Genomic DNA, 72,089 nt, shown 5'->3' with positions numbered 1-72,089 from the left:
TAGCCTACTGAGTATGAGGTTGTATGGGTTCTAATATACCTTATTTTCTTTTTCCTAGAGGACCTATTCTAGTGTATGCTATTTTCTAAAGGATGTTAAATCCTATTCCATATTTCTCTGTAGGTATTCTGGCGTTATTGATTTTTTGTTGAACTTCTTCATCCTTATATAGCCATCGTAGAACATCTTTGTCCTCTATTTTTTTAGATAATGTCCCAACACTAGCAAATTCTCCATCAAATATTGGAAGAGGTTTAACAACTGGTTGTTGTTTTGAGTTTGATGGTTTACCATAAGATTTAGGAGAAAGTGGCAACTGTGACAATGAATATTCTATGTTCTCATGATCTCTCAGCTATATCTTCTTTTCAAAACTTGACAAGATTGAGGAAAATGATTTTTCCTTTGATTGTGTGCTTGAAGGTGATGCCTCTCTATTATGTGGAACGTTGGTTTCAAATTACTACATTATTGGAATGGATTCGAGTCTGCTGAAATTGTGATTTCCTGACCATTGTATGAAAACTTCAGGCACTGGTGATAAGTTGATGGAATGGCTTGTATGTCATGAATCCATGGTCTTCCCAAAATTATGTTGTATGATAAATCCAGGTCTAGAACTTGGCATGTTGTATCTCTCTGCAAGGGTCCTACATTGATTGGTAATACCATAATTCTTTTGGAGGAATCCTCTTCTTCATTATATGCTTTGATTGTGATCTTTTTACGGGGATCAACTGCATCTTCAGAATAACCTAAAGCACGAACAAGACTTAATGAGAAAATATTCAAGCCAACTCCTCCATCTATTAGGACACATTTAACACGTGTTTTATGAAGAAGGACTTCAATATGCCAGGGCACATTATGGGGATGTTGCAAAGACATGTCATCTTCTTCTATGAATGATAAACATTGAGGTGTTGTGAGGTGTCCCATCATATATTAGAATTCATCTACATAAAGATATTTGGATATCGTCGTATCTACTAGCGCTCTTTCTAAAATTTCTTTATGTGCGGGTGAAAGTTTTAAAAGTTCTAAAATTGATATTTGCGTGGGAATTTTTTGTAGTTGCTCCACAATAATATATTGTTTTAAAATGGATGACGTGTCAGTTGTAGGACCTGACAAAGTAACTGGCTTTTCTTCTTGTGATAACATGGGTGGGCTCTTGTTGTTGTTTCTCTTTGACCACAATCACATTAACCACGTTATCATAAGTATGAGCATAGTTCACTTGTGCTTTACCCTTGCCATTTTGTGTTGCTAATGATTCACCCTTCTCATAATTAGGAAGCAGAGTTTTGAAAGTTGTGTGTGATTCGTTTGTCTTATGCCCATCCATAGTTATTATGCCATTGTCAATACAATCTTGGATGACATGTTTTAACCATTGACAATCATCTGTTTGATGTCCTTTGTTTCAATGAAAATTACACTAATGGTTGTCATTCTACCAAGCAGGTTTTACCTTGGGTTCAAAGATTCTTGCTTCTGGCAAGGTAATCAACTTGTTTGCAAGAAGTGTCTTTAATGCTGACCCAAGTGGTTCACCAATGTTGGTAAATTTCCTATGAAATAAATTATTAAATGATGATTTTAGTTTATTGTTATCTTATTGAACCACTGCTATGTGATTTGATAAATTGAAAACCGGTTTCTTTGGTTTCACATTATTATTATCCACTATCCCATCATTGACGATGTTTCCATTTATGTTCCAAAACTTGGGCTTATCATTGTTGTTAATATTAGTAGTGTTGTTGGGAGGAGGATTAACTCCTTATTTGTACATCTTCAACTCTCCTTTCTTTACCATAGCTTCCTTAATCCTAATTCCATTATCAATCATATTTTCAAAACTTGGATGACATTGCATTTTTAGGTTATAACTCATTTGCTCATTTAGATTGTCAATGAATATATCTATCTTTTCATGTTCTGGCACCATATGAGGATATCATGCAGCTAATCGTCTCCACCTTTGCAGAAACATCATAAAAGGTTCTCCACTCTTTTGCTTGGTGTGACACAAGTCTAGCATTGTAGTCTCATGTTGTATGTTGTACGCATATTATGAAACAAACTTATCCACCAATTCTGCAAATGATCTAATTCTGGGTGGAAGTTTTGAGAACCATTCCATAGCTTGTCCACTTAAGATCTTTGGAAATAACTTCATTAAGTATGTGTCCTCATGTGAAAATTCCATACTCATCGTGCAAAATTCTCTTATATGATCTTGGGGATCAGTTCTTCCATTATATTTGTCATATCTAGGAGTTTCACAATTTGGAGGAAAAGGTATCATGTTGAGACTTCTGTCAAGTGGATAAGGAAAAATTTCTTGAAGCAAATATCTCTTAGTGGTTCCTCTTTGTATATCTTGAATTTGTGTTTGAAGAGTTTGTATCTGTTGCGTGAGAGCTAGGAGAGGATCATCGACACGATTTCTCCTCGTGTCATCATGAGTTCTTGTGTGATCATGATCTCTTCTTGTGTCATCATTAGTTCTTCATGTGTCTTCATGAGTTCTTGTATCATCCTTAGTTCTTTGTGTGTCTTCATGAGTTCTTGTTCATCGGGAATTCTTGTGTCATCCTTTTTGCGATTGAAAATTTCTTCATTTTGTTCATTGTCATTGTAAGTGTCACTTGATCTTCCCCTTTGTCTTAAATTGTTTACGTCAAAACCTTGGGGAAGTTTAGCACCAAATTTTGCTAACATTAGGAAGTATTTTTCTTTTTCAACCTCCAATATTTTTTCCATGAATTTATCAAATTTAGGATCTTGTTGGATTTCTCTTATGTGTTGATCAATTATCTCTTCTTCTTGTATTTCATTTTCTTGTGCCATTTCCTCATGATCGTCTTCCATTTCAAGTGTTTTTATTTCTATTTCTTTGATCTTTCGTCTCTAATCCATGGTTAAAACGTTCATGTACAATTGATGTGATCGAGAGCTAGAAGTGAGACAGATGTCGAGATTAAATCGAAGCTAGATGTTTGTTTGAGGTGATGGTTTGAGATCTATTTTGGTTTCAGGAATGATCTATCTTATATAAGACGTGATCTAAGAGGATCAAATTGATCAGATTGATGGATGATTGATTGAACCAACTAGGATATAATCAACAAAATCATGTAAAACAATGGCAGGGGCATACTATCAAGATGTTATGCTCCAGATGAAAAATACTAGGTTTATGTTGTCCTGTGATGTATCAGGATTGACCAGGAAAGTATGACAAAGGTCTGTAAAATATATCACAATCATGCAAACAAATGTTTATGGACACAGGAAGACAGATTTTCATATGACAAAATTCCTAAGACCATATGACAAAATTCCTAAGACCATATGACAAACTAGGTTACTCATACGACAAACTAGGTTACTCGTACGACAAACTAGGTTACTCGTACATGATGTTGTTATAAGTGTTCAAAAGTTGTTCAAAGTAGACAATGAAAGTTGTAGGCTCATACGATAATACACAGAGGCTCATATGATAATTATCAGGTAACTAGATGATAAAATATGTTACTCATATGAGATGTTGTTATAAGTATTCAAAAGTTATTCAAAGCAAACAGTAAAGTTGCAAGCTCGTACAACAATAAACAGAGGCTCATATGACAATTCTCAAATAGTAGTATGACAAACTGGGCAATTGAGGTCTTGACTCGTATGGAATAGGATCAGACAACAAACAAGTTTTGACAAAAATCAGGGTTTTGACCACTGAATTTGATGTTTCAGTTGAGGGTATGTGCAAGATCATGGGGGGCCAAAAAGTGGTAGTGGAGGAAAAACGTGTTTTAAACTTTTCCAAACACCAAAATCTACTTTGACTTGTTGTTTGGGTCGGCCAAAATTTGAATTTGGTTTCGTAATACCAAACCAAATCAGATATCTGATATTATCCGTGATGTCACTATTGAGATGTCATACTTTTTCAAATCGGATATCCGTTTTTCTCAACTAAAAAAGTATAGTTTAGTAAAATGGGAAAACTTTTGCGTTTCTTATCAAAATTTGGATCTTTTATAGGTGTTGGAAAGGTAATTCAGAGATCTATCAAATGGATAAGACCTAATGTTATGATATTATAGACCAAAAATTAATTATAATCATTTGAAGTTAGTCCTTCAATTTTAAAACTTTAAATACTCACAAATTTTGCATACAAAGTCTCATTTTTTCCTATCACTAACTTTATCTATCACTTGTCTATCTATACTTATATAAATATTTTTTATCTATCTCTTTCTTCTCTACTTATGTCACTTATTTTCTCATCCCATCTAGATAAATAAATTCCCAAGTCACATGCATCTCTACATATATCTCTATCTTTCTATTCCCATCTCTCCCTCTCCCACTCCATCATTGTCACTCTTTATTTCTATATATCTCTCTAATAATCTCTCTTCTCTCCATTTATCTCCCTCCTCTACCTTATCCTACCTATATTTATCTATTACTTGTCTCTATCACCTCCTTCCTCTCCCTATCTTGTCCCCTCTATCTCTATATCCCTATCGATCTATCTTCATGTATATTTATATCTCATTATCTCTAAATCTCACTTATTCACTCCAAATATCCTTCCATTTGTCTTACTCTCTCTATCACTTTCTATATATATCTATCTCTATCTCCATCTCTTTCCCTATCAATCTCTCTTTCTATATGTTCCTCTATCTTTATATATCTTCCTCTATACATGATTAATCTACCTCTCTGTCTCTTCCTCTATCGTCCTCTTGAAGTATCTTTCCCTTTCTCTACTTTTATCTCTTTATTTACTCCCTCTTTATATATCTCTGGCTCTCTCACCCCATCCTTCTCTATAGTGCCTTTATATATCTCTATATCTCCCTCTTTCTCTCTCTCCCTCTCTATCTATCCCTCTCTATAATCTCTATCTCTCTTTCTCACTCTCTTGCACTATCTATATCTCTCTATCTATCGATATTTCTCTTCCTTTATATCTCTCTATCTCTTTCTTCTTTTATCTCACTCTCTTTACCCCTCTCTATCCATTTTTCTCCATCTCTATATCTATTCATCTCCCTCTCTCTTTCTCTTCATTTTTATCTCTATCTTCCACTCTCCTTTTCAATATCTAGATATGTCTACCTCTTTCCATCCATCCTTGTCCTTTAGTTTTTCTCCCTCTCACTTTATACTCCTTAATATCTATATCTCTATTTATGTCCTTGTTGTTTAGTTCTTCTCCCTCTCTTTAGCTCTTCATCTCTCTTCACCCTTATATCTCTCCTTATTTGAAACTTAGTACATATGGTCTCCTATGGGGTTATATGGTTTCCTAAGGGATCATAGAACACCATATGACCCCTTAGGACACAATATGACCCCTAACGACACCATATGGTCTCCCAAAGGGGTCATATGGTGTCCTAAGGGGTCATAAAACACAATATGACCCGTTAAGACACAATAAGACCCCTAATGACACCATATGACCCCTTAGGACACCATATGACCTCTAATGACACAATGTGGCATCTTAAAGGGTCATATGGTGTCCTAAGGGGTCATAGGACACCATATGACCCCTTAGGACACCATATGACTCATAGCACCCTATAGTGTCCCAAGGGGTCATATGGTGTCCTAAGGGGTCATAGGACACCATATGACCCCTTAGGACACAATACAACCCCTAAAAACACCTAAGGGGTCATATGGTGTCCTAAGGGGTCATAGGACACCATATGATCCCTTAGGACACCATACGACCCCTTAGGACACCATATGGTGTCCTAAGGGGTCATATAACACCATATGACCCCTTAGAACATAACAAGACTCATAACGACATGATATGGTGTCCTAAGGAGTCATATGGTGTCCTATGACCCCTTAGGACACCATATGATCCCTTGGGACACTATATGGTGCTATGGGTCGTATGGTGTCCTAAGGGGTTATATGATGTCCTAGGACCCTTTAGGACACAATATGACCCCTTAGCACACCATACAACCTCTAATGACACCACACCATATGACCCGTTAGGACACAATATGACCCATAATAACACCTAAGGGGTCATATTATGTCTTAAGGGGTCATAGGACACCATATGACCCCTAACGACACAGAATGACGCCTAATAATACCTAAGGGTTCATGGTGTTATAAGGGGTCATAGGAAACCATATGACCCCTTAGCACACCATACAACCCCTAATGACACCATATGGTGTCCTAAGGGGTCATAGAAACCATATGACCCCTTAGGACACCATACTGTGCATAATGACAACATATGGTGTCCTAAGGGATTATAGGACACCATATAACCCATTAGAACACAATATGACCCCTAACAATACCTAAGGGGTCATATGGTGTCCTAAGGGGTCATAGGACACCATATGACCCCTCAGCACACCATATGACCCCTAATGACACCATATGGCATTTTAAAGGGTCATAGAACACCATATGACCCCTTAGCACACCATATGACCCCTAATGACACCATATGGTGTTTTAAAGGGTCATAGAACACCATATGACCCCTTAGGAAACCATAAGACCCATAACAACATCATATGGTGTCTTAAGGTGTCATATGGTGTCCTAAAGGGTCATGAGACACCATATGACCCTTTAGGATACAATATGACCCCTAACAACACCTGAGGGGTCATATGGTGTCCTAAGGAGTTATATGATGTCCTATGGCCCTTTAAGACACAATATGATCCCTCAGCACACCATATAACCCCTAACAATGCCATATGGTATCCTAAAGGGTTATAAGACACCATATGGTATCCTAAGGTGTTATAAGACACCATATGACTTGTTAGGACACAATATAGCCCCTAACAACATCTAAGGGGTCATAGGACACCATATGAACCCTTAGGACACAATATAACCCCTAACAACACCTAATAGGTCATATGGTGTCCTAAGTGGTCATATCACATCTTATGACCCCTTAAGACACAATATGACCCCTTAGCACACCATACAACACCATATGGTGTCCTAAGGGGTCATAGGACACCATATGACCCGTTAGGACACAATATGACCCCAAATGACACCTATGGGATCATGTGTTGTCCTAAGGGGTCATAGGGTGTCCTAAGGGGTTATATGGTGTCCTAAGGGGTCATAGGACACCATATGACCCCTTAGGACACAATATGACCCCTAACAACACCTAAGGGGTCATATGGTGTCCTCAGTGGTCATATGATATCTTATGACCCTTTAGCACACCATACAAACCCTAAAGACACCATATGGTGTCCTAAGGGGTCATAGGATACCATATGACCCTTTAGGACACCATACGACCCATAATGACACTATATAGTGTTTTAAGGGGTCATATGGTGTCCTAAGGGGTCATAGGACACCATATGACCCTTTAAGACACAATATGACCCCTTAGCACACCATATGACCCCTAACAACATCATATGGTTTCCTAAGGGTTCATTGGACACCATATGACCCATTATGACACAATATGACCCCTAACGACACCTAAGGGGTCATATTATAAAGTTAGAGGTGTGGATAGGTATGACAAAGAGATGGTATTTTAGGAAGAGATAATTAGAGAGAGTTGGGGGTAATTAGGGGTTGGGAGGAGAGGGGGGTGGGAAAGTATCAACAAAGGAAGAGAGGGAGAGATGAGGAGAGAGGTCTAGAGAAAGGGTAATTAGGGGAAGGGGAGGGGGGAAGAGAGAGAGAGGGAGTATCTACAAAGGAAGAGGGGGGAGAGATGGGGAGAGATCCCCCTGATTACCCTCTCTCTCCATCTCTTTGTTAATACTCCTCTCTCCCCCTTCACTCCCCCTAATTATCCTCTCTCTATCACTCTCTTCACCTCTCTCCACATCTCTCCCTCTCCTTTTGTTGATACTTACTCTTCTCTCTCTCTTCTTATCTACTAATTACACCCAAATCTCTCACATTATTTCTTTCCCTCAATTACCCTTGATCACCTCTCTCCTCCTATGGGTTTATAGATACTTCCATCTCCCCCTCTCCCCACCCCCTAATTACTCCCTATGTCTCTCTTCTCTCTTTGTTGATACTTTCCCCTCTCCCCCTCTCGTCCTACCCCCTAATAATATCAAATCCTCCCTCTCATTCTCTCTTCACCCCAATCACCCCCTCCCTCTCTCTCTTCGCCTACCACCTAATTACTTCTAGCTCTCTCTTACACACTCTCTCTTCCCCCCAATTACTCTATCCTTCTCACCTCTCTCCCCCTCTCCTTTTTTATACTTCCCTATGCCTCTCCTTGTCCCCTCTAAATTTTGTTGCTAGAGATGAGAAGGAAATGCAGAGAGACTGGTCTAGATCTTAGGAAAGAAAGAGTGACATAGAGGAGGAAATTATGAAGAGGTAGAAATATAAGCACCTTGTAGAGCTTGAGAGAATGAATGAGGTATTCAATGACAATTGGAGATATAGGTCTAGAGAGAGATGTATAAATATGGACAAAAGAAAGGGAGGAAGAAACAAATAGGTGGAGTGATAGGTTTAGGAGAGAGAGGTGGAGAAAGGAACAAATAGAGATAACATGGTTTATCAAAATTTATCGAATTCAACAAAATTCCTAAATTTTATATTATTAATTACTTATTTAGTTTATTTTGAGATGATTGTTACAAAAAAATCATGCAATAGGGAAACCATATGAAAAAGTTATGAGCTTTTTATGTTTTAAAAATGAAGGATGAATGTAAATGAATTATAATTATTTTTTAAAAAATATTGAAAATATACCTATTCCATATCATAGAGCTCTTAATTACCTTTCCAACACCTATAAAAAATTAAAATTTCGATATTAAACGCAAAAGTTATGCCCAATTTACTAAAATATTTATTTTTTATTTTTTCAAAACGGATATTCGATTTTAACGGATATCTGATTTTAAAACATAAATTTTTCCCTCCATTTTTTTTTTGGGTTTTCTTTGAGATTTGGCTTGGAAGTGACGAGCCTGGAAAGTCAACTAAAAAAATGTGTTTTTCAGTATTCCTTGATTTTCCAGACTTTACACTGGTGGCTGACGACTTTTTTTATAGCCAAAATTGATAAAACGAAAAAGGGTTTTTTAAGGATGTTCTTAGCTTTCCAACAATATAAGGCTTGTCTTATTTTGACTTTAAAAAATAATTATTATTTATTTTCTAATTGAATTCTTACAAAAATCCTAATTGATAGACTAATTGAAAAACACTCATAACTTTCAAACGGTATGACATTTTTTAAATCTGAAACATGTGTCACATCCTATGCTTCATCTACTATAGGGAAAAATTAAAAAACAATGAATTTCATAAGGTTTTGACCAAGTTAAGGTGGTCAGATGTACGAGTTTCTGAATAGCTGTAGTAAAAAATTCATAAATAATTATTTACTTTATAAAAAAATATGTGTCACATCTGGACATGAGTCTAATACTTATATTATAAATCTTATAAAAAAATATTATGATTTGATTGTCATTAGGGTGGTTAGACATATGCCTACTTCTTATCTTTTTCCTAAAATTTTAGTACCACTGCATTGAAATTTGAAATTTTCATCAAATGGGATTTTTTTTTCCAAAAAACAACTAGTAGCTTAGAAACTACATTCAATTTTCTCTAGATTTTCTTCTTACATATTTTTAAAATAATGTTCATAACGTATTCAAATTTTCATGTCAAGTTGCATAACTCTGACTTTTGAAATTTCATTGCCACTTAAGGGCCTTATTTGGCACACCATGATCCTGCACATACCCTTGATTATTCAAGTTTTCTAGTTTCAGTTTCAAGTTGTTCAGTGATAGTTTCAGATTGTTCAAGGATAAAGACACAGTAGACATGCAAGATGTAAAGTAAATTCAAGCACAACACGCTAATCCTAGGAAGTTGGCCAAGAGAGAAACCCTTTGCTTGCAGACTTAAGTACACACCCAATAGCTAATCAGAATATGGCCACTAAGTCTCATGCAATGGATTCTCAATGTCGTATTAGTTGACTCCAAATGCTAATGGGGGCACGATATGGAAAGTATCTTAGGAGAGTTAGTATCTCTCTTGAACAAAGATTATCCCCCTTTCGAAGGTGAACTGGGTATCTTCTATGCTAGAGTTCTTAGTAAGGGTTTCCGTTTGAAGTTACCCCTTGAAGTCGCGCAAGCACGATTGAGGCCTATAGCCCAACAAGGTACCAAGCAAGATTTAGTCATGCAAGCGTGATTGAGACCGCGAGGCCCTACAAAATGCCCGATATGAAAAATCTCAAAGAGAAAACTCAAATAACTCTGTCCTCCGAGACTATAATCTCAAAGAGGCCTATTTATTATAGTGAGTCGGAATGTTTGGGTCTAGTTGTACTCACTTGGGTTGTTCTCACAGGGTGATTACATTTTCCTACTGTGATAGGTCTGCTAAAGGAACGCAAATCTCAAACTAGAAAAGCTTCAAGGGTCTACATTTCTGATTGTTTGTGTAGACAAGAGCATACTCTCCTAACTTTTAGATTTTTCTCAAACATGAAAAATAGATTTATTTATTTATCACAACACAATTTAGGTGCCTAGAAAACAATTAAGAATACACAAAGTTTGCTTGAATCTCCTTAGGCAACCTGCAAAAACAACGAAACAGTAATTATTTGTTTTTTAGCGATACAGGCGTATTCTTGGACAAACATTCTGTAGAAACTTGTCAGGCTATGAAAATCATTTAGATAGACAGAAAGCAAATCAGGGTTAGCATTAGTGCCAGAAAAATCAAATCAGAAAAACCCCTAAAAAGTACTCTGTTTTTCATGCGAGAAAGCATAAAATCATACGAACTTTCTTACTTGACCATACGAGAATTCTCACCTACGTATACGATAGAAGATAGAATATCATACTATAATGAATAGAATCTCATACGAGATTTTGCAAAGAATGTATGGACAGAATCCGAAAGATGAGAATTTGATGATCTACGAGGCTGAAAATTTGAGTTTCTAACCCCACAGTGGGTGCCAATTAATGTGTGTGTGAAATTTGGAATCTGTATCTGAAACACAAACACTCAATAAATCATTGCATGCATGGTTAGTTGATCAAAATCAATTAATGTAAAAACCATAACAAATCGACCTATTGCCTCCTAAAAGATGCGAGTATAGATTTTCTCTCAGATTTATCTAAGCAATACCAGTGACTAGACTACACCAAGATGGAGGATTTAAACTATATGAATACAAACTAAATGGATGCAAGATTAAGAAAATTAAGCTAGATTAATCTAAAATGATATGAGAAGCATGATTGTATGCATGATTAATCTACAATGCTAATTATGCTAGATGATTGAGATAACAATGCCTATAGTAATGATGCTAAAATCTAGGATGCAAGGGATCTTTTGTGCTCCAAAATGAGGGGTATTTATAGGAATTCCAAGGCCAAAGTTGGGGTGGCAGGAATCGATGGTCCAGATTCGATCTGTAGATATCAAGGGCTAATATTGGGGGAGTTGGAGAAGAGGTTGGAGGAAGGGACACATCTCATCTCTGTGGTGACAAGTTTCAAGGAACCTTGCTCATGAGAGGGCAACTGTCCAAGGGAGGAGACATGTGGCAAAAGTGTCATGTGTCTCAAGGGGAGAATATCCAACCCATAAGAGGTTAGGATAAAAGATGTTAGGATGTGCAAGATAGGATAGGGTTAGTTAAACCCAGGATTACATAGAATGGTTTAGGTTAGGGGGGGTTAGGTTAGGTGGTTAGAAGTAAGGAGCCATGTGCTCATATTTGAATTTAGAAATTCAAATATTAGGAAAAGATAATTAATTTCAACAAATCATGATTTGATTTGTTTTAACTAATTATGAGATTAGAAGAATGAAACTGATGGGGGGAAATTAATTAATCAAAAGGGATATGAAATGAAAAATATAAATAAATCATGTAGATTTACTTACTAGTAGATGAATAGGGAAATTAATCAAATTGCTTGTAAATTCAATTAATTGGGAAGGGGGATTAATTAAATAACTGTGTATTTAATTAATTATCTTCATACCATTTTTAGGTGTATACAACTTCTTCTATGTTTTAAGGTATATTGGTGAAAGAACCAATTATTCCTATCACCTTCTTGGATCTACTAAATTTTTGACTTCTGCTTCAAGTGGATTTCCTCTTTTTTTAGAATACCATGTCATTCTTCTCTCATATTTATCTCTTTTAGATCATTTTCCATATTAGTGTTCCCTAAAGCCTTAATTTCATGTATCTCTTTGAGCTCTACTAATAAATGATTCCTTTATCTAGAAGATATTACCAAAAGAGTATCTATTCCAAGATTTTAATTTTGACCTAATGATCTTGAGTTTGGAGGCAACTCTAAACATGGGTGTGCCAAAGATAGGGTTGTTCCACCAAGCCTCAACCATATCCTTGAAGTTTAGATGAAGATTCCACATGATTTCAAAGCAAAAGAGGAAGGAGCCTCTTTTATGAGTGAAGTCCCATTGTAAAAAGACTGGATTATGATCCAAGCCAGTCCTGGGGAGGATCTATAGATTAAGATGTTGGAGAATGTTGCATACATTAGATATTATGAATTTTAGCTTCACTTTATTTATATTAGCTCCAAGTCTTCTATTCAACCATGTGAAAAGAGTATCTTTGAAGTCAACATCCATCAAACCTATGTTATTTTAAAAGTTTTCAAAATCCAACATATTGTAGAATAGTCCTCCAACCCACCTAGTGTTTTTAAAGGAAAACGTAGGGTGTTAAAATAACCTTCCATCATCTAATGATTGTTAATTTTAGATTTCATCGATGAAGTTAATTTATCCTAGATTACCTTCCTAGCAGCCCAAAAACTATAGTGTTGTAAATTGTATCTTTCTATAATTTCAACTTACTTTAGACCCACTTTTGTGGTTGTGTCTAATATATACCCAATTCATGTTTGATTGTGCTCACTTTCAGGATTGTTTCTAATAACTTGGTGCAATCCCCTACTCACAACCTATGTTTTGGTTCAAAAAGCTAGGACTAGGTCATTGAATGCCCCTATCTTAGACTAGGGTGCTCAACACCCCTGTCTAACTAGTTTGATCCCATATTTTGATTTATGAATTTTGTCTTTAAAAGTAGTGGGAAATTTCCCTCCAACATCGACCTTCTCAAAATATTAAATTCTAAAAGCTTTAAGTTGCATATATATACAGCTCCCTAGTTTGCCACTATTACTTGAAAAATACTTTGCAAATCAATTTTATCCCTTTGACCACTTCTTACAACCCAATCTTTTTGCATTTACATTTTTATCAAATGACTTCCTCTTCAATTGAACTACTTTTAACTTAAATACTCAAAAAATTATCATCTCTCCACATATCACCATCAAGACACTTTAACCACCCTCAATTATATCTTAAATTAGTTATCATTTGATTAAATGTAACGCCCTTGTCATATTTTTTAAACCTTAATTACCTATGGTATTCATACAACAAGAATGTAAACACTAGTGCAAGGTATATAAACATTAAAATGAACATTTCAAGATAAATATTATTAACATTTACAGATACATAATTCCATGTTCATGACCATTAAATGTATTTGATTGACTTAATAGTACATTTTTATTATAGTTTTTAATTAATTGATATGGCTCATGTCAAAATAATAATTATAAAAGAATTAACAAAATCACATTGAAGTCTACTGTATTTACTAAATACAAACTACTTTAACTTTATCCAATGTTTAGAAATAATATAAATATAACCAAAAAAATGGTTTCAACTAGAATTTACATCATTCTTAAGTAACCTAGCAAGACACATTAAATTGATACCTCTTAGTAGATTGTTACATCAACTATAATACTATAATAGATGAAATTTGAAATATCAATTAATAAGTAAATTTGTACATCTTTACAAATATAGTGAGATAATTTTTAATATTATTACAATTTTAAAACTAAAGAAATTTAAAATGAATTTTCTATCATTCATATGTATATATGTAATGTCCTTGATCTTTTTTATCACATTAACTCTATTTTTTACCATTTCCATTAATTTATTTTATGTATACATAAATATTTTTCTATATTATAATAGACTTTAACCACCCCTCAGTTATATCTTGAATTAGTTATCACTTGATTAAATCTAACACCCTTGTCATATTTTTTAAACTTTAATTACCTATGATATTCATATAACTAGAATGTAAACACTAGTGCAAGATATATAAACATTAAAATGAACACTTTAAGATAAATATTATTAAAATGTGCAGATACATAATTTTGTGTTCATGATCATTAAATACATAATTTTGTGTTCATGATCATTAAATGTATTTGATTTACTTAATAGGACATTTTTATTATAGTTTTTAATTAATTGATATGGCTCATGTCAAAATAATAATCATAAAAGAATTCACAAAATCACATTGAAGTCTACTTTATTTACTAAATACAAACTAGTTTAACTTTATCTAATATTTAGAAATAATATAAATATAACCAAAAAAAATGGTTTCAACTAAAATTTACATCATTCTTAAGTAACCTAACAAGATACATAAAATTGATACCTCTTAGTAGATTGTTACATCAACTATAATAGATGAAATTTGAAATATCAATTAATAAATAAATTTGTACATCTTTACAAATTTGGTGAGATAATTTTTAATATTATTACAATTTTATATACCTAATATATACCTAACAAGATACATAAAATTGATTGTAATGAAGCTTGAGTAAAATTGACCTGTACATTATAAAAATTAATACTAGTAGAGGTTTCCATGGTTGGGAAGAAACCAAGTAATTATTTAGAAATCAATTTATGCCTTATTAATGTTGTTGAGCCTTACCTTTACATATAAATTATTTCATTATCAACGTGAAATTATTCAAACTATAAACATTTGAAATTCCAATGTGAGTTGTAATTGATGTATCTAACACAAAAAATCATTCCCATCTCAAGTATTGGTCCTCCGTAAAATTTTATGGGTTTTAATTATGGAAGAATATAGGTTTTATAATTGAATTCTTACGTTACAATAAATCTCTTTTTAATTAATTATTAGTGCAACCAACAATGATACATCTATTAGAATCAACAAGGCTATATTTATAATACTTTTTTTCTTTCATTTTGTCATGGTGTAAATGTAATTATGTAATATTATTATTTTGTTCGACATAATAATATAAAAATGACTTGAAACTTAAGTTTGTAGAAATTTTTTCAGTTACAATTGTAATTCATTCTTTAAGAGGACTTTTAAATATATTATATTTATGATAATATTTTAAGGTAAGGTAGTTTTCAAATAAGAAACGAATCAAACTATTTTAAAAATAAATAAATAAATAACTATATTTAATAAAATATTTAATTCTCAAATACCTCGCAATAATATATATTAAAAATTAGTTTTTTTCAATTTAAGGTAGATCTCAAACAAGAGAATAAAATATATAAATTAAACATTTTAGTTTTTAATTAACAAGACAAGAAAATATATAAATGATACATTTTAGCTTTTAATTAAAAAAAAAATACATTTGTAGATTCTTATTCAATAGTTAGTGATATTTTTATATTGGGTGAATTATATATAAAATGTGGTGATACTTATTCATTCGTTATATAATGAAGTTATTAGTTTAATAAATAAGTTTCTCATAGTTTAATATTATCAAAGAATACAAATTCTAGATTATACAAGATCCAAATTAACATGCAAAATGAAAATATATTACAATTTAAAAATTACTAATTACTAATTATATATATTAATAAAAAATATTGAGTAGTTGAAAAATATATTCAATTAATATTATTCAATATATATTAATATCCTATTACTTGATAAGCTTACTAAATAGTATATTTAAGAGATATAAGTTCCCACATAAAAGAATAAATTAATAAGTTTTATTTATAAACTTGTTATGAAATAAAATTTATTATGTGTTGAATCATAACTCACAAAAATTAATAAGACAATTTTTGTTTTCTTTATTGTGTTGAACCATAACATATTGAGTAAAATGAGCACAATGATAAACTAATTTATTTGAAATAGTTTAGTTTGTAACATGCTACAATACATTGCAATGTTATTTAGTCATATCATAGAGAGATGAATATTTATTTATAAATTTGATGGTTTACATAGTTTGAGTGAAAAGATATTAAACAACTTTCTATAGTAATTATATTTTGATGGATGAAAGTGCATTTAAACTTAACCTCCAAGTTGGAATACCAAATAGATGTTTTTTTCTAGGAATGACTGCTCCAAAACATTCATTCATATCTATCTCATCTTCACTTCTCCAGTGAAAGTAATGAAGGAGATATCCTAATGCAACCTCGGCAGTGGTAATTCCCATGGAAGCACCAGGGCAACCTCTCCTTCCTGTCCCAAAAGGAATCATGCTTAATTCTGGATCTTTGGTTATATCAAAAATTTTATCCATAAATCTCTCAGGCCTAAATTCTAAGGGATCATTCCATACTCTTGGATCTCTTCCTATAGCCCAAGCATTAACTACAAGCCTTGATTTTTCTGGTATCAAGTAGTCATGATCAGGTCCTTCAACAATACAAGATTCTATAGATTCATGGGGCATGAGCAAGGGGACTGGTGGATATAATCTTAATGCCTCTTTTACCACACAATGCAAGTATTTCATACTTAAAATATGAGAACTTGTTATTTTGTCATCTTGTTTTACTATACAATTAATTTCTTCTTGTAATTTCTTCATCACACTTGGGTTTCTCAATAATTCACTCATTGTCCATTCCAATAGAGTTATCGATGTATCTATTCCACCAATGAACATTACCTATAAACACAGGGATAGATTAAGTCAAATAAATAAATGCATATAACTAATAGAACACAACATAATCACTAAATCAAAATATTGATAACTACCTCTTATAATTAATTTTATATGAAAGACTTGTCATAATCATTTTTCTAAGGTAGTGGCTAAAACTTAGAAATGTACTTAGTTCCAATCCCTTATCATTATTTATGGTTTTTACATTATTAAATGTTCTAAATTTTGAACTTCAAATAATTTTTTTACAATTTAATATGCCAGATTATTAATTTCATACATTATTCAATTCTATATGAAAGACTTATCATATTCATTTTTCAATGTACTTTTTGATTTACAATATATGCTCTATTATTGTACTAATGCAATAATCAATTTATTGAATGGATATCTTTAAATATATTTACCAAACCCACAAATGAGTAAAATATATGTTGAGATGTATTAAAACAATAGTGAAGTCCTGGAACCTTGGGGACGGGAGGAGAATAAGATTTTGGGAAGATAGATAGATTCTGGATAAACCTCTAGAGGAAATCCTAATCCTTAAAGATTGGAAAGATTGGTTCAAAAGTAGGTTTGGTGACTTGGTCAGAGATTACTGGAGAAATGGGAACTGGATTGATTTTAACTAGCAGTGCCCGGGGCTCAAGTTCCTTCAGATAGCTCTCTCTGCTAAAATCCCTAGAGACAACAAAGATGATAGATTGATATGGAGGGAAACCCTAGATGGGAAATATTCTGTTTCCTCAGTTGTGGTAATTCATAATGATCCGGTGGAAGAAATTCCCATCTGGGCTAAAGTTTGGAACAAGAAGTTAGTTCCAAAGGTTAATATCTTCTTTTGGATTTTCATCCAAAATAAGGTTTTAACCCTGGACAACCTTCATAAAAGAGGTTTTATTTTTCCTAATAGGTGTTCTCTTTGTTGCAGGGAAGAAGAGAGGGATTGCCATATTCTCCATCAATGCACTTTTAGTCAGGACATCTGGAAAATCATCTTGAGCAAGTGGAACCTGAGCTGGGTTTTCTCGAATCCCTTGGGGATTCCTGGCAGCAATGGCAATGCCCTAATTCTAATCCTAAAATTGTGAGACTTGGAGAATCACTCTGTCGATTATTATTTGGAATATCTGGAAAGAGCGTAACAATAGGATTTTTAGGGATAAAAGGGCTATTCCTAAAGTGCTGGCAGATAAAATTTTTAGGAGTATTTTTTAATGCCTCTATGGCACTGATCATGGACCTGCTGCTAAAGATGACTTCAAAGACAGGTGGAACCTCTCTACCACTACTACCAGCAAAGAAAATGAAAGAGAAGGTCTCGTCTGGTGTTTTCCTCCTTAGGGGTGGATTAAAGCTAACTTTGATGGAGCCTCTAAAGGGAATCCGGGTAAAGCTAGATATGGGGGCATTATCAGGAATTTTGCTAGAAGTTGTTTAAAGGTGGTGGCTGGTCCCCTGGGAAATCAAACTAGCCACTTTGTCGAAGCCTCTGCCGCCCTGAACACCTTAATTTTACCCTAAAATCTTAATTATGATAAATCATGGCTTGAAGGAGATTCACTTAACATTATTAAGTGTTTAAAGGGGGAGTCGGAGCCTTCTTGGTCAATTGAAAATATCATCATGAAAGCCAGGGAGATCATTGCAAGTTTTAAAGAAATAATTATTCAACATGCCTTTAGAGAGCAAAATAGTGTTGCGGATTGTTTAGCGAATATAGGAGTTAACTCTGACTCCCAATCTATTTGGCACGAGGAGGATCTCAATTTAAACATTAAAAAGTCCCTTAGAAAGGACCATTATATGGGGAGAGAAGGACAATTTAATCATGATAGGTAAAAGGAATTATTTGTGCCTTGTTGGAAAGGTCATTATTACTTGGCAAAGCGGCAGATCTCCAACAATCTTTAATTATTTGCCGCATGCTTTGTGGGTAACCAACTTCAAAATCTCAAGCAACTTTGGGAAAGAACGAATTAGTTTGCAGAGAAACATAGCAGATAACCTGAATCCGAAGATGGGAGGTGACCTGAGGTGGGAGGAACTAGATAATACGTTGACTTGGAGAGCGATGCCAAAAGTCTGGGCGAAACTGGAAAAGGGTTCTCTCACCAGCTTCATGGAGAAGCTTGTGGACTATGACAAAGGTAGGGTCAACCTCGCCGTTTCCAAGATTTCTGAAAACTGGTCAAATGGCTCTTTTAAAATCTATGGAGTCAAGTTTAAGCTGGACGCTGGGCTCATATCTACTCTAACTAGAATGCCCCACACTAGGCTTAATTTCTTTCGAGACCTCAAAGTCTCCAACAACGCGGTCAATCTGTTCCCGCGAAAAGAGAAAGAAAGGGTTAAAATCGGCAAAGCTACTGGGGGCTACTACGAAACTGCAAACCTCAAGAAACTGTGGGGTTGGGTTCTGAATGCAATTATGGAATACATCACGGTTGAAGGTCGTTTCTCTAGGGCCCACACCTACCATTTCGTTCTCTTAAACCATTTTAGACACGACAAAAAGGTATCCCTGCCCTACTACCTTTTTAGGTCACTCTCCAGGTCCCTTAATAAACATAGGAATAACCCTTCCAGCCTGATTCTCCACTACGGGCTTTTGCTGCTCATCTATGAGCATTGCAAAAACCTCGCCCTATTGGAAAATAAGAGGATTTCTGCCTCTCCAGGTAAAAGAAAGATGGAAGAAGGAGACTCCAGCAAGGAGAAGGCGTCCTCTAGCAAAAAAAGGAAAAGTGCCTCTGGGTTGGAAACAGAGGAAATTGAAAAGGAAAGCAACGGTATGGAGATGAACGACTCCATCAGTGAAGACAACTGGAAATATGAGGAGCTGGGTAATGAGGAAGAAAGTGGTGGTAATGAGCCCGGTCATGAAAGCCCTATCCTCAGTGATTGCCCTGGTAAGGACAACAGCCATCCGATGGAAGAAGTGGATTTCAAGGATAATGAGGAGACGGATGTGAATTCTGAGAGGGGAACAAACAAAGATTCTAAGAAGGACCTGACTAAGGACAGGGTTAGTGAGGATAAGGAAAGTGCGAGTAAAGGGCTAATCTTGGATAACCTCAAGAAACTCTTTGAGGCAAGAATGGACTACGACAGATGGACCTATGAGCACCTGAAGAACCTGGATAAAAAGGGGAAAAACATGGATGAGAAGAGGGAAGATGAAAACAGAGAGCACCTAAACTGGAAGTAGAATATGGAGGATAAGGTTAAATCACTGGAAGATGGGAAGGAAGCGATGAAAAATCTTATGGGCGTTATCCCGAGTTTCCTATCTACTATCATTAAAAACCTAGAGGATATCACTAAGGTCTGTGATCAAACCTACTCTCCAAAACCGGTTGTAGATCTTGACTTGGATGAAGAGACCATCCAGACTGGTAGCGGTATTGCTACTCCGACGGGTGGCACTGCGAAGATGACCAGGGCTAGTGTCAAGAAAGTTGTGGCTGCTCCTGCAAAGAATCTCCCTAATCTCAGGGATAACATCAAAGAGTTGCACGAAATTAGCAACACTCTGACAAAAGCTCTGGAAAAAATCAACTAGTATCTTCTGGACTCTAGATGGCCTGCTGGCTTTGTGGGGTTTTTTCTGGTTTTCTCTAGTTTTCTGCTGGTTTTTCGTAGGCCTGTTCTCTTTTGTTTCTTGTCATTTTGTTGTTTAAGTTCTGCTTGTAAAGGGTTTTGGGGCTCCTTCAAAACCTGCTTTTACCTTAATCAAAAACAATAGTGAAGTAGACAATTTTTAAATTCTAAATTTAAATTTATAAAATTTAAGACTCAAATATATTGTTGTAGAAGTGATTTTGGTCAAGTTTACACTCATAGATCCAATTCAAGGTGATGAATGCTAAATCTAGTGGTCAAGAATAAATATCTACCATAAATATCTAGTGGTAGATATATTGTTCAGAGCTTAGAGTCTATGTACAAGAGTTATTTAAACTTCTTTAATTAAATTCTGGAATAAAAAAGAAAAAAAATGTATCATATTATAAATATAAAATATCCAAATAAAATAATTAAAAAATATGAAGTGAAGCTTAACAAATTCAGCAAGTGATGGGCTGAGATGGCTAGTGTAGAGGAGGTTTTCTCTTTGCCAAATGGTTTCTTTGCAGTGGACTTCAGTAGCGAAGATGGTAGGGATTGAATCTTGAAGGATTTTTCTTGGAGCATCGAAGGGGTGCATATTTTACATTCAGAAATGGGTGGCCAATTTTAACCCAAGAATTATGAGGCTGGCAGAAGGTCCAATTTGAATTAGGCTGTATAACTTACCACTGGAGTACTAGTTGGGAGATTACTTATATAATATAATTAGTGACAGTATGGGTATAGCTGTGGATGTAGGTGAGGGAGAAGGGATATTTATCTTCTACAATAGGATCAAACTTTTGGAAATCAAAAGAATTCCATCGAAGATTTATTTTCGGTGTGTGATAGGGAATTGGTGTTAGGACGTGGAGACTGAGGAGACAAAGTTTTACTACTTTTGGTGTGGTAGAAGGAATCACAATATTGACAATTGTTGTACGCCTCCTCACTGGTAGTGGACCCATAAGAAATCAGGGGTTGCAAGCACAACATTGAGCAATTTGAGGGTCAATATCTCTAGAACTAACCAAGTGATTCTAGAAATAGGGAAGAGCAATAATGGAAAAAAAAGAATGGGTGGCTTGAAGAAAATTGCAGATGAGCATGCCGCCAAGTCTCCATGCACTAATCTGGTAGGGTTAGTGGATTCAAATGGTAAGGAATGTGAGCTTGATCTGAGGGAACCAATTCCTATAAGGAAAACAGAGGAGGTTGAAGGGGCAAAGATTGAACCCTAACATGATTTGACATAGCCGATAGACAAACTAACGGAGGAAGGGGAATTGGAGCATTCAAATTTTGATAGGGATGGAGAGATGAACTGCGGACTATTGATCCCCATTGTATTAGTCAATCAGCCTCGAGAGTAATGGAGAAGAAGGAAGAGTACAAAGAAGACAAGAAGGAAATCAAATAAATAGAGGAGGGATGAGCAAGCCTCTGAAAAGAAGTACCCCAAGTGGAGCAAGTGCCTCCCTTGAAGGCCAATGAAGATATCATTAAATGCCCCTAGCAAAAGACATTTGATTAGACCTCATCTAAAACTTTTGAAGGTTGATGTTATATTGCTTCAGGAAACTAAAATAAGTGCAAAGGTGTCAAGTTCTTCATATACTATAGTGTTGGAAGGGAAGCTTCCTAGATGCTATTGGCTTAGTTGGTGGCTTAAGGGTTTTACGAAACCCTGGAAGATTGACAATCAAGGTCCTGAAAGAGGAGTTTTCTTGGATGGCTATAGAAGTGGAGGCCTATTATCAAGAGTTCAAGGTTTACCTATTCAATATGTATGACCCAATCAAAATAGAGGAGAAGGAGGCTCTCTGGAAAAATTTAACCAACAATATTAAAGCTTTGGGTTTGGGAAAAGTATTGCTTGGAGAATATTTCTATGTCATTCTTGATATAGGGGAGAAGAGTGGCAACTTGAATAGGATTAATTGAGTGATCATGAACTTCAATTCCAGAGGATGCAGGTTTATGCGACTTCCCTTTGAAGAATGGTCTCTATTCTTGGACAAATAGACAAGTTGGCTTTACTTCTATATCTGAAAGGCTTGATCTATTTCTTGAATCACTCGATTGGTTGTATTTAGGTCTTATACTATATTTAAAGGTGGAGGCCATCTCAACATCTAATCACTTCTCGGTTATAATGGAGATTGTTCCTTCAACTGCACTAGCAAAAAGCTATTTTAAATTTGAAAGTATGTGGTTTAGGGATTAGGATTTTCTTGAGATGTTGGAAGGTTGGTAGCTGAGTGAAGGGGCATTAGAAGGATTGTAAGTTATCAATTTTACCAAAACAAAAAACAAAAAAAAACTCCACTTTATTTAAAGATAAGTAAAGGGTTGAGAACGAGTTAAATGACTTAAATGAGAAAGTTATCAGACTTGGGATGTTTGTTGAGGATTTCGAATTTGAAAGGAAATCGAAAATGGAGCACTCAAAGTTATTAGCCTGTGAGGAGATTTTTTTGCATGACAAAGCCAAAGAATCATGGTTTTCTATAGGTTACCAAAACAAAAATTGTCACATGTCAACAAGGTGAAGAGAGGCTGTAACTGTGTAAAGGATATTGAGAGATAAGATGGTTTGATGGTTGGCAATGTCGAAGAAATCGAAATGGAAGTGGTTAGATTTTTTCAAAGCGCTTTTTGCTCCTGACAAGACTTTTGAGACTATTAAAATGGACGGAGTTTTGGACTCCATTCCTCACTGTATCCGGACAAGGCTCCTAGCCCAAATGGCTTTCTGACACTTTTCGTCTAAAAGTGTTCGCACTTCTTGTGCATGGATGTGCAGGAACTAGTGGAGGACTTCAGGAAAAAGAATTTTTTTAAAGACATTAACAACACAATCGTTCTCCTCATTCTAATGAAACCATTCACTCAATGACAAACCAAAAGTTGCAAGCTATTAATTAGGCTCGATGTGAGCAAAGCATATGACAGAGTATGGTGGCGTTTCCTGGTGCAAATAATAAAGAGATTTGGCTTTGATGAATCCTTGCTGGATTACATATTTTTGTGTGTTTCTTTCATGCATTTTTTCATTTTAGTAAATGGGTCTTTATGTGGATTTTTTTTAATCCACTTATGATCTCCGCCAAGTGGATCCTTAATCCCTGACGCTCTTTGTGATCATGGCCAAAGCCATGGGCAAAAATTTCACGAAGTAGCAAACTTTGGACGAGGTGGAAAGGGGTGTGTGTTTTTTTGGAGGTAGAGAAGTTTACTTACATCCAATTCGCCGATGATATGACTCTACTTGGGGAGGCAACGATGAAAGTGGCAGAAGGCATTAAAGAAGTTTTGGACCGTAATATCCGAGTCTTTGGGTAGTATTTGAACATTGACAAATTAGAGATTTTTTTCTTCATCTACAAGCACATGGTTCAAAGATGCATTGATGACTTCTTAGGCTTCAACATAGGCTCTCTTCCCTCCAAATACCTTGGAGTTCCATTATTTTGGGATGTGTGCCGCTCCCAACTTTAGTAGGAGGTGGTCCTGAAATGTCATGACTAGGCTTCTTCTTAGAAGGCTAAATGCCTTACTCTGGCTGGGAGAATCACCATGGTTAAGACAGTCTTGGTTGCTATCCCAACCTTTATTATGTCTTGTTTCCAATAGATAAATAAGGCCATGTGTTCACTGGAGAGTGTTCTTAAGAAGTTCCAGTTGGAAGGTGCAAAGGAGATTAGGAAGATTCCCTTGATTGGTTTGGATACAACATGTACTACAAAGGAGGATGGGGGTACCAATCTAAGAAAAATGAAAGGGCATAATTTAGCCTTAGGGGCAAAATTTATTTGGAAAATGTATAAAGAGTCATAGAGGTTGTGATGTAGGATCCTACAAAGTAAGTGCTTGGATAACAATGATCTTAGCAGGATTCTAACTTTTCTTAATCTAGGTGGAGGCTCAGTTGTTAGGAGATTTATAATGGAGTGTTACAGAGAAAATGTCATGGGAGGTTAACAACAAGAGGATGGCTGATTTTTGGGAGGACTCGTGGGACTTCTTTGTCCCCATGAAGGAGGTGGTTGGAGTTACAGAGGAGGTGAAGCTCTTGAAGGCTAGATTTGGTTCAAAGAGTTGTAGATTACATTGTCACCATACCTTCTGGTTCTAGAGCCTCTTACAGCTAAATAAATATTAGTGATCTTCTGCTATTGATGGAGTTCAAAAATGTCTTTCAAACCGAACTAGAGAACTGAAGAGTCTTTCTCAACTCAGTCTCGGACTACATATTTTGGGGAGGCTCCAAGAATATGGAATATTTAGCTAAGGCGAGTTCCTTTCTATGGATGACACTTCCTAAGCACATTCTGAATAGGAATTGCTTAAGGATGATAGGTATTCCTATAAGACCGAGTAGATGTATTTTATGTAAAGAGGATGAGAAAATGGTAAACCACATGCTTGTCCCTTTGTGAGGTAATTTCTAAGATTAGATTCAGGAAAGACTCGGATAGATTGGCCCAAGACCACGTGACATACTAGATCTAAATAATTGTTGGCTAAGACTACATTCTCACTCTCCCTGGGCTGATTTGTGGATTGAGACTCCTTCAATGATTGCTTGGCTTATTTGGAAGGAGTGTAACATGAGAATATTGTGCAATGAAGAGAGAGACGTTGGACTTGTTAACTAGAAGATTGAAGATGGACTAAGGGAACTCATGAATGCTAAGACTAAGCTTAGAAATCAAAGAGATTTCACCTCTTTGGACAATATTATTCTTAGTAAATAGCCTGGTTTATTGGTGCCTAAAGGGTTGTCAATTAACAATCAGAAGGACCAAAAGTTAGTGAAATGGAAAGCCCCCCAGTCAAGAGGCTTCAATTAAACTTCAATGACGTTACGAAGGCAATTTGGGGCCGACTGGGGTCGGCTGCTTTCTCAAAGATGCAAATGGTATGGTCATTTGGACTCTATTGAGAAATATTCGCATCGGAACAAATAATGAGGCCGAGTGTGAAGCTTTAGCAAGAGATCTTTGCATATGTAGATCCAGAGGTATCGATGGAGTGGACATTGAAGGTGATTCTCGGATCGTCATTAGCATTGTTAAAGAAAAAGCAATCTCAAATTGGAATCTTAGGGGTTAGATCAGCCAAATTAGGGAGTGTCTGAACAACTTCTCAGATTATTCGATTAAGCATGTATACAAGGAAGACAACAAAGTGGCGGATTTCCTTGTCAATAAAGGTGTCATTCAAGAAATTTCTGAGCATGTTGGTGACTCTCTTGACTGTTGGGAGGGACAGACAGATTTGGTGAATGCTGAGTAGCTGTCGAGTCAGGATTAGGAGATTGTGGTCCCCAACTTGGACCTTTCCCTGATTATTTTGGGTTCCTCAGGTTTGTGGTCCTTCCGTGGCTACTATTCGATATGCTGGTGAATCTTTTCCCTGCATCATACTACATCTTTTGTGTTTGTGTTGGATTTCCATGTGGTATGTTGTCCATTCGCAATCATCCATTGAGATCTTTGGGTGCTCGTATCGGTTTTTTGGCTATAAAATTAGCATTGATGTGGCCACAATGGCATGGCGAACAAGAAGTATTTTGGTGTAACTTGCAGGGGTATTGAGGAGTCGATTGATCAACAACTATGTCGTTTGCTCAAAGCAGGGGACGAAATAACAAGGAAGGCAATCAAACAGATAATCGATGGACAGAATTTGGTTAGGGGACACACACACGATGGTGTTCTACAAAATTTCGACATTGTGATTATGATATTGCTATTAAGATTCAACTCAACTGTATAATTGGTGAAACTCATTGACCCATATTTTATTAGTGGTTCATAAGAACCTAACTCTTATATGAACTAATGGTATACTTAAAACTCATGACATCTAAGTGATGCTCACAAGGTGAAGCATTGGACCTTTATGGGAGGTCACACATCACCTAAATGCAATGAGTGCTAATTGTACCATTCATTCTCAAGAAAAATAGATTCTTGTAAACCACTTACTCATGAAATATAGATCAATAGATATGACTCAAAAACGGCCAGTCTTAAACCACACACACTAAGCAACATATTAAGCTTAGTGAATGCTAGTCAACTCTGAGTGTTTAACAAATCTATTCTTAATGTGACCACACACCTTAAGCAACATATTAAACCTGAAAAATATCAGTTAACTCTAAATGCTTAACATTTTTAAACCTAAAAATATAAGTGAAAAAAAACTATACAATTACATACTTATAACCATCGTACAATCGTACAGAATGACTTACCATGAGGATAGCCTTCTTATCTTCCACTGTGATTTCCATGTCCGCGAGCACATCAACCAAATCCTCTGCAGTGCGCCTCCCCTTGCGCTCCGCATGTTCATCAATTATTTTGCCGAAATCGGCGTCCAACCGATGGTGGATATTCTTCATTCGTCGCCTTAGCCCCTGCAAGTCCAGCCACTCCAAACAAGGAATGAGGTCGCCAATATTAACCAGTCCTGCCAACTCCGCAGCCTCCTTAATCATTTTCTCGAACGCCGTGCCGCCGGAGTGGCGGTCGGCATTTATCCTGCCCGTCAACATCCGCCATGTAAAGTCGGAGGTGTAGCGGGCAACGCTCTCGCTCACATCCACGCCTACTCTGCCCTCCTCGCTCTTCTCCCAGATCGATCGGACCATCGCCAGCGCCTCTTCCTCCATCACGCCTTTGAACGACTCGATTCGCTTAGCACTCAGCAGCTCCACTATGCATATCTTTCTCATGTTTCGCCAATAATCCCCGTAGGGAGCGAACACGATATCCTTGTGATTGTAAAACAAGTATTTGGCAGCTCCAATAGATGGCCTGTTGGCGAAATTCAAGTCGTGGGTTTTCAGAAACTGCTTGGCCGCCTCAGAAGAAGATGCAACCACCACGGGAACAGAACCAAACTTGACCATCATTATCGGCCCATGTTTCTCAGCCAGCCGCTGCAGACTGCGGTGAGGAAGAGCTCCCAACTGATGGAGGTTTCCTATGATGGGCAGCGCAAATGGTCCTGGCAAAGACAATCTGCCATTGTTTTTCCTCGCCCATCCCAACAGAAGGGACAGCGACACAGCAAACAATAAGATTGCAATGCCTATTGCAGAAAGTACACTCATATTGAGATCCATTACCATGCAAAACCAGAAAGAGAGATTGCTTCTTCATTTTGCTAGGGAGAGAAGTCGTTATGTATATATTTAAAGCAGCTGTAGCCTCACCAATTTCCCACATGGATCGCACTGTTTATGCAGCCTCGCCCATTTCCCACCTCCGCAGATGTCATTAGCTTGTCATTGGGGAAAATGTCTCGATATAGACAAATAACCATAGTAATTTTTGTTCTATCAAGAAAATGTAATCAATTGAGACGGAGTGCGATTAAATTAAGGGGATCTGAATCCTTCTTTTATAAAATTGAAGTTCTGAAATTGACCGTATTTTTAATAGCAGCTCGTGAATCATAGTGTACTTTTTAAATTCTATTAAATACCAGGCCTCAAAAAAAATACTCCAATATTGGTACGGTGATTACAAATGCTGAGCAAATAATAATTTTATATTATTGAAAGCTATAAGAGCATCTTTGATAATCGAGCACCTTTTATATTTTTTTAAGAAATCGATATAAAAGACAGATGAAACGACACCATCAAATTTCCTCGAAAAATAGAAGTTAATTGACATATTGATTAAATAACTTGACCCCGGATTTAACCTCTAAAATATACATTATGATAATATTTTATCATATGTAATAAAATTAGTTACTATATGCACTAAGCTCTAGATTTTTATTTCATCGAGCTTAATTATTTGGCTTGGCTTTGCATTGAGATTATATAAAATTGTATTGTCTTTTCCAAGATGAATAATGGTTATGTAGTTTTTTATTATTATTAAATAATTTTTTAAAGGTACATCCTCAAATTTAATCTGGGACTTGGTTTAAACATAAAGACAAAATAATGAGGTATTCTATTGTATTGTTGTGTTTTTATTATAATTAAATTAGTTGGACCATTATTGATTGATACTACTTTTGTCCTATGACAAATCATTGAAGTTGATTAGGTGTAGTCCAATCTTTCAATAAGTGAGCTATTAAGAAATTCATGCATGACAAAGAAATTACAAGAAACAACTCATTTATGGCTAGAAAAGATGAGAAAAATGATATGTTCTCGTATTGCAAACATGAATAATTTGTAGTATGGTGAAGGGGATATTAAGATTATATTTGATACTACAATTTCTCATGCCCTATGAATATATAGAAGCAAGTATTATGGAAGGACTTCATCATACCTACTTGATAGAACCAAATACAATATTATCATTAATGCTTAGGCAATAGGAAGAGATCTAATATTATGGGAAGATCCCTTGAATTTCACTTTGGAATATTTATGGGTAAAATATTTGATATAATTGGATATCCAAAATTAAGCATGATTCCATAGGAATAGAAAGTTGAGATTTTCCTAGTTCTTCCATGGCTATTTTCACTATTGAGATTGCACTAGGACACCTATTTTACTACTTTTAACTAAGAAGTGGAGTTGAATTAGACATGAAATAATCTTTTGGAGCCATTATTCCTTGAAAGTAAAATTAGGTTTTAACCATTTACCAAATACTATGGGGATGTCCCAAGGTAGGCTTTAACACTAATCCTATCTTCCCATAAGGCACATTTCAACTATTTATCCCAATCCCCAAAATTATTTTCTAACAATTGTTTGATGAAATCTAAGAAGTTCTTGCTGGTTGATTTAGCTACCACATTCCCTTGCGGATAGTAATTAAAAGAAAACTATAAGTTAACTATAAGTATGGTCGTTATCAAATCCTAGAGCAAAAGGCATCCCAAACTTAGTTATGATACACACTTCAAGAAACTTAATTAAAACATCAATCAAACAATTCTTACAAGCCTAGTCTTTTTTCTATCTCGTTTAGTAGTTGGTTATTGTGAGGATGAATTTGTGGCCTATAGATGAGTTGCGATTATTCACACCAAAGATATCTAAAGCCCATTAAGAAAAAGGCCTTACCTAAAGACATTGTAGATTTACATTCTCATGAGGCAACAGTTTGACAAATGTGGAAATGTCTCACATGGTGGTGTGTATCTCTAAAAATGTGAGGTCAATAGTACCTAGATTTAAGTATCTAATGGGGTGTTAAGTATCTTGACCTATGGCCTATTCCAACTTTCCCATGAAATTCCTTGAGTTTGTTTGGCCCCTTATTGCTTTAAGAACCTCAAATAGATTTCATCAATGTTATTTTGAAATAGCACCCCATTTTTAGTCTTGAAATTTGCACTCTTTAGAAAAAATTATCATCTTTTAGTATAATTCAAGCCCTCTAAAAATTTAATGTTGATTATTAGGAAGATAAAATAAGGATCTCTTATTAAATATTAAATTCTTAAACACCTTCAAATAATATATATCACTTAAAATTAGTTCATAAAAAAAGAGAAGGATATTATATAAATATTCTATCTTTTAATTAAAAATAAAATAGGTTTGTGGATTCTTATTAATATTCAATTCTATTTTGACATTTTCATCTTGGATGAATTATTTATGAATTTTGTTGATAATTAGTTATTTATCAAGGTTAATTTATTAATTAAATAGGGTATTTTTTGAATCTATAATAAGATCTTAGAAGCTCTGTTTTGGTTTGATTCCTAGGATGACCACCCTCTAATCCCTTCATTGTATATGCACTTAAAGTCCCTTTGTGATAGCTTTATTGCATCTATATGGCGTACAATGGTTGATTATAAGATTGTTCAACATTTGGGCCTAATAGAGGTTGACATATGGAAGGACCCCCAAAAATGGCCTCTTGGAGAGACAAAGTGAGCTCAACAAGAGTTAGCTTAGATTATTCATAGTAGGGAGTGAAATTCCCTTACAAGAATGAATATCCTAAGGATTCGACTGGTAAGTACTCAGTGGCTTTGAGGTACTTGGAACCTGATAAGCAGATGTCTAGGAGATTGGGGGTTTGATGGTGGAAACAAGAGGAGAACAAATTTTCTTAGCCCAAGTGCAATTTCTTCTTGTGTTTGGTTGTTCAAAAAATATATCATACTTAGGATAATTTATGCAAGCACAAATTTGAAGGACCTCCTAATTCTGTGTTGTCTCTTAGTAATGATTACTTCTCACCTTTTCTTTCAGTGTTCTTTCTCTAGGAATATTTCACATCTCTAGTGAGAAGTTTGGAATCGGGCTTGTGTGCATGCTTCCTTGTTGACTGAGTTTTAGGACAGTTTGGGTTTACCTATAACTAAGACCTATTTTCTTTAGGTTGCTTGGTTTATTGGGCCTTCTTTCGTTATATGGAAACTTTGGCTAGAACTGAATCGTAGAATCTTTTAGGATGCAAAAATTGGTTTTTCAACAATTATGGTTAAAAATTATTCATACACTTTAGAAAATAGTCTTGGCTAAGTATGATCTTTCTGGTGCAATGGATCCTAGTGATGTTTGTATTTTTTAAAGATTGAGATTTTCTACTCAAGGAATTGGAACTTCTACTAGTGTGAGATGTAAGCATGTTAAGAGAAATAGATGTAGACAATCTAAGAGGAAGATTGATCATGTGGAGAGATGGCTTCCTCTTCCTTAAGAATTTTTGAAGATAAATGTTGATGGATCTTCTTGAGGAATCATAGTCATGTAGTTATAGGTGGTATTGGTAGAAATAGTTATGGTGATGTTCAATTTTCCATTTCCATTTATATAGGTTTCCATATGAATAATTTCATGGAGGCTCTCACCATCTTGTATGCCATGGAGAGAGGTTGTGATCCTGGTTGGACAAGGAATATTTATGAGTCTAATTCATAAGTGGTGGTGAATATGTTGAGTGAGCAACATTTGGATGGTACTAATTGAGATTTAGCTATGGTTATCTGATAGATTCTAAGTTTGAATAGGCCTTTAGAATCTGTTACTTTTTGTCATATTCATAGAGAGTGGAATTGAGTAGTAGATTGTCTAGCAAAATGGGCATTTGATGGAATGCATGGTTGGAATATTGTAGATACCATGGACATTTACCTTTGGATTTATCTCATTTGTTAGAGAAATTAATTGCAGAGGATGGGAATGAGTAATTCATTGTTCTTTGCAGGGTTGTTGGTCATTCTTGCTTTGTGACTTTGATTTGTGATTAATAAATTTTTATCCCTTTTGTGTTAAAATTTAGTAATATAACAAAAATAATGCAAATTCTAGATTATAAAGGATCTAGAACAATAATCAAAATTAGCATACAAAAGAAAAATATTATATGTCTAGAAAATATTAATTTACAATATATGTGTTAATTTAAAGTATTAAGTAGTTGAAAAATATGTCTAGTTAATATTATTCAATTATATTGATATCCTATCATTTAATAATAAAAGAAGAAAAAAATAACAATAAGATTTTTTAATAAACATGATTTAAAAGCTACAAATTTTGTCATCCATGCTAAGGAGGGTGTAGGGCGAGGTTGACTATTGGTGAAAGGCGATGTATTGTGGGTACTAGTGTTTGTAGTGGCCTTGTGGAGATTGTTTTCTTCATTTATTTTCTTGGGTTCATTGTTTATGGCCTCAACGTTAAGGTTTCAATGGTGGGATGTGATTACACAACTCCTATAGAGGTGGTTTTTATGTTTTCTTTTTCCCCTGCTCCTCCTGAGGTTGTTTGGAAGGTCAGACATCAACCTGGCCTATGTTCTTATTGAGGTGTATTTAGGGGGCTTGTTGGGGTTTAGACCTTAAGGATAACTACGGATGGAGGGTACAAGGGATGTTCTGAGGTTGTGTCTTCTTATGTGGATGATTTTTTTCTCCTTGGTTGTTATGTTTTTCCATTGTTTGTGGATGGGTCTTGGACGCAAAATGAGGGCTAGTTACCCTACAAGCACTTAACTAGAGAGTGTTGTGCCTCCCTTATGCCCACTTCTGTGATGATTGCAGACTTCTTTTGGTGGATGTTGTCCTCTAGGATTTTTACATCTACTTTCCCTATTCCTTGCCCTCATGATTACTCTCTAAGTGGGATTTGCTTCAATGCTCCTGTTCACTGGATAGTGAGGGGCCTTTCTGGTGGTTTGTTGTCTCTCAGAGGCTCTACTGCTAACGAACCTATTGAGGTGATTTGCTGCATGTTTAGGGATTCCTGTCAAAACCCTGTGAGCCCTTTGGTTTAGACATAGTGCTTTGTTATTTTGTTTGACAATTATTTTTTGGGGACTAGTTTTTTTGCAATGATAAGTTTTTTGGATGCCCCCTGATCCTTATGGTCTCCATCCATTGTTGAGAAAGTCTCTACTCAAGGCGGTCCTTCAAGCAAAAGGTTGTGGGATGACTTTCAAAACTCGCTTGTTGTTTTCTTGTTTCCTTGACTATTTGGCCAGTGCAAGGTTTTTTGTCTGGGTTATGGTTCTAGGTGCTTTCCTAAGCCCCTCTATTCTGAAATTGTAAGCCTTTTGAGGTATCAAGATCTTTGTCCCCATTGGTTGGGTGCTCCATTCAAAAGCCTCTCTTTTTATGAAGGGGTTTCCTCTTTATAGGTGTTGGCGGGCTCACTACTTGTGAGGTCCACCCTGTTTTGTATCTAGGTTTGGGCTCTCTCCCGATTTAATCTTTTTCAAATAAAACATGCTTTAAAAGAGATAATCTATTATGTGTTGAATCGTGTACAATATTAGGTAAAACAAGTATAATAATGTACTAATTTATTTGAAATAATTTGATTCATAACATGTTGCAATACATTACAATATTAGTTTTTATTCATTTCATAATGAGATGAATATTTATTTATAAAATTCATGGTTTACATAAATTTTAGCAAAAGGGTACTATAAACATTTTTATAGTAATTATATATTGAGGGAAGAAAGTGGATTTAAATTTAACCTCCAAGTTGGAATAGCAAATAGATGCTCTTTTCTAGGAATGGTTGTTTCAAAAGATTCATTCATATCTATATCAACTTCGCTTCTCCAATCAAAGTAGCGAAAGAGATGTACTAATGCAACGTCAACAATGGCAATGCCCATGGAAGCACCAGGGCAACCTCTCCTTCCTGCCCCAAAAGGAATCATGCTTAATTCCAAATCTTTGGTTATTTCAAAAAATTTACCCATAAATCTCTCAGGCTTAAATTCCAAGGGGTCTTCCCATACTCTTGGATCTCTTCCTATAGCCCAAGCATTAACTATAAGCCTTGTTTTTGCTAGTATCAAGTAGTCATGATCAGATCCTTCCACAATACAAGCTTCTATAGATTCATGAACCATGAGCAAGGGGGCTGGTGGATATAATCTTAATGTCTCTTTCACCACACAATGCAAATATTCCATATTTAAAATATGAGAATTTATTATCTTCTCATCTTGTTTTACTACAAAATTAATTTCTTCTTGCAATTTCTTCATCACACTTGGATTTCTCAATAATTCACTCATTGCCCATTCCAATGCAATTGTTGATGTATTATTGCAGCAGCAAACATTACCTATATACACATGCATAAAATATCTCATGTAAATAGAATGTGATGCAATCATTAAAATTGGACTATACAAAATTATAAAAAAAATTATGGATCTAATCCAACTGATTTACTTTCCGCAAAATTCATCCTCGACTTACAAATATCATTGCCTTTTTATCTTCTAATGTGATTTCCATGTCCACAAGCACGTCAACCAAATCCTTCTGTCGCTCATCTTCCTCCTTCACGCTGCACCTCCTCTTGCGCTCCACATGTTCATCTATTATGTTGCCGAACACGGCATCCAAACGCTGGTGAAGATTCTTCATGCGTCGCCTCAGCCCCTGCAAGTCCAGCCACTCCAAACAAGGAATGAGGTCACCAATATTCAAAGCTCCCAGCAACTTAACCTCCATAATCATATCCTCGAACGCCGTGCCACTGGAGAGACGGTCGGCATTTGTCCTGCCCGTCAACATCCGCCATGTCAAGTCGGAGGTGTAGCAGGCAACGCTCTCGCTCACATTTACGCCCACTCTGCCCTCCTCGCTCTTCTCCCAGATCGATCCGACCGTTGCCAGCGCCGCTTCCTCCCTCACACCTTTGAACGACTCGATTCTCTTAGCACTCAGCAGCTCCACTATGCATATTTTTCTCATGTTTCGCCAATGATCCCCGTAGGGAGCAAACAAAATGTCCCTGTGATTGTAAAACAAGTCTTTGGCAGCGGCAATAGACGGCCTGTTGGCAAAATTCATGTCCTGGGTTTTCAGAAAATGCTTCGCCACGTGAGAAGAAGACGCAACCACGACGGGAACAGAACCCATCTTTACCAACATTAATGACCCATGTTTCTCAGCTAGCCTCTGCAGACCACGGTGAGGAAGAGCTCCTAACTGATGGAGGTTTCCTATGATGGGCAGCGGAACTGGTCCTGGCAAAGACAATCTGCCATTGTTTTTCCTCGCCCATCCCAATAGAGAGGACAGCGACACAGTAAACAATAAGATTGCAATGCCTATTGCAGAAAAACTCATATCAAGATCCATCACTATGTAGATCCAGAAAGGCAGATTGCTGCTCCACTTTTCTTGGGGGGAAAAGTCTGTATATATTTTGCCTCACCAATTTCCCACGATTCGTCTGTTGTGACAGATGGAATCTTATGTTCCGCACCGTCCCTTTCCCACGAGCGAATGGCACCGCACTGCCTGTGCAGGCTCCTCAATTTCTCACATGGAGCAGGTTACCAATATATATATTAATGTTTTTTTTAATACCACCAACAACGTAATCGTATACCAAAAAGTTGCAGCCCATACATGTACTTTCGAGTTTGCTGCTAAAAGTAAGCTGTGAATATACTGAGGTCACGTCTAAGGGTGCGCGGTGTAACAAACTGTATCAAGCAATTGGATCATCAACATCTATTTTTCATATATGAGATTATGACATAATTTCAATAACATTTGGTTCTTGATCACGGGCTGTAATATTGTGGATAGGGGTTGTATAATGTTTTGTTTTCTATTGGGCTGATCGGTCTTGTTTTGTAATTCTTTTTGTGTTTCATAAATTTTTATTTCTTTTATTTTTAAAAAAATAATATGATTTAAGTTTAAATATTTATTTGATACAATCATTGAATTCAAAGGATTGCAACTACAACCATAACTATCTTCTCTTGTACCAAGAGATTCTTTTTTAATTGACGACTGACTCTATTTCTAAGTTGAATTCGTTACTCTAGCTAAAAGAATTCTCAGTATATAATTTTCATTCTAAATCAGAATTTAAGTTTATGCCCTAGGAATTCTATAAGAGGTCATTTTTTTCACTTTTTTTTTCCCTTCCCATTAAGGAATAATATAAGTTAGTTCTGTGTACAACTTGAGTTGGCCTAGTGGTGGAGAACTTGTACTCTTGAAATAGAGGCCATGAGTTCAAATCCCACAAAAGGGGTAGGGTATGTACACCTTATTGGCTTCGGCCCATTATATATATATATATATATATATATATATATATATATATATATATTAGTTCTATTAAATGTACTCCTTAATTCAAGATTTAAGCATATTCATCAATTCTTATAATTGTAAACAAAAAATATATATATAATGATAGATACAAAATCTACTCAATCCTCTTGCAAATTTAAAAGAATATATGATAAGTAATAAGAAGAAGCTAAAATAATTAAATCAAACAATACGGTGCTCTACTTTCAACACTCAATACATGGCTAATATATAGCCACTTACATAACCAAACAACCTCCTATTGTTCTGTAACTAAGAGTAATTCTAGTAAGACTTGATACTTTTTTATGGAAAAACTTAACATATAGAAACTAAGCCTTGAAAAAATTAGAAGTATTGGAAAAAATAATAAAAGAAAACATAGCCTTCTTTTCTCTTCATTATATTTCTTCATCTTCAAAAGGAGAGAAAAAACACACTTCACTCAAACATTTGTTGCATCCTCACATTCAAATACTTCTAAGATTATAATTGGATATTTGTGAAACTTAATTTATTGGAATCGAACATAATTGAATTATTAGATAAATATCATTATGCTCACACTACTTTATAAACTATCATGACAAAAAAATTCTTAGTTATTTCATTACTTTTGTCTTTTCTTATATCTTATTGATTTTTTTATATATAAATTTTCATATCTCTCCTTCATTGCATTATGTTCGAAACCACACAAACGTTTTGAACCACCAAACTCACTTGAAAACTACCCAAAATACCTTTCTAATGACTAACATGCTTAGCGCAACTCGACATCAAGCCAAGAGGGGACAAAATATTATTGTTGAGCTCTCCCCCTCAAACAGTATTGTCTGACCTAGTTACCAGAAGAAGGATCAACACCCATGGAGGGTGTGGATCCATCTTCATTCTTTTCTTCAATCTTATCATCTAATTTCTTCACCCATGTCATCTTCATTTTTTCCTTCTCTTCACTGACATCAATTTTCTCTTCCAAACCATTGGGTTTCTCAATTCTACTTCTGCAATGTCTTGCAATGTGTCCCATTTTGTTTCAATTGTAACATATCAAACATTTCTAAGATTTTCTTTCATTCACTTTGCCACTTCTACTTCTTCCAAGATTCTTATTTACCTTCCATTCAACAACTTTTTGCCCATATACATTACATGCAAAACAATATCCATTGAAATACTAAACACTTTTGCCAAAACCTGAATTTAATCTACTTCTGCACTCAGTTACTTTATGACCAAATTATTACAGTAGTGACAATTTCCATTAAAAGATTGATTGTTGATATGATTTCTGCATTCACCAGCCTTATGCCCAAATCTATTGCATGAAAAACGGTTTTCATTGAAAGATGAATACTTGGAAAGAACAAGAGGTCTTTGGACATTCTTTGATTTTTTGAAGCTTCAGTTTGGAATGAAATTGTTTTGATCTCTATAAAATTTCTTCAAACTATTTTTTATCTTGTCTTTTCCTTATCTCTTTGAACATCCACCTTCTTCAAATTCAAGTCCACCTTTGTCCTTACTTTGTTTCTGAGAATTTAGTACAACATCTAGCACTTCACTTCCACCTTTTAATTTCATCTCATTGTCAATATAATTATTTGCATCTTTCAATTCCTTCTTGAGTTTGGTTACTTCTTCTTCAAGTCTTTAACATTCCTTAGTCTTCTCATCAAGCTTTGTCTCAAATTCATCAATAACTTGCTTTCCCTTATCAAGCAGGCTCCTTAAGAAAGCAATAGTTTCAACTAGCTTTTCATGCTTCTTTCTACTATCATCTGGGGCTGCCAATGCAGATTTCAATTCCCCTTTCATGTCTACAAATCCATCAACATTGTACCAACCATTCTAATCTACGACATCCATATCATTCAATTCATCTTCCAACACAATGTTCAAAATCTCAAATCTACCTCAATAGTTAAGCTATCTTTTTAGAAACGAGTGCTTTGATATCAATTGTTCAACACTGTAGGATGCTAAGAGGGGGGTGAATTAGCATATGCTAAAACTTGACTGAATTAAATTGATTATATCCATTCAAACCAAAGTGCATGAAATAAAACAATTGTAACAGCAAAAGTATTCACACAAGGACACTAAGATTTTTACGTGGAAAACCCAAATTGGGAAAAACCACGATGAGAATCAAACTCACTATATATTTATATATAAACTATTTACAATATTTGTGGCCATTGGCCAAATATCTCACTACTTTGGACTTGTAGACTAAGGTGCACAACATTAGGCAAGATACAAAAGAGAGACTTGCTCAACAGAAGATCACTTCTCCAAGGTAAGATACATAAAATTATCCAAATAGAATAAGAGAAATAGATTGAATTGTATAAGAAATAGCATCTAACAAAATGTGGATAATAGTTCACAGCTTCATATTCATTTATGGGTATGTATAGGATCATGAGGGGCCAAAAAGTGGTGATAGTCTGACTAAAGTCCTAATTGATAGGCTGATTGAAAAATATCTATAACTTTCAAACGGTGTCACATTTGAATCTGAAACATGTGTCAGATTCTATGCTTCATATACTATAAGATTAAAAGAAAAAAAATGAATTTCATAAAGTTTTGACCAAGTTATGGTGGTTAGACATACGAGTTTTTATACTTTTAAAAAGTAGTAAAAAAATCATAATTAATTATTTATTTCAAAAAAAAAATTTGTGTCACATCTGGACATAAGTTCTACTTATATCTAAAATTTAATTAAAAAATATTATGATTTAATTGTGGTTAGGGTAGTCAGACAGACGCTTGCTTCTTATCTTTTTGTTGATATTTTAGTACTATTGCATTGAAATTTTAATTTTTTGTCAAATAGATTTATTTTTTTAGAAAACAACTAGTACCTTAGAAGCTACATTTAATTTGTTATAGATTCTATTGTTACATATTTTTGAAATAATATTGGCAACTTATTCAAATTTTTACATCAAGTTACCTAACTCTGTTTTTTGTGATTTTCATTGCCACTTAAGGGCCTGTTTGGCCCACCATGATCCTACACATACCCTTATGTGTGTTGCAATACTTTTGAACCTCTAGTTCACTTCAACCTTGCATTGCATTTGCACTTTCATATACATGTCATTCACACGCACTCTGTCGCATAGCAAATACAATTGATCTTCCCATTATATATCATTTGGATCAATAATATTCTCTACTAGGTCGGCCAAAGAGAGAATGTAATGTGTACATAATAACAACCCAAAATATATTATTGGGAAGGTAAAAGAGGAATATGAGGATTCACACCAAGTCAACACACCTTCCAAATATCACCAAGAGAATTTACATGCAACCACTCAAACCAAAACACATAAGTCGGTACAAACGGGTCTGCAAACTTCAAAGTATCTTAACCCGAACCCAAAAACAAAATAAGTGGTTCGCCACAAATGAAGAACAACATCTTAGGAATAATAATGATTGACCTATAACATTCTTGAAACAATATTAGGATAAGGAAAGCAACATATTCCTTTGCATACTCCTAGAATCAACACCAAAGTTGATAGACAACAATGTCACTCATGAACCAACCAATTAAACAACTAAAAAATTGAAATCGGGCAAAACGATCATTTTGCAATAGTAAACATGACCATCTAAGACATATCTAGTGTAGACACAAATTTTGGGCAACAGTATTGTTCATCAGAACAATCATCATAGCTTCTAGACCAAACAAGGAACATTAAACTTATAGAACCACTTTATATCATCCTAAATCAGAAGGCACACCATCAATTTGCTAATTCTTTTCTAGAAAATAGTTAATCACATAGTCATTTGGACCAGCAACTAGATGCAATCAAGAACCTTCACTAGCACAATAGTTCATCACAGTATATCTAGACAAATAGCACTACTTATCCGTACCACCAACAATAGCTTTGACATCAATGGCAACAAAGACTCATAAATGTGTATCAGATTCATCATTAGAGCATCATCCTTGTTTGGAACTTGCAGTAGCTCTATCTATTGTATTTCAAGTGGCTCCTCTTGCATCTTGTCCACCATCCTTAGGTGATGTTAAGAAATATTGGGAGGCAGATGATATGCTTGACTAGCTTCATTTGTGTCATAGATTCTCTTTTGTGTGTTTGCTTGTTCGTAATGTGGTTCCCCCGTTATGTGTTGCTTGAAAAAAATTTGTTTTATGTTAGGTTCTCTTTGGATGACCCTTGTTACTCAGTTGGTGCAAGGTAATAAAGAGGTTGAATTCATTGTGACATTCTTCTATTTGTATCTCAATTTTTCTATATGTTATATTTATGTGTCTTGTGTTGTCTACTTGGGGACGATGCAAAGTGTTGAGATCTCTTTTTGGTCTCTTCCATGTGACTCAAAAAAACACTTGTTTGTTATCTCTTGTTCTCTTCTTTCATTTTGTTCATAGTTACACTACCCTGGGGGATGAGGTCAATTCAATACAAATATTCTTGATATACATTATTTATCATAGTAGCATGCTAACCCCAGAGTTAATGGATCCCTTATGTGTTTTTTCTTATATATTTTGTGACCATTATCCTTTGATTTGTTCTTTCTTGGGGTCATCTCAATGTTGTAACATGTTTGTCTTTTGGATGTATGCTTCCTTAAAGCAATTTCTCCTCATAAGGCAAATGCAATCTCTTTAACATGGGGGCATACATTCCGCTCAAAGTTACACTTTATGCACAAACCATGACATGTTTTTGATACTCAAGTTACTTTGCAAACTGAGCCTTTTTCTTTGTAATTTGGTATTTCTCTTTTTCATGACTCATACTAAGAAAATCTTACTAGGCCAATGCAATCATGCTCTCTCTCTCTTTCCCTTCCATGTGTTGTCCCTTTTATCTTGATATTAGAGTAGTAAGATCCTAAAGTCCCTAGGGTCTTGTTGTGTCTTGTCTCTTTGATATCTTGGTGAATTTTTTTCAATGTGATGTTGTACTTTACCATGAGTATGCTTAGTCTCATACTCCCGCTAAAGTGGAGAAAAATTAGTCATAAATTGTATCCGCATACAATTTCATCCTCACCTAGACCTCACCTTGGTGCTTCAACTTTCGATGTTTGATGCTTGTTTTGATTTTGCTTAGACCATCCACAAACCTACATTTTCATCTACTTTTTTGCCTTTCCTCCAAGTTTGAGTCTTGATTGACAGGACCAGGGCATTGGGCGCCTTGGTCCTATCTCAAGACCAAGGTGACCAAGTGCCCTAGTCCTCTCAATTAGGGCCCATTTTTGGTCCCCATAACGATCATCTCAAATGAGTGGGAAATCTAATCCTATGTCAACCTACTCCAAAAATTCAATTAATTTTTGGACACTCAAGTATAAAATGAGGTCTACCCCTCTCATTTGAAAATGTAACTTTTTCAAGAGGCAATAATCAAGATCCTAATTCAATTCAAGTGAGCAAGCAATTAGTCATTCATCAAGAATTGGAGCAGAAGTGAAATCAAGTTTATGCATTCAAGATGGTATCCATGATCAACCTTCTTTGAATACATTCTACAAGAAAGCCCTAAGACCCTTGCATGAGGATCAAACAAAAATTCATCAAGGTATACATTTCAATTACAAGCATTTTACTTTCAATTTGTCCTTTCCCTCAAAATGAAAGCATTTTGGTAGTAATTTACATTTCAATTTCAAGGTTAATTCCTAAATTGAGGTTTGACCTAAGGCAAACCCCTATCCACAACATCTTTCCCTCTCATTATGTGTGCAGGAAACAGGTTCAGGAGCTATACTCGGGGATTCTAACAATGATGGATAGGTTCTACTTTTGATGGAGAAAAATTCAGAGGACCAGAGCAAATATGTATTACTTGGTCCCGAAAAATTAAGCTAAACTTTTGGGAATATATGTTCTAAACATCTTCTTTTGCCCAGATCTTAGTTTGTGGCTTCGTGGGATATATGTAGCAGTCTGTTTTCAACAATTTGCTTCAATTATTCATTGTTTTACCCTAATTTCACAATTACCTTCCAATTTCAACTAAGAAACAAGGTAGCTAAAAATAACCAGTGAATCTAACCAAAATTTCAGCCCTTTCCTTATTTGGATCGTGGCTAGATCTATTGGATTCACCCCTTTCAATATTTTGGCTAGTTTGGCTTGTTAGTGGTTTTATTATTTTAATTGAAACCCTAATTCCAAATTTCCCCCAAAACACGTTTACATTAGATTTTCAAATAAATAACATTAAACGAATAAAATGATTTCTCTAGGTTTTGATAAACAAAATCATATTTGAAAGAAGAATACCAATATTTATGTGAAAGACACATCCATCAAATTTGTAGTCTACATATTGCTTTCTTTATTAATCACTAAAATACAAATAAATACCATCTTAACTCCACTAATATGAGAGTTTGCATCTTCAAAATAGTATCTATCTACCTAGAAATGCAAGAAATTACTTGGAAAATGAAATAACTCTACAACCTTCAACCAAACTTCAACCTTCAGAACTTAAGAAAGAATCTAAAAATTATCTTTACAAACCGCACACACGAGGGAATAAGACTTCCCACCTAAATTAATTAACTCTTGGTTATGATCAGAATGCAAGCGACCACAATCAATTTCATCTTCCATTTTAGCAATTAACATTCAAAGTTAGAAGATGTGATCCAAGAGACTTCAGTTCAACAAAAGAAAACTTCATACCATCAATAGTAGACTTTAGTTCACCCTGGAAAGAGTAGTCCAATGCTTTGTATTGCATGTGTAAAAGAACCCATGTGTTAGAAGTAAGAGTCATGCCCAAATTGGAGAAACCATAATTTGAAGGAGAGAAATAATTGTGTCTTACATGAATGAGGGGGACCACACTAAAGAAGTAAATGAATGCAACATATACAATGGAAGTGCCAATTTGCCCAAAATATACCAAGTCACTCACACTAATCGCCCATCCAATGAATATTAAAAGAATAAAGAATATTCTTGTCAAACGAATCAAAGAATATGCTGCTTAATTCAAAATTCAAAATTATTCCTACTTTTTCTTTTGCATGTACTTCCTATAACTAACCAAGCCATAGCTCAATGCTTTCTCATATAAGGCATCTACTCACTCTACCCTAAACTTAGCTAATTTAAGGGCCTACTTGAAATGGTCAATTGCTTCTCCAAGCACCTTTATTGTCTTTATAATTTTCTTGTTGGCTATTCCCAATTCTATAGACTCATCCAAAATTTGTTGATTAATTTACTTTGAAGAATCAAAATTAATCCTAGGCAGTCAAGGCTATATCTACTGTGTCCAACCTCTACGTACTCTCAATGTAGGTTTATAAACTTATCTTATTCAGCACAAACTTCTCAAAATCCCTATATCCTTCATATAAGGCATGGTGTTCTTTCAAAATTGTAGTTATATATTGCTCAATAGTATCCTTTTGGAAAGATAGAATCTCTTTGCTCTTATCTATAAAGTTAAAGTTCTCTTAGATCTCAAAATATCTTCCTTCTCCAATTCCTTTGAATCTAACCCTTCTATTTCTTCAAGTAATTTACCAAAGTTGACATTTCAACTTCTTCCTTATTGGCTTCTTCATATACTTCATAAACTATCAAAAATGTCCTTATTTGGTTAAGTTGTTCTCTAGCCTATGTATTCATTACTATAGCTTTATCTTTCATGGCATAAGGCATGTCAATTTCTTGTTTAGCTACCAAAGTAGGAGCTTCGAGGACAACATCTTGAGAGGCTAGATGGGTGATTAAATTCCTGATCAATTGTTTCATTTGTTCTAATTGTGCATTGATTTCCTCTTTTACCTATTGATCCTTTTGTATTCTAGACTTAATTGTTCTAGTTGTAGCTTCAAAAGTGGATATATCCTCTCTTTAGGCATGCTTACCTAAATTGACTTGCATTGTCTGGTAATCCATGATGGAGAGTTCCATGTCATCCTTATTTACCAATAGTGTATCTATCTAAGCTATTATTTCTTCCCACTCATTTTTTTGAGTGGCATACAAGGTTATAGGTTTCTTCTTTTTCCTATTTTGCTCCACTTCTATATCCATATCATGTAGCTTGATTATCTTAATCACCACATGCCTCCTTTTGTTAGGAAAATGGTATCTCACCCTTGCAATAATAAAAGGTTTTTTTTATAAATGAACACAGTCTTGCAGGGTCTGACGATGATTCCCTTGGGTGGGATGTCTAAGGGTTGTAGGCCCCTGTGTGGGTTCAAGGGTTGCACCCCAAAAATCCACATTTTATGTATAATTTATCATTGTAAATATTAACCATTTATCATTAGGTCAAAAATATAATGGTCGTATTTTATGGGGGCATTGTATTATGACTATGTATTGTGATGTATTTTAAGAGTCTGGTAGTTGTTGAGTTTTTAATGGCTCTTCATTGATGATACTCCTATGAGAAATTTGTTCAACAAGTATATTGTGATTTGTTATTGATTTCTGAACAATATTGGGAAACTTTTGGAGTGTGGGGTTTTTCTCCTAAAAGAGGTTTCCCCATGTAAATAATTGAGTTGTGGTATGCATGCTATTTATGTTTATTTATGTTGAGTTTTTTTAATTATCATAAATATCTAAAAATAAATTACATAACCCTCCTCTAAAGATTAGTGTAGGAAATTGTTTCATCACCTTAAATTTCTTACAAGTGGTATAAGAGCCTGATCACTTTTAATTTTAGTTGTGGGTTGTCAGGCTTTTTGAACTAATTCAGCCTTGAGTGGGAGTTTGTGCACAAGATACTTTGTGATCTTATTGTAAGAATTTTTATATGGTAAGTTCATTGGAGGGAATAGAAGTGGAGAAATTTTCTAGAAATACTTTTGAGATTGGGAAGCTAAAGATGGAAGATTTGTTAATAGATCGAAATATATGGGATGCTATTGATTAGAATGTCTTTAAACCTATAGATCATGCTTTGGCTGGTCGGTATGATGTTATGGACCATAAAGCAAAGGTTCTAATTAGATTGTGCTTAGAAGACTATTTTAATGTCCATGAACATTCCTCTACAAAGAAGCAATGGAAGAAACTTGGTGAACTATATCAAGCAAAATATTTACTGAACAAGATTTTCTTGAGGAAGAAATTGTATACCTTGAGAATGGAAGAGGGTGAATAAATTACATACCATTTGGAAGATTTTAATATGTTGATAGCTCAATAGGAATTTGTTGGTGTCGAGATGGATGAGAAAGAGAAATTCCAAATCTTACTTTGTTCTTTGCTTGATTTGTGGGATTCCCTTGTTATGGCTATTGATGGTACTTTTTTTTATTTTGAACACTAAATATGTGGTGGGTTATTTGTTTTATGAAGAAATGAGGAGGAAGGTATCCATTAGTGCCAAGGAGGTCCTAAATATTCATTAAAGCCTTAAATAAAAAGGCAAGAAGAATGAGAAGCATGATAAATCCAAGTCCAAGGAGAGATCCAAATCTCCTAGAAAGTCCAAAATCATTTGTCAAAACTATATTAAGCTAGACACTTTCATAAGGAGTGCAAAGAAGAAAGAAGGAAAAAAGAAAAGAAATTTGATTCCAATTCTAAGTTCAAGAAGGAAGATGGTGATGTGTTCATTGTAGCTTTGGCTACTCATGTATGTAATGTTTGAATCGAGGAACACTAGGAGGAGGGGGTGAATCAGTTTTCTGCATTTTTTAACTTTATTAACCTGTTCTTTCAACCACTTGATGCAAAAGAATAAAAGTAAGGTGCAGAAACACAAAGCAAAGATCAGTAACACCGTAACACCATAACACCAAAAAATTTACGTGGAAACTCGGTTAAGGGAAAAACCTTGAGACCCACAATATTAATATACCTTGTTAAAAGTATAATAATATTACATGAGGGGAATGCACATGCATTCAGGCACATTGCCTAGAGCTCACTGCTCAAATTACAATAAGAGCTACAACCCCTGAAATCTCACTACCTTACAAATAATAGTTGGAATGTCTAAACTGATAAACAACATCTACAAATGCTTGAAATAGTTCTCGTTAAGTGCAAAATACGCTGATCTGCAACACTACTATGTTCTGATATTGTGTTGTATTCTAAAGCACAAATCTTTCAATTGCGCACATGAAATTGTGCACAATCACTCATACACACATCACACATATATACCCATATCAAAAATGTTCAAATCAATCACTTTAATATATTTGCAACATCAATTTAGGTTTTATTCATGTCGGCCCAAAAACCGCATAACACACAAATGAAATGTGTTACCCAAGTCCACCCAATCTGATCCAAAACAACCAAGAAGACCAAAACAAATTATCCACATGCTTCCCATATGTCGGCATAACATCCTCTAACACACAAACAATCACCAAAATTACTTTGCACGATCCACACAAAGAATCTCCACACGTTACAACTTACGAACACTGTTCTAACAGAGAACCTATCTACCGGATCTTCCAACTCACTAAATACTCAACACCGGAGGCCATAAACCTGGAATAAGGCATATTACATGTCCATAATGTGTCTCCAATTTCTGCAACACCAAACACTCAACACAAATGATTCGCCAATCAAAACATTGTACACTCTGCCGAATGACATGTTCTTCTCACCGAACCTCACTGGACCTCAATCAATCTACCCGTATGAATAAATCATGAACTATGGATTGGATATCTAGCTCAATTTGTCATCAATGACAACATCTGATCATCAATGCAGTGTCTTTTTCCAACAATCTCCCCCTTTGGCATTGATGGCAACACTTAGTGAAAATGACTGTGTCGGACCAAAACCAAATTATATACATTGCAACAATAATCTAACTGCCAGACTTCCCAAAAATCAAGACTCCCCCTAAGATCAACATTTTTCACCTCTATACATTCCCCCTTTGACATCAATGGCAAAGGTAGGATTTCGAAAACCAAAAATTTAAGCCAAAAATGCTATTTACATATGTACACAAAGTCCTTACATGCTTACAAAAATTCGAAGATGTCTGCATATGAATTCTTTAATGTGTCCAAGTGGCTACCCCAACCCTTTTGTAGATTCTCCAACACCGGTATGAATCCACTAAACAAATAGGCTTGCACCTCTGCAGTTTTTACATCTTCCGGATCATCGCTGGCCAGAGCATCTTGAGTATCCTTGCGAGCACTCAGCAAAATATACAGCTTAGGCATAATGAGACTCCTAATTTCTCCAACTCTGTCAATTATTCTCCCAGTCATTATTCTAATTTCTAATCTTCTAAAGTAATGATATTACCTGATTTTCATGACTACTCAATGATACTGATAGTGGATCAACTGATTGAGATATGCGTTCAAGCTCATTCTCATGTACCTTAGACTTCTTCTCAATGTCTACAATGAACTTGGTCAGAGATAAGCATGATTTATATAAGTTCCCACCTTCGGACAATGCATCTTTCATTCTCTTCACACAAGCATCTAAAGTGACTATGTCTTTGGCAATCATCTTTTTCAAATTCTAGAGTCTCTTTGCATTGAATTCATTTTGGACTTTCTCCTCGGCAGACTTTTCAAAAGACTCAAAATGTGTATTTACATAATTAATCAAACTCTTTAATTGCCCAGATGGAGTGTCTGAAATATCCTTTTGAAATGAGGGCATTAATTTCTCAAAACCATTGTTTGCCAAGTTTAGCAACATACTATCCTCTGTATGAGATTTCAAAACATCCTCACTGTTGGCATTTGATCATTTGGACAATCGGTATATGTATGTTGAGTATTTTGTATGTTGTCATTGATGGAAACTATGTTTCTTTGAGTCATCTAAGTCCTTCAGTTCAACCAGCTAGACTAACCAATAAAGCAGAGATGGTTTTATTAGAACCGGTAAAATGACTGACAGGGTCTCACACCAACAATCGGTACATGAAATCCATGAAGGATGAAGGAATGTGGTTTTGCAGCAATGTTGATGACTATCAGATGAAGGTAAATTCATGACCACACAAGCAGATTTGATCAGATGAATGAGATTTGATCAACAAGGAAGAGATCAAGAAACATAGTCAATTGGTAGTGATGAAAATCACTCAGATTGGTAAAACGGCATAGAATTGGATTTGTTATGTCGGTGGCCGACATAACTAAAGTGTACAATGCAAGATTGTCTAGATGCATTGAACCTAGGGAATTGTAATAAGGTTCTAGCTGACCTTATGATCATTTTTATTGTGTGATGAGGTATGAAAGGATATATATACATGAGCTTGATAGTGTGATATATGATGAGCAAATTTTGTATTTTTGATAGTGCGAAGATCAGAGGAGTTGAGAGATGAAGTCTTTGTGATGTTGTAATATTCTAAAGCGGATCTTATCAGACACATAAGGTGTTATACTGAGATCATTTGTACATGTTGTCTTCCTAACAGTTGCAGCAAGAAAATCCTCTTACAAGGTGACACCTAACAGGGTGCAGTCAGATCCTAATAGTTTTGATCATTAAATCCTCTAATCAGGTGACACATTAGCTTGTGTTTGCAAATCCCAGTTACTTGGGTAGCTCCTAACAAGGCTGGTCCTCACATGCTTTTTTGGAATACTCTTAATCGGGCTTAGACACTTCTAACAGGGTGTGCCCCTAACCAGGTGTTGTAGACCTTAACCGGTCAGATCTCTATACTGCAGTTAGTGGATCTTGTGGGTACTAACTCCCACCATGGTTTTTCCCATTTGGGTTTTCCATGTATAAACTCTTGTGTCATGTGGTTTATGCTTTATGTGGTGATGGCATACTTGGTGTTATTTCTTACATGTCTATTGAGTTTTAAGTTAGTGAAACTGATATTCAGATTTGTATTATTTTTATTATCACTTATTCACCCGCCCCCCTCTCAGTGCCTTATAAGTTCATCACTCATTGGCCTTTTCTTGTGCAAATGATGCAAGTTGAATCTTTTGAATTGGAGACAAACAAGCAAGGTTAATCGGACCTTGAATAAACTCTGGATCATCAATGACTTGTTTTCCCTTCACTGTCTCTGCAGTGTCTTTTTCCTCAGACTTAACTTCAACTTTAATCTCCATCTTTTCTTTTTCAGCATCCTTCTCAAGAATCGAAGGATTAAATGAATCAACCGGAGGATTGTCAACCTTGGCATTTCCTTCATCTACTTTCCCTGCATCTACATCCTCAACATTAACCTCTACCTGCTCAAAAGTTTGGACTTTCGAGACAAAAGTATCATCCACTGTTTTCTCTTCTAGATTATCATGTGATGGCATGTTCTTCTCTCCCCGATGAGATTATTCTGGCCCTTTTGCCTGATTAACTTCATACTGATTATCTAACAAAATTTTTGTCAGAATCTTGTTTGTTTCCTTGCAACCTCATCTATTTTCCCTAACACAATTTTATTTTCTTTGTGCTTACTCCTAAATTATGTCTTTACTAATTTAAGTAATCTATCTATCTCCTCCTTAGAAATAACTCAACATAGATTAAATAACACATTCTTTCAATCTCTCATCCTCCTTGTTTGTTGTTTGTTGTGTTGGCATTTTTGATGATTGATGCTATGATTGTCATTGATGGACACACACTTGATTTGAGATCACTTTTTGTATGTATGAGTTAAAGCTCAACCAGTATTTGTTCCAACCAGTATGATGTATTATAGTCTTTAGACTATCGGTGTTTTGCAGAAAGTGTTTACCGATCTGAAGCGGTATGAAGACCCCAAGCAGTTCGAGGATCTCAAGTGGTACGAAGGAACAAAGCAGCACAACTCATATTTCCCAGTCTTCATTTTGTCAAACCGGCAACCGGTATTTTGTATGAACCGGTAATACTCTGTGATGAGTTACCAACCGGCATTTTGTGATGAGTTACCATCCACCGATTGTTTGGCGGTGCCGACACTCTGGCGGTGCTTTTTGTGTCGTGTTACCAAATATGTCTAGATGCATTGAATCTAGGAAATTGTATTCTAATCCTATTGGGACCGACATGAAATCAAATTCCTTTATAAGGACATCACGTCTAAGGTTTTAGGTTGTTGCTAGGGTTTAAGATGGTTGATGAAGTTTTGTAAGTGTGAATATAGAAGAGAATTTCAGGTCTATGAGAGAAAGCAGAGTGTGAATGTGTTGAAGACTGAAGTAATGTTGGAATGCATTAGGAACGAGCTATCAAGGATCTAACCAAGCAATCTGTACTATTTGCTAGATCACTCACTTATTGATTACTCACATCTTTGACAAGTCTGAAGCCCTTAACCAGGTAGGCCCAAAAAGCCTTTTGTAAATCCTCTAACAAGGTGGTTCACATCTGTGGATCTAAAATCCTCTAGCAAGGTAGTCTTTAATCGGACTTATCTCCTAACAGAGATTGAGATTCCTAATAGGATCTATTATGGTAAAGAGCATTGTATGACCTTAACCGGTCTGGTTCCTATTTTGCAAATAGTTACTTGTGAGTTTCATCTCACCGTGGTTTTTCCCACTTGGGTTTCCACGTCAAAATCTCTTGTGTTATGGTGATTGTGCTTTTGTGGGTGAATGCATTATTTGCTATTTGGTTTGCATGTGTGTTAACCGGTTTGTTTGCTAAACTGTTTCAGCGGTTTACTGCTAGACTAGTAAAGTGTTTAAGTACAGTAATTTTTGGCATACTAATTCACCCCCCCTCTTAGTATTCATCAATTGGTATCAGAGCCAACCTTTCTATAAGTTTAACCACTTGGAAAGAGATATGGGGGAGTACACTGTGAGGGAACTTACTCATCGACTTACTCAGTCTAAGCAAGCTTATGATGATCTTATGGTCAAATATAAGGTCTCTCAGGCAAAAAGAAGAGAACATGCTGAAAAAATGATGGAGCTATCTGAAAATAGTTCTTCTGATGAAGCGGACATGGAAGCCCTAATTCAAAAAGTAGAAAAGTTGAATGAATCCAATTCCAATCTGAGAAAAGAGTTGGAATGACAGACTATTTGAATGTGTCAAGAGCTTGAGAACAGGAGGAAAGCTGAAGATCTGGTAAAAGACAAAGATCATGAAATCTCCAAACTGAAGCAAGAGATCAGTGCACTTACCGCTCACCTCCATGAAAGCAAAATGGAAAAGGAAGATATGCAAGGAGAACTGAACATAGCCATCTCTGAGAATGCAAACTTGATGGAAACAAATGCTGCTATTTCCAAAGAACTCTTTGAGTCAAAGGAAATACTTGCTAAGTTCAACAAGAGTACTGTTAAGCTAGAGCAAAAGCTTGAGTCGGTCAAACCTATGAAGAATAATAATGGACTTGGTTACTCCGGTCATGAGAAAGGTGAGACCTCTGGAATAAAAGATGGAGCATCAAAGAAACAATCGACATCAAAGGATAAAGGTAAGCAAAAGTTCAAACCTATTTGCTTTAACTGTCTTAAAGAAGGACATACTGCTAATGTGTGTAGGAGCAAAGCCTGCAATAATTTTCCTTACTTTATAAACAATGTACCTAGATCCAATAAGTTTAATGGTAATTGTTATACATGCAACAAGTTTGGGTATAGGGCATCTGAATGCAGGTCTGTTATGAACAACACTGGAAGATATCCTCAGAGAACTCAAGGAGTTGGTTTGGAACCTTTTGTGAACCGGAATCCCAACAGGTTTAATACCTTTAATCATCAGTCAGGAAGCGGTGGCTATCAAGCGGCAACCGGATGGAGAGAAAACTGTTTGATCTGTCATTGTCATGGTCACACTGCTGCAACATGCAGGAGGAAGAATGGTAACATGAATAATGGACCATGGAGAGCACCTAGAATGGTCTGCTATCATTGCAACAAACCGGGTCACATTTCCAGATTCTGCAGAACAAGAAAGAACATATCGAATGACATACCGGTCACTCTGAAAGGAAAGATTGATATTGAAACTGTTCAAGCAGATATAAACAAGACTTGGAAAAAGAAACCAGGAGTGTTGCAAGAAGAACCGGTTTCTGCACCTAGTGTGGAAATCACGGAACTGACAAACTAAGCATCAAAAAAGCTTAGGGGGATAAAATGGTGAAATACTTAGAACCCTCGGTTGACACTGATAAAAGACCTTAACCGGTATGTGATACATGTCAGTTGATAGAAGACCGTAAATGGTAAAAGACAAATTAGGGTTTACGCCCTAATAGTGGAGCATTTATTATGGTAGGTGGAGAACCTGTTTAAAAGGAATTTTCAAATCATTTCTCACTTATCATTTTTTAAGTGAAGAAGTTTTTCAAGTGCAGAGCGAAGAAAAGCGATTTACACTGTGATTCAAAGAATTTATCAAAATCCTGAAGAAGAATTTGAAGCAAACATATGTTGGAGGAGTGTAGAACACAAAGCGGTATCTCTGCAACCAAAGGAGTGTGTGGCGAAGTTCAAATTATGAAGCCCTAAATTTTGATCTATGAAGGTATTTTTCATAATTCTCCGTTTATCATGGCTTCTGCATCACATGATAGCTCTTGTGCACCTGTTGATTCTATGGACTTCATTCAATGAAATTTAAAATACAATGCCCTATCTCAAGTACCTGTTGGTGTTATAGTGGAAGAAGGCATTTCTGATTACAGAGACTGCAAAATTGAAGACCTAGGGTCTCTTGTGATCCATTCCTAGCTGAGCTTGTTCTAGAAAGGATAAGAAGATTAAACCGGAATTCAACATTCTGGAAAAGAATAAACTTCACAATGCAGTTTACTTTCTTGAAGAATTTTCGGATGATCACATTCGCATTATTCTAAGCAGGGTACACAATGATAAGATGTACTTGGAACGGACGCATGATCACACTGGAAGCAATTCATGTCATCACCAGTTTCTGTAACACAGGGGAAGTGCCAGCCCTAAGGAAGGTCAGCAAGACTGTAATGTCCAAGCTCACCAGTTTAGTGAGCGACTCACGTGGAATGACCGTCAACTCAATCAAGGACGATCTGGTCAGGTATGCCTACATGGTGATAGGTTACCAGACGTTCTCTGCTAGCATAATTAATTTTGTCTCTACTGCAGCAGTAAATGCCGCTTACAGGATGATCAAGGAAGACGCATCGTTTGATCTGTGCACTTGTATGCAAAGACAACTTCTGTTGAATCTTAATTTGATCAAACAGGACAATGCACTGAGATTTAAGTTCCGACAACTACTTGTTGGGTTGTTCTTTTACTTCCAATGCTACTTTCCAAGAGTAGGTGACATTTAGTGGTCTGGCGACCAACTAGTGACAAAACAAATCAAGGAAATCCTACAAGCGGTTGGAACCGGCTATCCGGAAGTGCTGAACAAATACTTTGATGAGTTCAGACGCAAGATGAACCAAAGGATAAGATTATTCGGTGATATAGTCAAAAAGTATGAGGAAGACATCTGCTTCACCATCAAAGTGGATGAATGCATAATGGAGGTCGTTGAGCCCAGATAGGAAGAAGTGGAACCAATGGGATATGAGGTAATGAATGACATGTTAGATGGGTATGCCTCTACCCTAATCGCCTCACCCCTTAATCCTAAGGCAAAGAGAACCAGCATGTATTTGGAAAGGGTTACACTAGTTGTAGAACCCTCAGAAAAGAAAGGAAAGACAATGCCTTCAGCATCAACATCGGTTACTATAGCCAGTCCCAAAGTGACCAAGCGGTCACCAGCTAAGAAGAAATTGGAAGCTGCACCCGCCAAAGTCTTTGGGAGGAAGCGGAAGACAAAAAGGAATACATCAGACTCTAAATAAACTGTGTCAGAAGAACCACCTAAGAAGACTACGCAAACAAAGAAAAAGACAAAGAATGAACCGGCAACATCTGCACCAGTAAATATTGATATTTCTTCTTACAAACCTTTGACACGTTGTCAAAGAACTATAAAGAATATTAGGAAAAAATTGTTGAATGATTTAATTGATTGTTTTGATGACTTCAATAATGATGAAAAGGAAGAAGTTGAATAGGAAATCATTAAGTATTTGTGTGTTAACGACCGGTCGCCTTCAGAAATTAGATCTGAGACACCAGATTCTTTGTATAAGTCTTTAGACAACAAATGGTGCATTTCCATAGAAAAGGAACATGATGTTAGAGTATTCGGGTATTTACTTGATTAATTAAACATTCTTTGTTTAATTATTTAAGTTCCCTTTATCTCTTTTACACTTAAGCTAACTTTAGGTGCATATAATTAATTATTTTAATTAATTATTATGTGCAAACCTAGTTTTTCCCTTTTAGGGTTTCTTGACCTATTAAAGGTTGAGTTCTTTCTTTTCATTGTAAGAATCACATTACATATTTTTGTGAATATTGAGCTCTCTCTTTTTGAGCATATTCTCTGTGTTTTGTATGTTCTTCAAATTTTGCTTCATTGCTTCTCCTTGTAACAGGTTATTCGGCTTGCAGAAGATCTTCAGGCTCCTGTGGTGTTGTATTTTCTCAACTCCTATATGGTATCAGAGCTTCGGATCTGCAGCTGCCTGTTCTTGTTTTGAGAATTTTTGCTTTGGAAGCAGATCTGGGGTTTCAGGAATTTTTTATGTACCTAGGGTTTGAGATTTTTTTTCTGAGCAATTTGGGCCTAAACGGACCTCACCATCATTCTCAAAAGGCCCGAAAACCCCTATGGTCATATAAAATTTGACCTATTTTGGTTCCTGAGCCTCTGGGAGCATTTTTTTCTCAAATCCAGGCTGTACGGCCTTGGCACGCAGATCGAGAAAAAAATTGCCTTTTTACGGCATGCAGGCCAAAATTTCCTTTTAAAAAAAAAAATCTTTCAAAGAAAAGTGAAAAAAAAAAGGGGGGGGTTTGTTTCTTTTTAAGAAAAAAAAAAATTTTTGGAAATTTTTTTTTGGGGTTTGGGGATATCGCAGGGTATCGGACTGACAGGCATGTCAGACCTGTCAGTTCGGCCTTTGCGGCCCCACCGGCTGCCTTTTTTGGCCCCCGCAACAAGTTCTTCCCAGCCTCCTACCAGCTCCCGGCCCCCGCCGGCTCCTCCTTGCAGCTGCCGCTTCCCAGCTGCCCCTTCGCCCGCCACCACGCTCAGCCGTTGGCTTCCCCGACCGCCGCTTCCCGATAGCACCACCTCCCTGGCTGCCACTACTCCCTGCGCCCACCACCTTCCACCACTGTCTGCCTGTGGCCCCAGCTCGCCACTCAGCCTGCGGCCTCCGCCCTGGCCCCCGCTGCTCAGTCCCCGGCCGTCGCTCAATTCCCGACCGCCGCTCCGGCTCCCCGGCCCTTTTTTTCGGCAGGTCACCACTCTGCCACCGGACCACCGCCCAGCCACTGGAGCTCCACCCGGCCGCCACCAGTGCGCCACCCACTGGCCACCGGACCACCAACAAGCAACCAGACCCCCTTTTTTGGCTTTTTCAGGAGGGGGTTTGGTTTTTTGGCCCTATCTTGGGCATACGGAGTCGGATTTTGGTGAACGAATAGGCATCGGAAAGCTAGTTCCGAGGCCGACCTCATGGTGTTGGTAATTTTTTCCAATTTTTCTTTTTGACTATGTTTTTTACAGTCAAAGTGAGGTCTCTTTTTTGTACTCCGGGAGATGTAGAATGAGCATCCGACCTCCGTTTTTTGAAAACTTTATATTTTCGGACAGCGTGTTCTGTGTACTTTCCAGAAATATGTGTTTTTTTTTCTAGATTCTGCTCCATGCATATTTTATTCAGTTTTTTGCTTTTCAACACTCTGGTGGATATCGTGGTTGTTTCAGGTCCTGGGATCTCTTTTCTGAGTAGGGTGTCTTTGTTTTGGTTCTTGTTTCTATTTCCAATCTTCTTATCATTGTAGCTTGTAATTATGCAAACGCACTGAGATAAAGTGCCATCATGCATTGTTTACTTGGAATCTTGCATATCTTGTGTCTTGTTGTACATGCACTGTTGATCAAGTGCCATGAGAGGTTGATGTTTGCCTTTGTTTGCCATCTTCCTTTGTCAAGTGAGTGTTCCTTCCACGACATTCACCTCATGATGATGTGTCTCAGCACCTTTGATGTTCTTGGTTCTTTGTCATGCAGTTTTTTTTTGGTTGTCCTTTTCAGTGTTCCTGTCCCTCTCCCACTTCCGCATTATGGGGAGGTTTATCCTGTTGGTTCTAATGCTTTCGTGGTTCGATTGATCAGCTCTTCAGGCTTTGGTTTCTCATGCCATCTGTATCTTCGATTTCAGTTGTTTTGCCTTGTTTACCTCCTAATTCAAGTAGTGTCATTTGAGGGCACTCATGCAGATTACAGTCTTCTCTACCTGGTCATGTTCTAGTTCAGTGGATGTTCTTTAGATCAGCAGTTATTCTTCGACAGAGTTTGTAGGGTCTTCATGCTTCAGTGATATTTTTTCCATCTCTTTTTGGAGTAGAGTTTTGTTCCCATGTGGTTTTCTCTATTTCTCCAGTTCATAGAGATTTCATTGTATTTGGGTACCTGATCAGGCCTTGTTGTCGGGACCCATCTTTATTTCTTTCAGTAGTTGTTCTAGGTTTTAGCTTCTCCCTAAGTCTAGCTTAAGGGGGGGTGTTAGAGTATTCGGGTATTTACTTGATTAATTAAACATTCTTTGTTTAATTATTTAAGTTCCCTTTATCTCTTTTACACTTAAGCTAACTTTAGGTGCATATAATTAATTATTTTAATTAATTATTATGTGCAAACCTAGTTTTTCCCTTTTAGGGTTTCTTGACCTATCAAAGGTTGAGTTCTTTCTTTTCATTGTAAGAATCACATTACATTTTTTTGTGAATATTGAGCTCTCTCTTTTTTAGCATATTCTCTATGTTTTGTATGTTCTTCAGATTTTGCTTCATTGCTTCTCCTTGTAACAAGTTATTCAACTTGCAGAAGATCTTCGGGCTCCTGTGGTGTTATATTTTCTCAACTCCTATACATGAAATGAGGGAGGAAATATTTACTCAATATTTTCCTTATGTATCAAATTTAGAACTTTTCGAAGTTATGAATAAATACAAAGGCCTCTTCTTCATGAGAAGAAGAAGACTCCTGTTACTAGAAGGAAAGGTTCATGAAGTGGTAAAAGGTACACATACTCATGCTCAAGAAGCTCTAAAGATGCATCAAGTGGCTGAAGCCAACAAGAAAGCTGAGCAAGAACCGGAAACTGGCAAACCGGATGAGGTGTATAACAGTGAAGGAGAACTAATCACAGAACAAATGGACCCCATTGATGTTGACACCTTAGATGGTGAAAATTTTACTTAGGGTACACCATCAGAAGGAACACGACAGGAGAAGCAGGCAGAAGAAGAAAAGAAGCAACAGGAAGCAGAAAAGAAGAAACAAGCAGATGAAGAGGATAAGAGAAAAGAAGAGGAAAAGAGGAAAGAGGAAGCGGATAAAAGAAAAGAGGAGAAAAAGAAGAAAAAGGAAGAGGATAAGAGAAAAGAGGAGAAAAAGAAGAAAGAGGAAGAGGATAAGAGAAAAGAGGAGGAAAAGAGGAAAAAGGAAGAGGATAAAAGAAAAGAAGAGAAAAAAAGAAGAGAAGAGGAAAATAAGAAACAAGAGGAAGAGAAGAAGAAGAAGGAAGAGGAAAAGAAAGAAGAGGAGAAGCGAAAAGAGGAAGAGAAGAAACAGGATAAGAAGAAGAGAAAGAAGGAAGAGGAGAAGAAGAAGGATGAAGAAGAGAAGAAGTGAAAAGATGAAGAGAAGAGACAAGAAGAAGAGAAAAGAAAGAAATAAGAAGAGGAGTAGAGGAAGGCTCAAGAAGATAAGCAAAAAGCCAAGGACAAGGAAGCAGCAGCAAAGAGGACATAGGTGGAGACCCCAATGGAAACCGGTAGTCAGGCTAAACCAGTTAACATTACTAGTCCCATTGACTTCCAGTCTACAAATGAATCTGAGTTGCTGCAGAGCATTAAGGTTGCTCAAGAATGCCTGGAAGTGATAAGGAGGAAAAAGGAGCAAGATGTGATCCAAGTTGCGGTGGACACTCTTACCGGTTTGATACCCAGTACGAACCTTCCCAGTACCGATTCCTCACTTGCACAATTGAAGCTCCTATGCACAGTTGTAGAAGATCATGTGCAAAGCCTGGAAGAGGTTGCAGAAGCAAATGCCAAGAAGGAACATCAAAAGGCTCTGGACACTACCTTGGTGAGAAAGTTAACAGAGCTCCGGTCTGATCTTTAGAAGGCACAGAAGGACATTAGAGATGCAATGGATGAGGGCAATCTACTACTCAGCAAGATTTGTCAACCTCATTTATTATGTGATGACGTTCTCACTCAGAAGGACAAACTGCAAACTGATATGCAGTCATTTATTAGCACCTTCAAGATGCCCTATGACTCCTTCTCCACATATGGCCAAACTGCTCACCGGTTTCAACTTCAGTCTACAAGACTAGAGGCAAAGATAAGAAACCAGACACAAAATTTGTAGGAACTTCAACTGGTCCTACTGTCAAGACTGCAAATTCTCCAGAAATGCTACCTCAATCTTGATGCCCTAACGGTCACTCAAGAGATGAGCATGATAGATGTCATGGAAGAATAGGTCTCCTAGATGCAGACAGAGAAAGAGGTGGCTACCTCCCTACTTGACTCATGGTCCTTATCCCTGAAGCAATTTTTGTAGGACTTTAAATCAATTTTTGACAAGTTTTACTCTTTACTGTCATAAACACTTATTATTTTAATACTAATGAAACAGGGGTTAGTCTGCAATGTTTTTGTCATTGTTGGCAAAGGGGGAGAAGTATATAAATTTTGATGTTTTGATGTATACTTTCATGTTATTTCTGTTAAGGAGTAGTATACGTTGTATTTTCTGCAAAAGGGATAGTGTATATGCTTAGGGGGAGTAATTTTGATTATGGCATATTTTTGCTATAAAACACTTAGATGTCAAAATTTTCCTAAGTGTTGCCATCAATGCCAAAGGGGGAGATTGTTGGTATTTTTGATGATTGATGCTGTGATTGTCATTGATAGACACACACTTGATTTGAGATCACTTTTTGTATATATGAGTTAAAGCTCAACCGGTATTTGTTCCAACCGGTATGATGTATTATAGTCTTTAGACTATCAGTGTTTTGCAGAAAGTGTTTACCGATATGAAGCGGTATGAAGACCCCAAGCGGTTCGAGGATCTCAAGTGGTATGAAGGAACGAAGCGGCACAACTCATATTTCCCAGTCTTCATTTTGTCAAACCGGCAACCGGTATTTTGCTTAACCGGTATTTTGTATGAACCGGTAATACTTTGTGATGAGTTACCAACCGGCATTTTGTGATGAGTTACCATCCACCGATTGTTTGGCGGTCCTGACACTCTGGCGGTGCTTTTTGTGTCATGTTACCAAATATGTCTAGATGCATTGAACCTAGGAAATTGTATTGCAATCCTATTGGACTGACATGAAATCAAATTCCTTTATAAGGACATCATGTCTAAGGTTTTAGGTTGTTGTTAGGGTTTAAGATGGTTGATGAGTTTTTGTAAGTGTGAATATAGAAGAGAAGTTCAGGTTTGTGAGAGAAAGCAGAGTGTGAATGTGTTGAAGACTGAAGTAATGCTGGAATGCATTAGGAACGAGCTATCAAGGATCTAACCAAGCAATCTGTGCTATTTGCTAGATCACTCACTTGTTGATTACTCACATCTTTGACAAGTTTGAAGCCCTTAACCGAGTAGGCCCAAAAAGCCTTTTGTAAATCCTCTAACAAGGTGGTTCACATCTGTGGATCTAAAATCCTCTAGCAAGGTAGTCTTTAATCGGACTTATCTCCTAACAGAGATTGAGATTCCTAACAGGATCTGTTCTGGTAAAGAACATTGTATGACCTTAACCGGTCTAGTTCCTATTCTGCGGATAGTTACTTGTGAGTTTCATCTCACCATGGTTTTTCCCATTTGGGTTTACACGTCAAAATATCTTGTGTTATGGTGATTGTGCTTCTGTGGGTGAATGCATTATTTTTTATTTGGTTTGCATGTGTGTTAACCGGTTTGTTTGCTAAACTATTTCACCGGTTTACTGCTAGACTAGTAAAGTGTTTAAGTACAGTAATTTTTGGCATACTAATTCACCCCCCCCCCCCCTCTTAGTATTCATCATGTTGTTTGTTGTTTGTCTCCTAGCATCCAAAATGTCATACAAGCTCTTGGGTATGATTGCCATTAATTCAATTAGAGTTTTACTATATATATTTAAGTACTCTACAGTTGCTTCTTCTAAAGTTCTTTAGTTGGATTCATCAAAATTTTCATACCACTCTGATAGTGACTTTAGGTTACCATTCTTAACAACTTGATTCAAAATTTAATTCAAAGACATGGGAGGCTTGACTTCAAGCTTACCTTTCTTCAATGCCTCATCAAGTTCAGATGGCTTAGGTTTCTCACTAGGTTTGGCTCCACTAGATGGTTTTTCTTTTGCAACTTAGGTGGCTTTAGCAGCTTTAGCCTTCACCTCCTTTATAGCCTCATTTTATACAATTTCCTCATCATCCACAATCACAAATTTGACTGTCGTCCTCTTCTTCTCACCACTACCGGATGGCTTGATTGAAGATTTAGGCTTGCTTGCAGGCTTTGCAGGACTGGAGGAGGGAGTTGTGCTTATGGATTGACTTGGCTTAGGCTTAGGTACTTCTAGTTTAGTCTCCTTCTTCATATACTGCTCCTCGGAGAGAATGTTTTCCTCTCTAGCCTTCTGGACCACTTCCTTGGATATCCCCATGCCTTCTGCAAGAGCCTCTATCTCCTTCCTCACCTTCTTCTGGATCACCAGTTTCTTGAACTGCTAATGAAGTTTTAAACTCTTCTCCTTATATGTTTTGAACCTTTCCTCATTAGAATCCATTGGTTTACTCAATAGGTGTTGTGCATACAATTCCAAAATTTTCTCTTCAACCTCATAGCCCATTGGCATAATCCATACCGTTCGAGGCTCTACAACTTTCATCAAACATTGATCTGTATCTACCATAAAGAAGATGGTGTCGAGATATTTTTCTACAATGGTCTTAGGGATTATTTCCCTCTCATGCATTTCCTTCTGGAAGTTTTTGAAATAACCCCATAGATTCTTATTCCTGACCTTAGAGTCATCAAAATTGTATAAGTATTCCTAGATCTAAACTCCTACCGGCTTGTCAAAGGCCCACTGCACTTGCCCAACACCCGGAACCTCTTTCACAAAGTAGAAAAACAAACATAGAAGCAATGTTCCGAAATTGAAAGGATGTTTCTTATTTTCTTTGATCTTATTTATATTCTTAATAAGCTCACTCTGGAGCAACTCACAAAGATCATACTTCTTGTTTTCTCTCATCATCTCATAAGCAGCATATATAGCAATACCTAAAATAGAATTTTCTCTACTGGAATAATAGACCTTATAGCCAATGACCATTGATGCAAACCTAATATCATGCACTAGAATGAAGTTGATAGTCATCGCCCATTTGTCAAATTTTTACCCAGTTGCATTACTCACCTTGTCATTATTTATAGCGTTCAAGGAAGGCAGCTCATCGGATGCACACAATCTTGTTACAACTTGAATAATTGTCGTTTTAATCTTGTGGGGCTTGTCTAACCACATGAATTCACCGTGTACTCAGCTCAGTATGAACTGGATCCATTCTTGTTCATAGAACATCGGAAACCTAATGAATTGCACAAAACCCTTATCTTCCAATCCTTGAAATTCCAGTTTCAATATTGAACTCTTATATGATAGCTGATTATTATACAGATTCAACATTTGTGAGCTACCCAATTTCTCAATGGGATAGTGTGTGTAAACCCTAATGTCTTCAATATGTAGTACTCGGTAGGGCACCGATGAGAATGCACTCTTAGGATCATCTTCCATTGAAATGAATGGACGATTCTTGAAGTTTGGTTGTTCACGCTCAGTGATTTCAACAACCAAAGCAGTTGCAGTACCAGATGCAGCCATCTTATCAAATTCAAATTTCAAACTTCAACCAAAAAGGGGTTTCACTATTAAATACCTTTCAATCGGATGCAAGATCGCACACCAAATTTGGATATCGCTCGGAATCTCTGCAAATTCATCTTCATTGTGCTCTTCTGCTCTCTCGCTTTGAATGCAAAGTGACAAATGAAGTGATTAAGTCACTTTTTATTCACCACAAACCTAACTTTCCATCGCAATAAATGCACTTAACCCTGATACATTTGGATACTCTGTGTCTCACAAAAATTCTTCTCCAGATCTTCAAATGTGCTCGAACTCTGCCGAAAATTCATCATAAACATTTTTTATCATCACATATACCTCTGCAATCTACTGGAATCAAGCACAGATCTCAAACATGGGGTTTGAAATATTTTCATGAAAACCTCCCCCCTAAGGTCGGATGCCTTAGCTTAGTTATCGGATGAGGTTCCAGCACCCGAATTAGGTGCGGACCCATTCACTGCATTATCATCACTCTTCTTCACCCAAGAGGGTATGTGCAGGATCATGGTGTGCCAAAATAGGCCCTTAAGTGGCAATGAAATTTTAGAAATTCAGAGTTATGCAACTTAACATGAAAATTTGAATAAGTTGTGAACATTATTTTTAAAATATGTAAGAAGAAAATATATAGAAAATTGAATGTAGTTTCCAAGCTACTAGTTGTTTTTTGGAAAAAAAAAATCCTATTTGATGAAAATTTCAATGCAGTGGTACTAAAATTTCAGGAAAAAAATAAGAAGTAGACGTATGTCTGACAACCCTAATCACAATCAAATCATAATTTTTTTTATAATATTTATAATGTAAGTATTAGACTCATGTCCGGATGTGACACATTTTTTTAAAAAAAAAATTATAAAGTAAATAATTATTTATGAATTTTTTACATCTTTTTAGAAATTCAGAAACTCCTACGTCTGACCACCTTAACTTGGTCAAAACCTTATGAATTTTTTATTTTTTTCCCCTATATTAGACGAAGCATAGGATGTGACGCATGTTTCAAATTCAGATGTTATACCGTTTGAAAGTTATGAGTGTTTTTCAATCAGTATATCAATCAGGACTATTGTCAGAATTCAATTAGAAAATAAATAATAATTATTTATTAAAGTCAGAATAAGACAAGCCTTATATTGTTGGAAAGTTGGGAACATCCTTAAAAAACCCTTTTTGTTTTATCAATTTTGGCTACAAAAAAAGTCGTCAAACACCAGTGTAAAGTCTGGAAAATCAAGGAATACTGAAAAACACGTTTTTTTCAGTTGACTTTCCAGGCTTGTCACTTCCAAGCCAAATACCAAAGCATTCCCGAGCCAAAATTTGAAATTTGGAAATTTGACTACAGAAATTGAATATCCGATTTTTATATATAAATTTGTGGTCCCAAAAAATTATCTCGTTGCCACCTTTTACTTATTGAACTGCCACATTAATGGCCATGGCAGAAATCCGATATCCGATAAAATCTGATATCGGATTTTATTAGTCATATTTTAGAGAGAGATTAGTCATATTTTAGAGAGAGAGAGAGGGGGGAGAGAGAGAGAGAGAGGGGGGGGGGAGTGGGGGGAGAGAGAGAGAGAGAGAGAGAGAGGGAGGGAGGAAGGGAGGGGGGGATAGAGAGAGCTTAGGGGGGGGGGAGAGAGAGAGAGAGAGAGAGAGAGAGAGGAGAGAGAGAGAGAGAGATTAGTCATTATCCCGTTGCCACCTTTTACTTACTGAACTGCCACATTAATGGCCATGGCAGAAATCCGATATCCGATAAAATCTGATATCGGATTTTATTAGTCATATTTTAGAGAGAGAGAGGGGGGAGAGAGAGAGGGGGAGAGAGAGAGAGGGGGGGAGTGGGGGGAGAGAGAGAGAGAGAGAGAGAGAGAGAGAGAGAGAGAGAGAGAGAGAGAGAGAGAGAGAGAGAGAGAGAGAGAGAGAGAGAGAGAGAGAGAGATGGGGAGGGGGAAGGGAGAGATGGGTAGGGGGGAGGGAGAGAGAGAGAGAGGGGGGAAGGGAGAGAGAGATGGAGAGGGAGGGAGGGAGGGGAGGGAAGGTAGAGAGAGATAAAGAGATTAGCGAAGAGGGAGAGAGAGAGAGAGATTAGTGGAGAGATTAGGGGAGAGACAGAGACAGAGATAGAGATTAGTGGAGAGATTAGGGGAGAGACAAAGATAGAGACAGAGAGACAGAGGGAGAGAGATGGGGAGGGGGAAGGGAGAGAGAGAGAGAGAGATTAGGGGAGAGAGATGGATGGAGAGATTAGGGAAGAGGGATAGAGAGAGATTAGGGGAGAGAGAGAGGAGAGGGAGAGGGAGAGAGAGATTAGGGGAGAGAGAGAGAGAGAGAGATTAGGGGAGAGGGGGAGAGAGAGAGAGATTAAGACATCATAGGACATCATGAACCCTTATGACATTAAGACATCATGAACCCTTATGACCTCTTAGGACACCATATGACCCCTAATGACACCATAGTGGGTCGCTTTGGGTCATATTGTGTCCTAAGGGGTCATATTGTGTCCCAAGACACCATATGATCCCTATGGACACCATATGACCCCTAACGACACCATAGGACCCCTTAAGACACCAAATCATGTCGTTAGGGGTCATATTGTGTCTTACGACCCCTTAGGACACAATATGACCCCTAACGACACAATTTGGTGTCTTAAGGGGTCCTATGGTGTGGTGTCGTTAGGGGTCATACTGTGTCCCAAGAAACCATATGACCCCCATGCACACCATATGACCCCTAACGACACCATAGGATCCCTTAAGACACCAAATCATGTCGTTAGGGGTCATATGGTGTCCTAAGGGGTCATAGGACACAATATGACCCTAACGACATGATTTGGTGTCTTAAGGGGTCCTATGGTGTCCCAAGACACCATATGACCCCTAACGACATGATTTTAGGGGTCATATGGTGTCCTAAGGGGTCGTAGGACACAATATGACCCCTAACGACATGATTTGGTGTCTTAAGGGGTCCTATGGTGTCATTAGGGGTCATATGGTGTCTATAGGGGTCATATGGTGTCTTCAGACACCATAGGACCCAAGACACCATATGACCCCTTAGGACACAATATTACCCAAAACGACCCAATATGGTGTCATTAGGGGTCATATGGTGTCTTAAGGGGTTCTTTGGTGTCTTAAGAGGTCCTATGTTGTCCATAGGGGTCATATGGTGTCTTGGGACACCATATGACCCATTATGACATCATTATGGACACCATATGACCCCTAATGACACCATAGGACCCCTTAAGACACCAAATCATGTCGTTAGGGGTCATATGGTATCCTAAGGGGTCGTAGGCCACAATATGAACCCTTAGGACATAATATGACCCAAAGTGACCCAATATGGTGTCATTAGGGGTCATATGGTGTCCTAAGAGGTCATAAGGGTTCATGGGACACCATATGACCCCTTAGGACACCATATGACCCCTAACGACATGATTTGGTGTCTTAAGGGGCCCTATGGTGTCGTTAGGGGTCATATGGTGTCCATAGGGGTCATATGGTGTCTTGGGACACCATAGGACCCCTTAAGACACCAAATCATGCTGTTAGGGTTCATATTGTATCCTACGACCCCTTAGGACACTATATGATCCCTAACGACATGATTTGGTGTCTTAAGGGGTCCCATGGTGTCGTTAGGGGTCATATGGTGTCCATAGGGGTCATATGGTGTCTTCGGACACCATAGGACCCCTTAAGACACCAAATCATGTCGTTAGGGGTCATATGGTGTCCTAAGGGGTCGTAGGACACAATATGACCCCTAACGACATGATCTGGTGTCTTAAGGGGTCCTATGGTGTCGTTAGGGGTCATATGGTGTCCATAGGGGTATTGTTACTACTTGTTAAGTTGCCATTAGTTTTATGTCCACAGTCATTCTATATACTCTAGTCGGTTACTATTACCGAAACATTCAGTCGGTATGCACAAAGCAGTCGGTTATAGAAGAAAGTAGTCACAGAGCCCAGTATACACCGAGTTGTCTATCGAGTAACAATGTATGTCTACTGAGCAGCAATAATGATACATCGAGTTGATATACACCGATTGAAATGTGTTACCAGATTCATTGAACCTAGACACACATGTGGAAATGTGTTACAAGATCGAGGAACAAAGAACCGTTATCACATTGGAAATTGCACTTCTAGATTGTGTATGATTTTGAGGTCATCTATCCAATGAAATATTTTGTATGGTTATTCATTCGATAAATCATGTTTGTAAGATCGAAGAAATGAACCCGATCACCGACATAAGAGATCTATTTATACAACATGGATTGAGATCAGATAAAAAAGAGATATAGAGGTGTAGGAAGCAAGACATGTGTGATACATAATAAAGCATTGAGTGTTATGATTGTTACAGAGACACAAAGGTCACTGAGAAGGATTTCAAAGAACAGTCAAGGAACAAAGTAAACAGAAGGGTTTACCGAGTTATTCTATGGGTTACCGAGGTATGATATAAGCAAGGTAATCTTATTTTGAGCACATAGAATCTGCTATAACATTTTAGATGTAAAGTTGCAGATATTTGTAAAGATTTTATTGTAATACTTGAGTTGTAAGAGAAACCTTTAACAGGGTAAAAGACTCTAACAAAGTCTATAAATTGTAAAGCCTTTAACCAAGTGCAGCATTTAGAATAAGTGTTGTAAAATCCTTTAGCAAGGTAGATCTAACGATCTTGATACTCCTAACAGGGTAAGCTATCAGAAATAGCTAAACATGTAGCTCTAACCGAGCACTCTTTATTATTGCAGTAGTGAAGTTGTGGGTGTCATCCCCATCGTAGTTTTTCTCTCTAACCAAGAGTTTCTGCGTAACCAAAATATATTTGTTATGGAGTGAATCATGTATGATTGTTATTCATTTGTTTTAGCTTTATGTTATGTTACAGCAGTTTTTGGTTTATGCATAACAGTAAAGATATTGTTGATAAAAGGATTTGAAGTACTGATTCACCCCTCCCCTCTTAGTACATTAGCTTTCCATATTGGGCCTAACAGTCATATGGTGTCTTCAGACACCATAGGACCCCTTAGGACACAATATTACCCAAAGCGACCCAATATGGTGTCATTAGGGGTCATACGGTGTTCTAAGAGGTCATAAGGGTTCATGGGACACCATATGACCCCTTAGGACATCATATGACCCCTAACGACATGATTTGGTGTCTTAAGGGATCCTATGGTGTCCCAAGACACCATATGACCCCTATCTTTATCCTCCTCTCTCTCTCTCTCTCTCTCTCTCTCTCTCTCTCTCTCTGTAAAATATGACTAATAAAATCTGATATTTGATTTAATCAGATATCGGATTTCTGCCATGTGGCAGTTTACTAAATAAATGGCGGCAACGGGAAAATTTTTGGGGACCACAAATTTTGTACTAAAATCGGATATTCGATTTTAGTACAAAAACCAGGAAAAAAAGGGTTTGTGGGCCATTTTGTAGATTCCAACGGCCCATGGTCTGCATATTTTGTTTTTTGTCGAGGATCACGGGTTTTCAAATAGCTAGAGACAAATTTGAGCTTTTGGGAGATTCTTAAAGTGAAAAATTACATTATCAATCACGAAGGAGCATGTGTGGAGGGAAATGGGGAGTAGTAGTCGTCGGAAGTCTAAATGCAAAAGAAAACTTTCAAATGACCAAATTGAAGTGTATAGAGAAAGAGATAGAGAATGTCATAGGAGGAGAAGATAAGGTATGTTAAATATTGCTAATGTTACTTCAACTAAAGAGGAAATTGAATTTGAAAATGTGCCACAAGTTATTGAAAATGAAAGTGTAGATTTTGAAAGTGAAAATTTTGAAAATTTTGAAAATATTGAAAGTGATAATGAAAATGCTCAACATGTGGAAAATTTTGACATAGGAGGTGAAAATGTGGAAAACTTTAACATTGAAGGTGGAATTTCTCAATCAAGTGAACCATATGTAACACCTAATTACTTTAGAAATGAAGACCCTCTCATGGATGAAAGACAAATTCCAAATCCAAGACTTTCAAGAACCCCAAAATGGTTATTTGAAATCGATGAGAACATTATTGTGAATCTTGAAGGCAAGAGGTCAACAAGAACCATTCAGTTGTGGGCTACACAACTTTTCAACCAAAATTTTAGCAATAAGACATTGACCGAGCAATGCCAACTCTTTGTTCAATTGCTAAAGATGATAAAGATGAGACCATTGCTAAACAAATTGAAGATTCATATGAACAAGAAGATGGAGAGAAATTCTATTATTGCAAAAAATCTATTTGATGCTCTCAATTCTATTGGAAATAATACCAAAGAAAGAGATAAGAGAGCCGCTCGAAGAGTGATTACAATCTCCTTAGTAAGCCATCAATTGAGGAAGGCTCCTCAAATGAGACAAACTTGTGTTGATTTTAACATAAACCGTAAAACTTTGGATAGAGCACTTGCACGAAGACAAAGACTTGATGATCCACTTCAACGAGATACATGGGCATTTGGTGGGAGACTTCCACGTGTTGATAGAAAGTTGACTGACAATGTGAAGGAAGAGATTCAACAATTTTGGCACTCTAATTCTAGAGTGTCACCCAATGTAAAGGATGTTTTGAAATTAAGAATCGGCAACCGAGACCGCACACCACATCCCAAACATTTCTTGGAGTCAAGCCAAACAATGTTGTACAAATTTTTTTGTGAATTACATCCAACTTTGCAAATATCACAAAGGGCCTTTGAATCTTTGAAACCATTTTATTGTGTTCCTCTTAAGATTCGCAATACCTGTTGTTGCAAGTACCATGTGGAGTAATCAATGTACCATGAACTTTTATGTCATATTCATTCTATGATGCATACTAATGAGATGTTGCAGGAGTGTGGTGCAATGCTATTTCCAAGATCATCAAGAGACTTGCAAGATCTATATTTATGCCCTAGAGATGATGGCTGCTATTTCTATAGAAATGATTGTTTGAATGAGAAGTGCTTAGAATGGGGTGGGTTGTCAAAGTTTGTTTCATGTTTTCATGAGGGTAGCGAACACAAGTTTGGAAATAATTATATTGAGAAAAAATGATACGAGACAGTGAAATATACTTTGAAGAGTGGAGGTGAAGGTTCTAGATGCGAATTAGTCTCAAGAGAAGTGAGTATTGCTGATTTTATTTTGGATTTTAAGGAAAATCTTTTCTACAAGTATGCAAGGCACACCCATAGGTCTCAGTGGTTGGATCAACAATTCAGGATGTGTAAGAACTCTTTCTTGATTGGCACTATTGTATTGGTGGCTGATTTTGCAGAGAACTATACATTGCAACCACAGAATGAGGTACAGTCTCAGTATTACAATTCAGTCTAGATTGCTATTTTTGTTCACATTACATATAGACATGCTCCTGATAGTACAAAAGAGGATAGGAAGATAATCAGGGAGTATCATTTTTATATGAGTGATGATAGATCACACTCCTCTGAGTATGTACAACATTCTTTCGAGAATTTTTTTGAGTTCTTGCATGAGAAAGATATTGCAATTGACCGACATACAATATGGTCAAGTAACTGTACGGGTCAATTCAAGAATTCCCGTATGTTTTATTGGTTAAGTAGAATGCATGTGGAGAGGCGTATACCTCATATTTGGTGTTTTTTTGAGGCAGGGCATGGGAAGGGAGAGCATGATGGAGTAGGTGCATGTTTGAAGAGAGCTCTAGTTAAGGAGCAATTGAGGATTTTAGGTGAAAATTTCTATGATGCACGTTCAATTGTTGATTGGTGAAGTTCAACATTGTCACATGGAGGTACTCTTGATTCAATAGTGAGCAGATTCTTTTGGTTGGTTGAGGAGGGAACAGTGGGAGATAGATTGGATTGTCAAACAATTAAAGATTCTTCAAAGATGCATTCATTTCTTAGCTCAGATGCAAGTACATGGACCATTTGGACACGAGCGTTGGCTTGTTTTTTGTCAGAGTTGTGTTCGATGTGATTGGGATCAGTGCGAGTCAAGTGAGTAGGTTGATACGTGGGTTCCCCACTATCTAACTCATTTATCTCAAACAATATCCTTGTCAAATGATGACATGGAAAGTTCACTTGAGTATGATCGTCTATCAGATCTTGTATAGCCAGGACATGTTTTTGCAGTTGTTGCACCACAAGGGAATGAAGAGAGATTGGAATATTGGTTGGCACGATGTGTATAGGGAAAACAAAAGCTAACACAACCAGTGACATATGATGATGGGTTCACATATCCTACAGGTTTAGTTGTTGTTGTGGGAACTTGGTTGCGAACATACATGATTAGAAAGAATGGCATACCTGCATTTGAAGACTATGAGAGACACAAAACCATTATAATGTATTCACACCTTATTATAGCTACAAATGTCAATTTTTTGAAGCATCAAGCAAAATCAAAGACCAAAGAGCTATGGACAGTGACTACTGTTGATCATGAAGCAATATTGGATACTCTTAAACAAAGAGATGACCCTTCAGGCACACTTGAGTAGTAGATCTTTAATGGTGCCTTATTTTTTTTATCATGCATTTCATTTCCAACAATGATCATTAAACCTTAATGATCAAGTTTGTTAAGTGTATATTATGGATGTCTTGAAAATGCAGGTCTATTGAAGAACATTTTTTTTTGGCAACACGGTTTTTGCTTGCACATAGCGGGTACATGATATAATCAGAAGGGACGTATTTTTGCAACATGACTTATTATCATGCATTTGATGAGTTTTACAATTTTTGATTATATAATTATGGCAAAACCTTTATGCTCATGTAGGTCTTTATTGATGATATACAATAGTACATCACATTATGATTTTTGATGATATATAGGTTCATGCTAGATCATTCACCGTTGACAAGACCCTCTCTTGGTGATGGTACATATTCTTTTGTGCATTATTGAGATAAAATTTTGTGCATAAACATTAACACAAGTGAATGTATTGCTATTTAGAAATGACCATATCTACCATCATCTTCAACCATGTAGAGAAATGCAGTGAGAAGGGCTTTAATCCACATGCGTCTTTCTTCAAAGTTATGCTTGTATACTTTGCAGAGAAACTGGTAAGTTTCATAATTATACAATCTTGTGCGTCTTAAAAATGTTTGAAATGATCTATTTATAATTGTCCAAACTAATTTGTATTAAGTGTTATAATTTGTTTCTTGTAGCACATTCATTCCGCATAAAAAGGTTAATTATTTTGGTCTTCATTTATATGCAGGCATTGTTGTACGTAAGCTTTTATCTTAGGCCATGAGGATGTCTGATGCAGATGAAGTGGGATGTTGTATATGTATATGGATGTGAATTGATGTAACATTGTTATGATGATATACAATGTCCATGAGCAAATTGGTTTAGTTATATTGATGATATACAATGTATCTGTACATGAGTACATTGGTGCAGTTGTATTGATATTGAAAAAACAATCATGTTTGCATATCCTTTCATGGATGTCACATGCAAGTGTAATGGTAATTATGTGTATACAATACATGGAAATATTGATGATCATTATGTGTCTACAGTGTAATGCTTGTTTATCTATATTTTTAGCACTTAGGGCGCTCAAGGGACGACGTCGGTAGGGTATGACCCCGAGCATTCAACCAAGTTGGGGGGGCAAAATAGGAGCATGCATAGGGTAATAATGCCTAACTAGACATGTTGGAGCCGACGGTTCGTCATCATGACGAGCTGAACGAGAAATCGGCCACGCGACAACATTCGATTGAGTGAGACTGACGATTTTTTCGCCAACAGAAAAATTGTTGCCCTAATAAAACCGTAGGGCAACTTGAAAAATTGAGATAGGCTTTTGTAGGGACCCCTCTCATGGCCTCGTAGGTTCAAATGGATCATTCACAAGTGCCATGGATTCCAAATTAGGGCCCGTCAAAGTTTGAC

At 36.5% G+C, this 72,089-nt stretch overlaps 1 protein-coding gene and 1 pseudogene across 1 annotated transcript; both read right to left on the bottom strand.

Annotated features, from left to right (window-relative positions):
* Positions 1-16,199: 16,199 nt before the first annotated feature.
* Positions 16,200-27,831, bottom strand: LOC131039102 (cytochrome P450 750A1). Its single transcript, XM_057971756.1, has 2 exons — positions 26,815-27,831; positions 16,200-16,928 (listed from the first exon to the last, which is right to left on the bottom strand). Exons 1-2 carry the CDS (start codon positions 27,694-27,696, stop codon positions 16,290-16,292), a joined length of 1,521 nt encoding a protein of 506 aa, XP_057827739.1. The 5' UTR covers positions 27,697-27,831; the 3' UTR covers positions 16,200-16,289.
* A 5,635-nt stretch (positions 27,832-33,466) lies between these two features.
* LOC131039106 (cytochrome P450 750A1-like) lies at positions 33,467-35,132 on the bottom strand (annotated as a pseudogene).
* Positions 35,133-72,089: the final 36,957 nt, after the last annotated feature.

The sequence above is a fragment of the Cryptomeria japonica genome, chromosome 10 (genome assembly GCF_030272615.1).
Source record: "Cryptomeria japonica chromosome 10, Sugi_1.0, whole genome shotgun sequence".
Classification (NCBI taxonomy): domain Eukaryota; kingdom Viridiplantae; phylum Streptophyta; class Pinopsida; order Cupressales; family Cupressaceae; genus Cryptomeria; species Cryptomeria japonica.
The sequence above is the reverse complement of the archived record's forward strand: the minus strand, read 5'-3'. Positions and strand labels throughout refer to the sequence as shown.

Coding starts and splice junctions, on each gene's coding strand:
- LOC131039102 (XM_057971756.1), bottom strand. CDS start 27,696: ATGGTAATGGATCTCAATATGAGTGTACTTTCTGCAATAGGCATTGCA. Junction 16,929..26,814: donor ATAAGAAGGCTATCCTCATG/GTAAGTCATTCT, acceptor CTGTGTTTATAG/GTAATGTTCATTGGTGGAAT.